The 72,089-nt window shown below is 33.6% G+C and overlaps 6 protein-coding genes, 1 non-coding gene and 1 pseudogene across 15 annotated transcripts in view; 4 read left to right on the forward strand and 4 right to left on the reverse strand.

Annotated features, from left to right (window-relative positions):
* Window positions 1-1,912, forward strand: part of LOC110116020 (beta-glucuronosyltransferase GlcAT14A) — a 30,186-nt gene extending 28,274 nt beyond the window's left edge. The window contains exon 5 of the mRNA XM_020849450.2: window positions 1,017-1,912. Within this exon, the coding sequence (XP_020705109.1) occupies window positions 1,017-1,546 (530 nt within the window). The 3' untranslated portion in view covers window positions 1,547-1,912. The remainder of the gene's footprint in view (window positions 1-1,016) is intronic.
* Window positions 1,913-8,847: 6,935 nt separating this feature from the next.
* Window positions 8,848-14,872, reverse strand: LOC110116014 (probable aminodeoxychorismate synthase, chloroplastic). Its single transcript, XM_020849439.2, has 12 exons — window positions 14,341-14,872; window positions 13,944-14,075; window positions 13,807-13,874; window positions 13,562-13,626; window positions 13,398-13,464; window positions 12,175-12,453; window positions 11,991-12,098; window positions 11,320-11,559; window positions 11,094-11,173; window positions 10,888-10,975; window positions 10,729-10,811; window positions 8,848-10,036 (listed from the first exon to the last, which is right to left on the reverse strand). Exons 1-12 carry the CDS (start codon window positions 14,648-14,650, stop codon window positions 8,890-8,892), a joined length of 2,667 nt encoding a protein of 888 aa, XP_020705098.1. The 5' UTR covers window positions 14,651-14,872; the 3' UTR covers window positions 8,848-8,889.
* Window positions 14,873-23,821: 8,949 nt separating this feature from the next.
* On the forward strand, window positions 23,822-32,498 carry LOC110116019. 9 transcript variants are annotated; one of them, XM_028697494.1, is made up of 4 exons: window positions 23,822-24,055; window positions 29,175-29,309; window positions 29,799-29,865; window positions 30,863-31,201. In XM_028697494.1, exons 1-4 carry the CDS (start codon window positions 23,876-23,878, stop codon window positions 30,961-30,963), a joined length of 483 nt encoding a protein of 160 aa, XP_028553327.1. In that variant the 5' UTR covers window positions 23,822-23,875; the 3' UTR covers window positions 30,964-31,201. The 9 variants fall into 9 exon arrangements, with proteins under 9 accessions (XP_028553327.1, XP_028553328.1, XP_020705101.1 ...); XM_028697495.1 differs by having other exon boundaries at window positions 29,178-29,309; XM_020849442.2 differs by lacking the exon at window positions 30,863-31,201 and adding an exon at window positions 32,141-32,498 and having other exon boundaries at window positions 23,826-24,085.
* Window positions 32,499-32,727: 229 nt separating this feature from the next.
* LOC110116015 (nuclear pore complex protein NUP160-like) lies at window positions 32,728-34,547 on the reverse strand. The gene is made up of 4 exons (XM_028697497.1): window positions 34,314-34,547; window positions 33,915-34,055; window positions 33,619-33,792; window positions 32,728-33,000 (listed from the first exon to the last, which is right to left on the reverse strand). The coding sequence occupies exons 1-4, from the start codon at window positions 34,539-34,541 to the stop codon at window positions 32,953-32,955; spliced, it is 591 nt and encodes a 196-aa protein (XP_028553330.1). The 5' UTR covers window positions 34,542-34,547; the 3' UTR covers window positions 32,728-32,952.
* A 5,061-nt stretch (window positions 34,548-39,608) lies between these two features.
* LOC110116016 (phytochrome A-like) lies at window positions 39,609-40,178 on the forward strand. Its single transcript, XM_020849441.1, has one exon. The coding sequence runs from the start codon at window positions 39,609-39,611 to the stop codon at window positions 40,176-40,178; it is 570 nt and encodes a 189-aa protein (XP_020705100.1).
* An 8,498-nt stretch (window positions 40,179-48,676) lies between these two features.
* On the reverse strand, window positions 48,677-50,240 carry LOC110116017 (annotated as a pseudogene).
* Window positions 50,241-65,701: 15,461 nt separating this feature from the next.
* Window positions 65,702-72,089, reverse strand: part of LOC110116013 (probable DNA helicase MCM8) — an 80,046-nt gene continuing 73,658 nt past the window's right edge. Inside the window, exons 15-18 of the mRNA XM_020849438.2 lie at window positions 69,526-69,696; window positions 69,183-69,296; window positions 68,345-68,385; window positions 65,702-65,880 (exon numbers count right to left, since the gene is read on the reverse strand). Of these exons, the coding sequence (XP_020705097.1) occupies window positions 65,841-65,880; window positions 68,345-68,385; window positions 69,183-69,296; window positions 69,526-69,696 (366 nt within the window). The 3' untranslated portion in view covers window positions 65,702-65,840. The remainder of the gene's footprint in view (window positions 65,881-68,344; window positions 68,386-69,182; window positions 69,297-69,525; window positions 69,697-72,089) is intronic.
* Window positions 66,073-66,176, forward strand: LOC114580322. The gene has a single exon (XR_003701684.1). It is a non-coding gene; the product is annotated as a U6 spliceosomal RNA (small nuclear RNA).

Below are 72,089 nucleotides of genomic sequence, written 5' to 3' on the forward strand. Positions count from 1 at the left end.
TGAAAATTTGACCGGGAACAAAGTCTCTCAGGAGAGTTGGATGTAAATTTTTAGAGCCTTTAACACAGTAATTTTAATTAATTCATTAAAATGTAATTTAATAATATGAGAATTATCAATTGCTTTATTACATGAAATAAAATGTCATTTTTATTTCATTTTTTATAATCCTAACATAAAAATACGTATTGACATTTTCTTCAAGGTTTAATGGAATATACGGGTGTTTGAGGTCTAGTATTATTTATTTTCCTCTTAGTTTGATAAGTTTTCATTGGGGAATAATAGCACTTCGTATCTTTTCAAACAAGTTCTGCATTAAAAAACTCTGTCGGGAGGACTACGCAAATGAACGAATGAGTGTGACGACGGCATCAAACTATCAACAATGAAAGATTCATTCGTCTTTGATTAGGAATTTGTAGCTGACGGTAGTAGTGAGAAGCAGAGGATCGTGGTTTAGGAGGGAGAGAGAGAGAGAGAGAGAGAGAGAGAGAGAAGATAAGAACATTCAATCTTTAATTCATCATTCAACTGATTTAATGCATTCCAGGGGCACGATATTTATATAAATATGGTTTACAAGATAGGATCAAATTAACTTTGAATTCATCTAATCTCAGTTCAAATTTCAAACCAAATATTATTCAAAAGGTTAATTTATTCTAATTTGAAATTAAATTAAATTTAACATCCTAATAACTAAACTTTATATAAGCTACATCAACTTGACTCTTAGCTACCAATTACGAATTGCTGATCTTGGCGTATTTTAGATGGCATCCCGATCTTAGCAGGGAAACAAAGGCCTGCAACCATGCAAGTGGAAGGTCTTAGTAAAATTAAAATTTGTGCACAACAATGAAAATTGTTCTAATTTTGATCCGCATGTGTCGTTTAACTCAACTCAATTATTGTCAGCAAAGTCTACAAATTAATACAACAAAAATTTGCATTTTTTTTTGCATTATTTACATTTTTTGATAATGTTCCTTTTATTTTCTTGTATAAAATAGGTTCTCCTTGGGTGATACTCAGTAGATCTTTCATGAAGCACTGCATATACAGCTTAGATAATCTCCCAAGGAAACTTCTCATGTATTTTACCAATGTGGCTTTTGCTGCTGAATCCTACTTCCAAACTGTAATCTGCAATTCTCCAGATTTTCAGAACACGACTGTGAACACTGATCTTAGATACTTTGTGTGGGAAAATCCTCCTACGCTCGAACCACTTTTATTAAACCAATCTAATTATAAAGCAATGGTCAAGAGTGGAGCAGCTTTCGCTCGGAGGTTCATCGAGGACGATCCTGTACTCCAAAAAGTTGACAAGTTGATTCTGAGAAGAAAACCAAATGGTGTTGGCCCTGGTAAGTGGTGTTCAGGACCGGATCCAAATCGCAAGGGATTGGGTGCAGATGTGTGCGCAATTTGGGGAGATATCAATGTGATTGAGCCCCGGTCGACCGCGAAGAAACTTAGAAAACGGATAGCTAAGGTTGTTTCAGATGAAAGGTTGCATGCAAATCAGTGTAAAGTATAGAAAGAGTATATTCAGTTCTGTATCATATTTGTATTAATACAAAATGAGGAGGTGATGCTGATCCTGCAGCGCGGCCTGTATATAGGAGGGTAGCAGCTTTTTGAGAGACTCGTTTGTTTCTTGGGAAGAAATAAAGAATAAACTTTTTATGGAGGGATTGTGGAGAGGGCGTCATCTGGGGGCAGTCTGATTCCTGTGATGTGCAGCCTTCTTGTTGGAAGACTACTTTTGTTTACTTAAGAAATAGAGTAATACAGCTTAGATGAAATTATTTGTATATCACTGTTAAACTACATAATGCTCTTTCTCTCACTCACTCTCTCTCAAAGTTAGAATAATAATACAAAAATTAGAAAGCATTTTTTAGCATATCCTTCATAGGATTTAGGCATTTTTTAGGTTCAAAAGGACTTATATATACAGGGCAATGCAGCTCATCTTTATGTATTGGTTGAGAGCTTTAGCTATCAATTAAGAGATTTTTAATTTAAAGTTTATGTATGTAATGTGTGTGTGAATATATCTTAATTGGTTCAAAAATTCTTTAAAAAAAAAAAAATTTCTATATTCTAGATGTCATAGAGCAGGTGAAGTTGGCTAAGTATTTTTTATTTCTCGGTGCTTTTCAAATATACATTGAACACTAAACAAAAATGTATTGAAATTGAGTTTCTAGTGTTAGTATTGTTTAAAAGAAATCATAGATGCCCAAAAAATCATTATAATCCTCTTATTCAAAAGGATTATTTGATTGCATGTAGCTAGAAAATATGTTAAGAAAAGGGTGATTTTATTTACTCGTTTAATGTATGGTGATAATGAAATTATTGTACTAACAACCACTTTGGGAGTTAAAATTCAGAGTATGTTCAATTTAATAAAAAAAATTTAACATATTTTAGAATTTTTAAATGTGTTTTTATATGCTAGCAATTAAAATGACCTTTTTTCATTTTTTTAAATGGGTTTTTATATGCTGGATTATTCTTTTTTTTTTTTAGTTTCATTTGGGGTGTCTTTCTTATTGCTTTTTAAAACATTTTTTTAATTAAAAAAAATTATTTTTTTAGTAGAAAGCTCATTTAAAAAATAATAATAAAGTAATCCCAAATGAATTTTTAATTTGTCATGAAAAAGTTAGTACAAGAAAAAGAATTGTTATAAAAGCTTGTCCTATAATATATATATTCATCAATGAGTTCTTTTAAAAGGATAATCCCAGCTATCCAATCTCAAAATACCATTAACAGTGATAACTTGAGCGAATAAATTTTCTGAATTGTTCAGAAAGATATCCTTCATTAGCTTGAAAAATAGTGCCACTACAAGACCACCGCCTTACACTGGAGTGATGTCGGACCACCGCCTGAGGACCGGACTTCTGTTAAACCTCTACCTGATGCCCAGAGTTCTGCCAGATTACTGCTCTACAACTACGGTCTTTCTGACCTCAGTCTCCTGCAGACTACGGTCCTTCCGACCTCCATCGCCTACTATGATCCTCTCGACCTCCTTCACCAAACAACAATTTTTTTGACCCCAGTTTCCTGCCGACTACAGTCTTTCTGACCTCCGTTGCCTACTACGGTGACCTCCCTCACCAACTATAGTCTTTCTGGTCTTGATCTTTTGTCGACTATGATCCTTCATGGAGGCACGCATAATACATGCTTTTCTCTTTCATGGAGGGAGGAAACCTGATATGGCACTTATGTTGCAGCCGCATTTTTTTTTTTTGGCGTTGTAGGGATAATTGTATTTTCAAATAGGTGACCCTGAAGACCTATGCACGCCTTTCTGTAGTGTGATGGGACTGGAGACCACAAACGCGGTGTCATCAGACATCGACCATGATATCTTTCTCTGACGTGGTGGGTAGTCTAAGACTCTTGGATTTTCTCCTAAATGGGGAAGATACTCGGAGGCTGCCAAAAATTCTATTGAACATAGGACTTGACTTGAACAACAAGAAACTGGACACTTGAATGGACTACAGGGAACATAACTTAACGTATAAAATAAGACATATAATTTACAAAATAAAAATGAATCATGCAAGTAAAAATTAAATGAAAAGTGTAATAACATATAATCAACAACATAAGTTTTTCAATCAATATCAAAAAGGCTATCATATCAATTCAAATGCAAAAATCAATGAATAAACATGGAACCTGTGCTGAAATCTTATTATATATGACCTATTGACTTATTACAAGCAACATCACAAACTCTCGATGAATATGATAGTTGGAGGCACGCAAAATAGCATCATCCACAACTAATGTTAAAAGATGTTGCATGAAGCCCATTTTGTCAACAGTCAACATTAAGATATAAATGAAGCACTGATATTCATGCAAGCAATAATAGAGAGTATGTTGCAATCATGATGGATCCTCTATGAACACAGACATGTGACACGTCATTTGCAAGCAAGTATAAAAGATCGTAGCGAATACAAATACCCACTAATAATGGTAGAAGATTCACGGTATGCACAATAATGTACCTACAAATGATGATTAGCAATAGATAATGAATACTACGACATCCTTGAAGTCAACAATCATTCAGTATCAGGCAAATACACTGATTCCTGCGGGCAAAGGCAGGTGACATGCAACAAATGCAGACACCTATGAGCTGTCATAGAAGATCCGCACATACACAACGTGCTATTTGCAAGAAAGAGACGAAGCATGTGAGGAATGAAAATATCTATGAGCTATTACATGAGATTCATTAGTGTGTGGCAGTATACCTGCATAAAGTAGTAAACGACCTATAACATAATGTTATGATTCATCTGTAAGCAAAAGCAAGGAATTAGTAGTAAAACTTGCGGCCACTAAGGGGCAACTCCATGCCACCGGATTCATAACATGCATAAGAGCCGACATAAGGAATTTATAAATTTCCAATTGGATCCCTGTGCATTTCTCAATAATAACTCATCTATAAAAAGCAGCAATAACCATAATGCAATGTAATGCCACCAGATCTGCAACACTCATATAAGCAGACAAAAGGCATGTAAATGTTTCTAAATAATATGATGTGCACACTCAAATGATGATCCTTCTAGCTAATCTGTGTCAAGCATTTAAAATACCCCCTCATGCATCGAAAGAGTGTTGATGCATTCATACATGCATACACACAAACATGTGTATACACATATAGCACTGCATACGTATAATTATTATACAAATACTTTATACAAAAATACATGTAAACATATACATCCGTATGAGCCCCAGTTAGAATTCATTCTCAATCTGTCTCTTTCCTGTAAGGACATGGCACATGTACTCTAACCAATGGTTTCGTCGACAAATGGCACCACAGATAAACGGTTATGATTATGACCCTCTAAACCGAATGGTTTTGCAGCTAAATGCCACCACTAAATTATGATCATGGTCTTAGTCCGCATGTTTCCCAATAACTTCAAATTCTTGAGATACGAATTAATATGATATAATTGATATATCTAAATAGCTATGTTAGCTAAGGTGGATTCAAATTTGTCCCCTTAGATAAAGATTCACCCCACGTCAATGAGGTACCCTTGGACGAAGCAACCCAGGGTTGATGACAAGGTTCCTCCTGTCATGTTGGGTCGACTACCTCCTCAGACTAAGTAGACCAGGGACAATGATGGTCTGGGATGACGAAACCATGAGAACTAGATCAAGTCTATCATCACTCCCCCCACCATTCATGTTAAGTGCAAGGTGGTAAATTTTTTATTTTAAATATTAATTTTTAAAAAATTAAACCCATGTTGCTACTATACACCATATACTATGTATCTCTATATATATGTTTGATGACTAGCCTTAATTACTAGACAGCAAGCTACAAGAGAGACTTAAGTGATCTAGGCAATTAGGATAGTTGTTGGGTTGAGGATAGCACCTAAACACTTAATCAGACTCACCTAAAGTTCGCTAAAAGTTGCAGGAAATGACTGAGCAGCAAACTAAAATAGTGAATTAACTCATCTAGGTGATTAGGGAGGTTGTGGGGTTGAATACAGCACTTAATCTTATGAGACATTGCACCTAAAGCTTGCTAAAATGCTATTGAAAGTAAAGGACAGCAAAAACAACTTGATATAAGATTTATAAATAAGATGCTATGCATGCAAACAAGCTAAGGGATGGTTAAGTAGACTCCTAGGATAACTTATAGCATATGTGACACATGCTAACCATGCTCTGATACCAAGATGATGTGAAACTACCAAGAGTTAGCAAGAAATTAATAAGAGCAGTTGTTGGAAGCTTTCCAATATAAAGTTATCATTCACAACAAAGAAAAATTATAGGAATTCATAGTTTCAACTTGCTTAGGCAAAGAAGTGCACGTTAGATTAACAAGACAATTCAATCAAACTCCAAAGGTAAGAGTAACTTTTGTGAGAGTATAACAAAAATCCACAATTTAATAATGAGAGGTTTCACCTTGAGGACCTTCTCACTCATTCACTCGTGGGATTAGCGAAAGAAGATACTCGACACTAGAAAAGAGATCACCACCAGGAAGAAGACGCCTAAGATCTTTGTTGATCAATGGAAAGGTTGCCAGCGACAGATGGATTGGTGGGCATCCCATAATCAACCACGATTTGATTAGGAGGTGCTCCTCAATTGTCAGTGCCAACGTGAAGGTGATGCGGTCAATGTAGTCTTCCATGGAGTCGTCGACGTTCAAGTTCAAATCAAAGAAGGTGGATCGTGGAATGTTCATCCTTCCTTGGTTATTATATGCAAACCTGAGATCAATGTCGGAATCCACCATCCATGGACTAGGAGGAGCCTCTTCGTTCTTCGTGGCCTTAAAGGGGAACTGACGATGGGAAAGGAGAAGGAGAACTGGGGGGGGGGGGGGGGGGGGGGGGGGGGGGGGGGGGGGTGTTAGAGAATTGGGGTGGAGAAGGGAAAAAGGAGGGGGCATCTAGGGTTAGGTCTAGTGGGGTGGAAGGAGGGGTTTAGAAAATCTGAAGTTAAATTAAGATTTTACTAAGAGAGGGAGGGATCAATTTGAATTTCAAAATTATCCCAATTTGGCCTATAATGGGGTCGATGGTTAGGAGGAGATTAAGGGGAATATTTAATGTGAATTAATGGAGAATTGGAGAGAGAGAAGAGCCATATAGAGGCCAGCCATAGGGGGGGCTTGGATGTGTCTAGGTTCGATATATGGTCTCAGGAAGGATTTAATTAGGGATTGTTATTAAATCTGAAATTGATTTCAGATTTAATGTAATTGAGAGGTTTCCTAATTTAAGTTGGTTAATAGGGAAAGTTTTGAAATTCCAATATAATTTGAATTCAAATGAGGCAACTTTCCAAATTAATGGAGGGATAAATTAGGAAAGTAATTAAGATTGATTTGAAATTAGAAATTCAAAATTCAAGGGTCATGGTAGGGAGGGGCCCGCGGCTAGTGGAGGCTAGGGGAGGCCGACAGTGAAGGGCTTGGGGAAACCGACAGCGGGTGGATGAGAGGAGGTTGGCGGCTTAGGTAGGTGGTGAGGGTGGCGGGTTAGGGAGAGAAAGGGCGGGGTTTGGAGGCTTCAAGCTAGCGGCCAAGGGGTTGTGCTAAGTAAATTAGATTCAGGAATTGAGCACTTTCCTAATATGGATTATGTCAATTTAGGAAAGAATTCAAAATATAAATTTGAAATCAGATTTTGAATTGGAGTTCTCTCCTAATCTTCATGCTCCACTTTTGGAAAGAGGTAAGACAATCAATTTTGGATCCATGGGAGGGAAACGCCGGCGGTTAGGGTTTGGAGTTTGGGTGGCGTTTGGCTGAGGAAGGGATGTAGGTTAAGTGGAAGGGATCTTGTTGAGATTGACCGATGGCTTGAGAACTTGAAGTGGCCGGCGGGTGTTTGGGGAAGAAGAGGTGGCCGGATGTAGGGAAATGGAAGAAACGATAAGAAAATACTACGAGTACTAATCGTGAGTCTCAGAATCTACCAGCGGCTGACGGGTGATGCGTGACCCTCTTTTAGGGTTTCTCCTCTCAAAAACTCACAAAGAGATCAAGAATAAGAAAGCTGAATTTTCATTAGTAATCATTCTTCATCCCATTACAATAGAAGAGGCCACAATATATAGGCCTATCAAATAAAATAACAATGACTCAAATTCCCCTTGGGCTACAACTCAAACACACTCAAAAGAAAGGGTGCAATCATAATTAGTAAATAAACTACAATACATAAATACATCAAAAATAACTATTGTGAATCGTAGCCATCGATTTATGATTCCTACGCTGATAGACTCGTCAATATCGTCCGATGTCCTCATCACATGGCTTATGTACTGGCCTTATTATGTTTGTATTTTGAATCCATGGTTTAATGAGTGCTATGTTGTTTAGATTTATAATTTCTATAGGTATGACAAAGATAGCGCTAAAATTGATGACTTGTTGAATTATATTTGATTTTGATTTGTTGGCAAGAGTTTATTGATTTGAACTTGTTAATTTAAAATTAATGATTTGAACTTGTATACTTGGATATGTTATGTTAAAGCTTTAGAGTTTTGTTCTTATTTTAGAGAAAACATATGAAACATTAGTGGTACCAATTCTTTCCATAAAAAAGAGAAAGCTACACTAAAACTTCAAAGAAATCTCTCTAAAATCCCCATAACTAATCACCTTATTTGAGAAGTACATATTTCCTTTAGGGCTCATTTGGTAGCTTGAAACCAAAAAGATATTATTTGTTAGATTAATCAGTTGGTTCAATGTAATTAAAAATTAAAATCAATTTTAAAATCCACTGACCCTCTTAAAAATCTCCTCAATAATGTGTTGATTTAATTTTCACTCATAAAGTCAGTGAAATGAAAATATCATGTTTTAAAAAAAGTTACAAGCAACCAAAGAAGCTCTTAACTCCAACTAAGGCTTCATTTGGGACAGCTTTTTTATTGCTTTTTAAAGCAGCTTTCTAGTATAAAAATTTTAATATTTGTACTAAAAAGCTGTTTTAAGAAGCAACAAAAAAGTCATCCCAAACGAAACCCAAGTCTCCAAGTCCTTGTGGTAGTTTTCTAGGGGAGTAATAGTTATGAGAAAGTGAAACTCTTTTCAAAAGAAGTTGTTGAATTGCTTTATCATTCACAAATAAATCAAGCTACAAGGCACAACGTTAAACATCAATGCTACATCTTATCATATCCATGGCCTCTACCATTGTAATTGAGCAATGGTTAGCCACTAAAGAACAAGAATATATATCCCCCTCCCCCGCCCCCCCCCCCCAAAAAAAATAAAAAAAAAGGCAAAATAGTTATAACTTGCATTATCTATGTATAATGTAAACCTCTACAACAATCTTCCACGGTTTGAATTGGAGCCTTTGCTTTAAGCAACATTTCCTCATACTCGTCTTCTGGATCAGACAAAGCTATGATTGCCCCTCCAGCTCCAATGGATGCTTCTCCTTTGTGTATAACAATGGTTCTAATCACTATATTAAGATCAAATCGTTGGTTATATGAGATGAATCCTATGGAACCCGAGTATACACCTCTTGATGAACTCTCAATAGAGTCAAGCAGTTCCATAGATCTTAGCTTTGGAGCTCCTGTCATTGAACCTCCAGGGAAGGCGGCTTTGATGCAATCAACAACACTTGTGTTCGATTTCTTCTTCCCTTGGATTGTGCTAACCATAGTGTGGACAGTTGCATAAGACTGAACTTCCATTAGTTTAGGCACACAGTCACTACCTGGTTCGCAAACCCGACCAAGATCATTTCTCAATAGATCAACAATCATGAGATTTTCAGCTTGGTTCTTCTCACTATATTGAAGTTGCAGTCTTAAACACTCATCCTCCTCTGTTGTCGTGCCTCTAGCCATTGTACCTTTAATTGGCTTTGCTTCAAGCACTCCATTTTCATCTAGCTGTAGAAATCTTTCAGGAGAGGAGCTACAAATGCATAATTCTTCCATTGAAAAATTCATCCAAGCTGCATATGGAGCTGGATTTTTCTTTCTCAATTTAAGATAAAAGTTCAGAGTATCTGTGTTTACCACTCTCATTCTTGCCTGTGTTGTCAGACATAGCTCATAGCTTTCTCCATCTCTAATTAATTCTAAACACTTTTCCACATCTTTCATGTATTGATGCTTTGATTTGTCTACAACAAAGCTTCTGTTATATGGGATTGACAGCCCTGCTTGTGATTTTTGGATGTTAAACACTTTTGTAGGACTTTTTAAACTAAATAGTTTCTTTTCAATTTTGTTCAACCATGGTTCCTCATCGAAACCTTTTGGTGATTTCAACTTAGTTCCCAAGTTACTCGAATCATGTACTTGTAGAATATAAACATCATCATTGCTATGATCAATAACAAGTAGGTTGTCAGCAAAGAAGAAGCAAGCATCAGGGGCTACAGACTTGTGGCTATTAGATGTGGCACCACATTCAATTTTTAGATCATACCTGTATGCGGAGAAAAATTATTAGAAATTGTATGCAAGTTTCTAACAACAAGCAGTAAATAAGGGATACAATAAATAATTAATAGTTGGATCTACCTAATACTAAGTATTGCAGGTTATGGGATAAGCCAAGTTAGATTTTGTCATAAAAAAAGGACTATTGAATTATGTGCAATTCTTTTCAGTACTACTAAAGCTATTAACAGTTGAGAAATTTGTCCATTCCTAACAAACTTCACTACAAAAAAAAAAAAAAAACCCCAGACAAAAAAAAAACAACTGCAAGAAAATTTTCTTTGTTTATTAGGGTGCATGTGAGATGACTTTTTCTACAAAAAACCTATATAATACCAACAAGTATTTTTAAAAACTCAGCTTTTCCCATGGCAATTCCTCAACTAAGTAATTCTAACCAAGTCTATATACTAGTTATTTTTAGACCATGTTTATCTTCAATAATCTCTCTCGCCATAAAATCTCATAGCCATTGTTTTCTCCTGGAAGACTTCTACTTAATATGAATTCTACATCCTCTAGCCATTAGTTTTTTCCCTCGAAAAAATATGTAAACAAATTTATCTAATAAATCATAAAAAATTCTGAGCAATCAAAATACTATTATTGAGAGAAGAGAAAAAAGGCAAAAATTAACAATCACACAAAATTAAATAGACAATAAAAGGAAGAACATACCCAAAATAACCTACATATCCTCCACAAAAATTAAAGGGCAACCCTTCATAATCTTTCTTTTCATAATGAAATGAATTAAGCTCCTATTTAAAATAAAAGAGGAGGGTTAATTAATCACAAATAAACAGTAAAGCAAGCAACCAACTCTGAAGCTATTACCTTATCCAAGAAATCTAAAAAACCATCTTCAATATTCTCTTTTTTGACATATCCATTATTATCTTGAATTGATATGCAGCCGCCAGATCTGGTTATCATTATAGTGAAATTTATTAGTGTTATTTGGTTATATCTAGCATTATTAAATCGCACATGTAACTATGTTCTAATTAAACCAAGTGAAATGGATGGAAGTCAATAGAAACCTGTGTTTAGAGAGATGAAATGTCATTTGTTTCCAGAGAGAACCACCTTTACCACCCATAAATGAAAAGCGAGCCCTTCCCTGAAATTCATGAGCTAAGTTAAATTACCAGCAACAATGGACATAATAACTTTTTTGTAGGCTCCACAACTTCAAGAAAAAAAAATGATAAAAAAAACTAGTGCTCTATGTATAGATATATGCAAGTTCAATAAATTATAATTTACCTTTTCTGTGGAAGAGCTGTCTAACCAAAAAGTGTTTTCAGCATTTTTATCTCCAAATAGGTTGCAAAATATGTTTTCAGGTCCCCCAGCCTGACTTGCAAAGCAATCAATTTTCTTCCACTGCAATTTAAGATATTTGGCATCCAAACTCTTTGGTGTTGAATGGTCTCTTATTATAACTCCATTACATAGTAACTTGTTAATTTTAAACTCTTCAAATAATCTAGGTGTAAAAGAGGCCTGCATCATTTTGTACCTGGGTTAATGATTCTACTGGGTAACATAAGTAACATTAATAGAATCCAAAGTTTTTAAAATGGAGAACACTTCCGCAAGGTAATTTAAAATACATCAATTCATCAAACATATGTTTTAACTTTATTTGAAAATTGAGTAAATGGTCAAAATAATTTTTAAATTTTCTAAGTGTGTACATTTTAGTAAATATACCTAAACTTACTAAATTTGAACCAATTTAGTTATACTATGAACTTTTTGTTTCTTTGGACAAAAATTAGAGTGAGGGAATTTTGAACTGTTTATGATCAATATCACTACTTAATACTATCAGGATGACAAATAAACTTCTAGTAAGACCAAATTATATGTATTGACTAGGAATTGTTATATGTATTGACTCTTCGGAAATTAAACTTTGAGTTGATGTTTACCTTTGGTTCTTGATGCAAGGTGGACCTCAACCCATAATTAACAGTCATCTTCTTGAAATTCTCAAAAATTTGTCTACGGTAGCTAGTGGCAATACTCTCTGGATGAAACTGTGTACCAAACCCAATTTAAAAGCAGAATTATAAGAACAATAAGTTAAGGAAATTAGATTGTACAGAAAGATACCTGCACACCAAAATGAGGCCTAGTGGAGTGCATGACACCCATAAGTATCTTATTTCTGTCAATGATTTTTGAGTTAGTAACATCTTTATAACCTACATAGCTAACACTAGCAGATAAATCACCAACTTGTAGCAATTTATTTGTTTGAAGAGTTGGGCTCATGTCAGATTGTTCAGTCCCAAGGAAAGAATGTGTTTCCTCAGACGTAGTCCATGCTATAGGAACAAGTTCCCTGGGAAGTGATTCTGCAGCTACGACAAGGGAATGATATCTCATGACCTGCAATTGATACTAATTTAGTTTTATGAAAAGATGGATCATGTCTTAGTTGTTGCTAGAAGTAAAATATGATATCCAAGCTATAAATTTGTATACTTTTTTCATAGAACGAGAATCTCTTGAAGCACAGGCACTTAAATTTTGTCGAAGTGAAAAAGCGAAAATTTTGAGAAATATTTTGGGGATGTTTGGCATCCTACTTTAGGTGAGATTTAAGAAATATTGATGAACAGATTTTTGGGGATTTTAAATCCTCCCTGTTAAACACCATTATTAATTAAATATTATACAATTCACAAGATTGAATGAAGTTAAAAAATTTCTTTCTCTCAAAATCTTGAAACACATTCAAATAATTTAGGAGAATTCAATAAGATTTTATATTTATCATGTCAAATAATTTTTAAAATTTAATACTAAAGAATTATTGTTCCTTATTTGCAAGATTTTAGTGAATCCAATTTATAGCCAAAAAATCCCTTTGGCACCAATCAAGACTAAGTGTTAACTTATAGCACAGTAAAAGTGCAACAATAAACACTAAAAGCACAAGGATGAATAGTAACTACACTTTTACTGTTCACAGAGAAAAATCAAATGATTCTCTGTGTCTGGTCTCCGCACGTAATAATCTCTCCTAAGATTGAGGCACTTCCGTATTTGTAATTTCTTCCTTTATATTCATGGAATTTGCCTTACGTGTATTTCATGTAAATATTTATACCAAATAATAAAATAAAGAGAGATTTATGAAGCATGATGATTAGTAAGTCACCCAATCCAACAATATAATGGGGTGGGATATGCTCCTAGTGCCGCTACCCAATATCTAACCTTGCTATTTTGCGGGTGATGATGGCATTCCTTTAAGTTTATTTAAAATGCAATGCAGATTCTAAAAGTTCTTAATAAAAAGTAGTTTTCAATAGCTACGATATACTAACCTTAAATCCTGAGTTTCTTCCTGACGGTATACCATTAAAGAGTTCACATCCAGTATGTTCAATTTCACTGTACAATAAATAGACATACTTGCTTTTAAGAATCAAAGGTATATATCTGAATATATGTAATGATGTGATTATTTAAAAAGTTGTAATGAGTCTACCTTAGGCGTCCATGAATTGGTTCAGGGGCATGAATAACTTGAGCACCATAAATATATCCCAATGCCTGCAAAATAATTAATTATGAATAAAAAGAAGCTAGAAGTATGTCAAATAATTTAAATTCTTTTTCACCATAAACATATCCTTAATTTTTTAATAAAACCAAGATATAACTATTTTTTAGTATTAATTTCATCTTTTTAAAACTAAGATTGGATAAAAATTATGATTGCTAGAAGCCCACCTGATGGCCTAGACAAACTCCCAATATTGGTATGTCCTCACATTGAGCGAGTATTTGCAGGCATACACCTAAACAACAAAAAAATAAAATATATAAAAGCAGCTAGCTAGCCAAATAGAAATCAAATTAATTATTACCTATATCTTTTGGGGAGGCTGGAGATCCGGGGCCTGGTGAGATGATGATGTTATCAAAAGCATTTTCTTTGTATAAGAAAGGTTGGATGTGCTCCCAGCTCCATTCATCATTGTGAATGACCACAGGTGGAACTAAAAATAACTTTGGTTAGTTCACAAACAAACAAACAAAAACAGGCCTAAAGTGGATCTATTTCAAAACTGATATTTGTATTGTAATTAAGTTGCAAAGCTTAATTATTACAAGGCAAATAAATAGCCATCAATTTCCACTGATTGGAAGAAATTCGCTATCTATTATTGCATGATGAAGAAGTTAATGCGAAGTCGTTGTAAGAAAAGAATATAAAAGGATAGGTTAGGACACCATTAATAATAATTAAAAAAAAAAAAGCACCTCCATTAACAATAGCGAGTTCCTGGTAGATGTTGTAAGTGTAGCTGTCATAGTTATCAATAAGCAAGGATCGAACTTTTTGCTGTTTATAATTATGAGCAACAGCACTCTGTTCATCGTCGTCATAACGGTGCTCCGCCAGCCGCTGAATAGAGAGCGGTCGTAGCGCCGGCGGAGGTCTGGAACAGATCCTTCTTTCGGGTCGGAACGTGAATCTTGATGTTAGGAATTTGTTTGGAACGGCTGTTGAGCCTGGGAGGAGCGAAGACGATGGCCGGAACCTAACAGGTGTAGTCATGGTCATGGTCATGCTAATTATTGCTGATTGCTAATTGCAAAGGAAGGATGGTGGTAGACAATGGAACTCGGAGAAGAAACCCAAAAGCGCGCCTATTTAGAGAGAGGAGGAAGAGAGAAACGGCTAATAATATTAAAATAAAAATTATCATTTGTCTTAGAGGAGGAAATTTGGTCACGGCAGTTTATTTTTTATGCAAATATATTGATCAAAATATCTCAAGCAGAATTTTAGAAGGACCCTCGAGCAACGTGGAGGAAGACTATTCCTTCCTCATCTGAGTCTGAGCTACGACAAACAGCTCAATATTAAAAATTTGTGTTTTTTGCGTTTGAAGCATCTCTCTGCACATGACATTAAGCATTTCATTACCTGTTTTCAAATGGCACGCGAGTCTTATTTTTTCATAAATAAAAGAAGGAACTGCTCTAAACTATACAGTTAAGGCTTGGATTTAATGATGATACACAAAATAAAAATATAAAAGAAGTAGAGAGTAATGGGATGTTGACCGAAGATAAAGACATCAAGAAGGTTAAAAGATGTGACCTGTTATTTTTTCTTTTCGTTGGAAATGAGTTGGAGTTTCCACTAGAATCAAGGAAGATGCATAAATGATAGCAACTATTTGGACTTTAGAGCTTTTTGATCTTTGGCCTCCTCTCCTCAAACTTTGTCACCTATCATCACCTACAATATCGACGTATGTAATCACCAATAAGACTAATGCATTCTATAGACACGAACTCAAACTCCTAATGTCTATAGTTTATGTTTATTAATTTGTATTAATGTCTCCCTAATCATATGGAATTGTATCATTTATAACTAGTGACATACATTAGTGCCTCCAAAACCAAAAGAAAAGGACAATATCCGCTATAAATGATACATAACCAAATTCATTTGCTCGAGTAGGAATATTGATACAATATTTGAGTTGAAAACTTTTGGAATTAAATTCAAGACCATTTAAATCTTGATTAAGCAAACCCATAGTCAAAACAAAAATCTTGATGGGAAGAGCTTAACAATACCTTAAGAGTTCCAATCAGAATCCAAAACTTAAACATTTTAATTGGATGACTAAATTTAAGAGTACTTATAATCAAATTAAGTATTCAATAAGAGGAATCCAATGAGTCTAAGATCATTTAATTACGGGGTCATCTAGACAATTAAATGATCGTAATTAAATGATAAGTAATAGTAATTTATTAGTAGAATCAATGCGAGCCATCTAATTGAGTGTTTTAGGATGTTGACCAATTTTAATAAAATGGAATTCTAAAAATCTATTATAAGATCCATAGTTTCCACGTGAAAGGGGTTCTTCAAGCTCAAGTCTTGACTTATAATTGGGGAGAGCTTACATTTTTAAAGAATTCCGGAGCTCCATGTGATTTTTAATGTCATTGATCAACAACTTCAGCTACCATCACCCATTATTATTGCCCATTTATCATCACCTAACTTTCAATGATTGACTATAAATTTCTAACCACCATCAACCAATTATAACCTATTGATCACCTTCACTTGAGTATGGCCTCCCAATTATCATCACCCAACTACTATTGCTCAATTATCAACGCTCATCGTCACCACCAATATTGACATAATCCATCTGACTATAAGGCTAATGCATATTATCAACACTAACATCAGTGCCCATTGAGTTTACCACCTACTTTAGCCAAAAATATTGATGCAAATAATTGCTTATAATGTCGATGCACACTGTTGACAGTAACGTCGATGACCACTAACTCATCACTTACTATCGGCAACAAACTTGACCCACTTTATCATCATTAAAATTAATTGATGTTGTTGACACCAAATCTTACTCCATATATCAATAATAAGATTAATACTAGACTTCTTATTCTTTGTTTTCCTTTCCTTACAATAGAACAATCAAACAAACCACAAATAATTTATGGAAGATAGATCACATGCCTTAAATATCTTAAAATTCCATCATGTAATTCATCATCCTCAATTAATATCTAGTCCTTTGTAATTATAACGTCCCAAGATTTAATTTGGAATAATTATATCTTTTATCATATAATTATATATTAGAGCCACTAATAACATCCATATACAAATTTATTATAACAAAAAAAAAAACATTTTATTTCTTCATCAATATATATAGTCCCAAAAGAATTATATACAATAGCCATGGACTACCATCAATTACAATAGTTTATTATAATTTCCATGACTACCAAAGGATAAATGATAGAAAGTAAAACACTTATGCTAGCAAATATGAATTATTCTTACTCTATTGGTCATTATCCTTCCCTGAAACATGTAAACTACATAATGATCTAACAATCCAATACATCACCAAAATATATAGCTTCAATCAATGCACGAAAAGTTAAAATAATATGCATGAAATCATTCAAATCAAATCAATATGAATATGTAACAGTCATTATAAATAATATTAATTCATATAAATAGTAGCATATTAGTATGAACTATGGTGATTAGTGTGAATAGTAATATATATGTAACATTTTTATTAGTGTAATCTATATTATTCATTTATATGCCAGAATAGGAATCTAAGTTCCAAATTAGTATCAATTATCACTAACTCTGTCATATCCCATTATATCATGTTGAATGTGGTGTGAAATGTTACCATGTGAATCAATGTGATTGTATCATTTATCAGTATATGTCTATATGACATTGGTATCAATATTTCTTGTTTATGTACTTGCATTTATCAATGTATCATTAATATCATGAATGTCATTTCTATGTTATGTCATGTATATCAACATATATGCTGTTATGCATTTCATATATCATATTAATATATGTATAACATGTATCATTATATCATGTAACAACATTAGTATATGCATACCATATATCATTGTATAATGTATCTTATACATGTATCAATCTGATTATATATCATGTTATATCATATAACTTATGCATGTCTCATGTTATGTCATGTCTTATCATATAAAATAATATCATGTACACATATCATACAATACTATGAAAGTTAGGGCATTTGGCACAATGATATTTTTTTGTATCAATCATATCATGTATTGTAGGCCAAACCTATAGGAATAAGTCATACCAGTATTAGTCTCATCAATCATGTGATGCCTTGGGATGTAATGAAAAAATTGAACTTACTTAAACCTATAATTAATAAACTCATCCTCCAATAACCACAACCAGAGCCACTAATAAATGCAGCATAATCAACTTTCATTCCATTAAATTATAAATACATAATTTATAGAAAAAATATTTAGATATTAGAATAAATAAATTGTATTACAAAAATCAGTACCTCAAGCACTAGACCTCATAAGCCTTCTTCTACACTCCTCTACTCAACTGGTCCCTTCCCTTTTCCTAAATTATAAAAGAAATAGAGTGAGCTTAATTAGCTTTATAGGCTCCCTCCTTCACCCTTCACATGTATCAATATTCAATTCAAACATTTAAAAGCAATTGATTAAAGTAAAACATAAAAACTTATGAAACAATTAAACAAAACCTAAATATATCAGAGTTCCAGTATATACCTAATCTCAGGGCTAGCATTTAAATTTTTATATCCCACATAACCACTTTCATAAAAGTCTCCATTTAAGCTGGATATCTTGCATTGCTATTTATAATTACATTCATGATTACATTTACAAGATAGCACAAGAACTTACTCATAGATAGAATTGATAAAGCTAGCATTGAAATCGATACAACATAACTTAGCATGGGGCAGATACACTATATAGCATACTGGTATGACATGTTGATATACATGTACATCTTGTATGATTATTAATAAAAACTATATTATCGAATCATTGCCATGAATATAATTGATAGACAATCAAAATATGCTTTATTGTATAGTACCTAACATTACTTTATAAACTTTTAATGACTACTATTCTTCTTTGATATAATTTTTGTTTTACTTATCATTTTGAATTTCTATTGATATATTGATAATGATAGTTTATTTCATATTGATGACTACTAATTTTGTATTGATGGAGTTGAGCATGCATATTGATTCTTTAGATCTTGTATTGAGTGTATAGATGGGTTTTAATTACTTGTTGGATTGTGTGCTCATTATGTGACATTAATTAATGTTCAGGTTCATACAGGGGACCAGCTGAGTGAGATTGATCAGAGCCAAACTTCATATTTTATTTATTTTTCTTGTATTCTTTTTTTTTTTCATAATCATAGGGGTTGTAATAGATGAATGTTATAGATTAAACTTATGATTATTGTATATGGATTTTAAATAGTGATGTATATATTGATGCTTTCATGGGTTTAATTGATGTAGAATGAAATCAGTGGCTCTGATAGATTAAAGAGATGATAAAAAGATGTAATTCTTTTAATTTAGGTCTGGGGGCATTACATTGTATCTGGTGCTGAAGCCATCTTCGCTATATCATTAACTTTCACCCTCAATTGATGATAATCAATCTAAGAAAATATTGTTACTCCTTCCAACTAATCAAGCATACCATCTATCATGGGCAGCGGATGCTTATTCTTCATTATCATTTTTTCAGCTCCCGATAATCCATCCACATCCTCAAAGATCTTTCCTTCTTCACAATAATATAGGAGCTCCCTAAGGCAATCCATTAGGCTTGATGAAACCTCTATCCAATAGCTCATGTAATTAGATCTTCAACTCCATGTAATTCCCTAAGTGTCATCCTATACAGAGTCTTTACTATTAGAGTTGCACCCGACGCCACCTTAATATAGAATTATATATCTCTCTGGGGAGAAGACCCATATAACTCTTCAGAAAAAAATATTAGGAAATTTCTTCACTAAAAGAACATATTTAAGATCTTTAACAGATTTATTTAAATCTCTTACATAGGCCAAAAATACATAATCACTTTTTCTTTAGGCCTTATCCACTTGTAATACATATATTAAGAATGATAAATAACTCTTATCACCCAGAAAATAAAACATTTATCTGTTTACACATAGACTCACTCTTTCCTTATAGTAATCGATCTGAGCCTGATACCTACTCAACCAATCAATGCCTATTATCACATCAAACTCCTTCAAAGTTAACATATAGTGTTCCTACTAAAAATTTCAAGCTTACACCCACATACTTCATTAGAAAACATCAAATTCCTCGTCAAAAATTTAAAAGATTGCTTAGGATATAATGAAATACATGCTAAACTTAAATCATCTAGAAGACACCCATGTATAAAAGAATGATTGGCACCAAAATAAAAAATAATATTATAAGATTGCTAAGAAACGTATGTCATACCTAGCATTACCTCTGGTGCCTCCCTCGTCTCTTACTCAGTTAGAATGTAAACTTTAGGATGAACTGGAGCTGCACTCAGAATAATTGAAATGGTCTTCCTCCAACTTTGCCTCCACTACGAGGTAAAAAAGGCCTCATTGATAGCTCTAGAAGGGGCTAGATATTTCCTTTGACTACCCCCATCTTCAGGTTTATCTTTTGGCGCTCTATGCGGACACTGTGCCACTTTATGACCTTCTTGGCCACATCTAAAGCATATACTCATATATAGATAACATCGGGTAGTATGTCTCTGCCTATAGAAATCATAAATAGATGCACTGCTAACAGTTACATATCCTCTAATACTTCTAAATAATATCGATCCTCCCCCCTAGAATCACCATCTTCCATTCTAGATCTCTTACCACTGAATATACTTCTAGAAGGTTCTCATCAAAAACTTTTTTTCTAGCATCCCATCAATAATGGATGGACATCAAATCATTCTCCATCAACCTCAACTTTCTACGAGCCCAAAAAAGTCACTAATATTAAATAGGACCATGGATCCCTTAAATTATCTCTCAGACCTAATAGAATAACTCATAAAAGTCTATTGAGCTATTCCTAACTGATCTCTACATTCAACTTGCCCTGAAATATCTCTCTTTGTTGGCCTATCCACTAGTGCTCTGCTTCTCCATCTAAAAAAACACTACCAATGAAACTCTTTTTCCCTCCAAGCACTGTATACTATCAAAGGACTACTCTTATCAAGTAATCCTCAACTGTTTAAGGCTTAACAACACCCTAAAAATGAGATGGCTTCAACCTCAAAAATAAATGCAAATTCTTATCCACCTCACCAAAATTCTTCCCCCCCCCCCCCCCCCCCCCCCCCTCTTTACTGTATACGTTCTACCCTGAGCCTCACTCATTAGACAAACCACTAACCTAGCAAGCTACATCATTGAATCAAAATTCATCAACATGATAGTTCTTTGATATATTGCAGCTTGACTGAAACTTTATTTATTAGTTGCCTCTTGCTCTTAGGCATTCATGATACAACAAAAAACTTTAATATAATTAAGAATAGAGGAATTCAACTATACAACACAATTAACATACAATAGTCTATACTAGACTCTAAACTCATTACCCATACAATTCATTTTTCTATAGATTTGGTTATAATTTCTAATCCTTCCAAATTATTACTCTAAGACCACCTATGACGCCCTAAGACCTAATGGAAGGATTGGACTTACTTAAACTTATAATTAATTAACTTATCCTCCTATAACTATAACCAAAGCTACTAAATTTCCAAAATATAAATATAGAATAATCAAATTTAATTCCATCAAAACATAAATACAAAATCCATAGCAAAAAAAATGTATATATTAGAACAAATAAACTAGATTACAAAAATCAGTACCTCGAGCACTAGCCTATTTCTACACTCTACTCAATCAAGCCCTTCCCTTTTCCTAAAATCTTAAAAATAAATAAAGTGAGATAAACTAGCTCAGTAGACTCCTTCCTTCACCCTTCATAGGTATAAATATTCAATGCAAATAATCAAAGAAACTAATTAAAGAAAAATATAAACTTGAGAAATAATTAAAGTATAAATAAAACCTAAATTTATTAGTTCCAGTATATACCTAATATTGGGGCTAGTATTTATACTTTTATAACCACATAACCACTTTCACAGAAATATCCAGATGCAGTACAAAATACACATTCTCAGATATCTAGTTGCATTTCACTTTCATATATACTTTTCCAACAAAATTCAAATAGAGGTTCAGAGTTTATTAATGCATATCTCAAAATATTTCTTTAACTTAATTCATTAAAACACCAACATGTGAAATGAAATTATTATAATGTATATGTCCTGATGTTTGCTTACAGCTTTATTTTCACTTATGTCTCCCTTACCTCCTGCATATAGCATGTGGGGCCAAAATCTCTGCCACAATCGCATCATGCAGATGGGGCCGAAAGAGTATTTTCAGTGTTACTTAATCCCCCAAACCTACTTTCAACAAGTGAGACTAGAATCCCTCCCATATTTACATCAGACAAATAGAGTTGAAAGAGTACATTTAGGTCCCTTATAATATAACAAAGAGTTCATTTTTCCACATTTAAGTACATAATAGCTTCAATGCTATGTAATGAAAAGTGCAATCTAATGTAATAATAATTAAATTAGATATTTAATATCATATTCAAATGATGCATGAATTTCCAGTAATATGCCACATGCCACTATTCTAACCTAACACCACTGTGCGCCCACAGAGTCTTCTAAATTATCTCAAACTATTCTCACCTGAGATGCAGCACTACACCGCATGCCCAAACATATTTTTTTAATCTAAAATCCTGAGAGTTCAATTCTAGAGCATCGTTTACACTGGCACCACGATGCCACAAAGAGGATTTCATATCTTGAACTTTAACTTCTTAGGCACCAAATCTTGGTTACTTACAATCCTTATAAGCATTGTAAGGCTCATAATTTCTAATTAATTTAAAGTTAACAATCATTTATAGAAAATTACCCAAAGTTCATAGTAAAAAAATTACAAGTCAAAAGTTAATAAGTCAGGTGGCTTCATGTACAAGTCGTCGCTTCCCATCAGTCATATCATATATCATTCTTCTTATACTTCTCTTTTATTATATTTTTGGATTACACCACAAATATTTATTTAAAGAAGTCTACCGGCCCACCTTTTTCTACTAGATAATATATCTTTGGCCAACCTAAATCAATCACATCTTTAGTTAGCCTTTCTTGTAGATACACACATACACAAAGTTATGCACTTATCATGTGTAATAGATGAAAATTATATTAGTATCATAGACTATAACAAATATATATTTAGTATGCCTATCAATATGTGTATCTTATTATTGCACTCATGACGTCAAAATGCATGTTATGTTAGATTAACTATAATAGATGCATGTCATATCATGCCTAATAGAATAATTGTATGAGTCCTAATTCATTTCTAATATGCCTTTATTCTTATCATTTTAGGTACAATATCATAATTGTAAAACCACCCAATAATTTTGCAATATGATCATGTCAAGACGTTCATTATGAAGATATTTACGACATATCAAAAGTTATACAGTAAAAGTTCGTTAAATCAAAAGATAATACATTTCCATGATATCAGAGAGAGAGAGAGAGAGAGAGAGATCTTAAAATCAAAATCATTGAAAATATAAGTAAGATTAAGATTATCTAACACGATCAGAACAACTTTGTTAACTGAAATGATAGACATAAATGACATGAGGTAAACTTTCTCTCTCCTCTCTCTCCTCTCTCTCCTCTTCCTCGTCCAAGAGCATTGAAAATGAGGACTTATGGGGATGGCTTTTGTACTTAAATGCAATAGTAAAATGAGATATTAAACAAAATTTCAATGACCTAGCACCGTAGTCTCGAGATCACAGTGCCACAACGCAGACCCCAAACACTATAGAATAGAAAAATTAACGCTAATATGCTAAAGCTAGTGCCTCCACCCCTAATCACTTGGAGCACTCCAAATAGAGAGGCAAGTGCCAATGCGCTCACCAGCACAATGTCAAATAGCTCCCAGCCAAATTTCCATAAATGCAAGATTTTAAAAATGATAAATAAGAATTTATTAATCAATTAAAATTTGGGTCATTATAGTAACAATACCTTCGACAATTACAGGGAAAGACATTGTTTTTAATTGATGACATACATTGATAAAGTTATTTCCTACAAAATATTCTGATAATAATATGGGACATGAAAAAAAAAACAGGAAAAAAAAAAAGACGCTTTTGTTTAATTCGTGCTATTTGAGTGGATGGAAAGTTGAATAGCCCAGCGAAGGATGGCTCTGTGGGTGAGGAGTGGAGGTTATGGTGGGATCCGGCGTTTTCCGGGGATATTGCTACCTCGTCCACTTGTGGCAGCAGAGAGAGCATGGAAGAAGGGCATCGAGAGGAAGGGATGGGTAAGGGCGATGCGCTGTTCCTTGCAATGGGAAGCTGATACCCAGCCTCGTGACGAGGTAAGGGAGATCGTGATGGAGAAGGGCGAGGTCGGTATATTATCTAATCATCTTTTTTTTTAAGTTGATTTCTCCGTAAAAGGATGCAGAAGAAGATGTCGAACTCTCCTTTTCTTTTGTTTGGTACAAGTATTTTTATTGTAGTTTTGTGTTTTTTTTTCCCCTTATATTTTGTTTAACATTTTGTTTTGTGGTTCATCGGTAATGGTCAATGGCGATTAGATGTTTTGATGGATGAAGTTGTATACATTAAATGCTTAAGATAAGTAAGGGTTTTTCTTTGCCTGATTTGATCATTGAGAAAAATTTGTTACTTTTAAGTTTATAGTTTGTAAGCATTTTGCTTATGTGAAATATTATCATCAAGAAATCTTGCACACAAATTTTACAAGGAATTCCCAAATATGGTTCGTAGCGTGCAAGACTATTCGTGTTAGTAGAGAGAAAGTTAATGTCTTAGCAATATACGAAAATCTAACACACAAAGATAAGAGAGGGTCCCAAGCGACACCAAAGTTTTTATAGAAAAATTTGAAAAAAAGAAAAATAAATCATGGGTCTAACCATAGTTGTCAATGGCGCAAAATAGCGCGCGTCATGACGCACCTATGGCGCCATGTTCATGGCGAGGCGCATGTGTTTAAAATAGCGCGCGCTATTTGTGCCACATGTGAGTCATGGCGCACGGCACAAAATTGCACGCCAAATTGTTTTTAAATTCATTATACTGCATTGCCCTAATTTCATGAAAGATTTTCAGTTTGTTGCATCTGTCGAATACATCCCGTAGTCCCGAAGTCGAAGTCACTGATCTGTCCCAAAGTTGAGGGTTTTCTATTTTCTGTTTGCTGCATTCGCTGCTTTCGCCCAATCGTCCTGCAGAGTAGTGCTTCCGTCAAATCCGCCCCCTCCTTCGTCTGTTCCAATAAAAAATCTTACCAGCTGACTTCGATTCGCAACCTCCGTCAGGCCATCTGTTCCGCACAGCTCTGTTGTTTTGCACGGCTATTTCTTACAAGAATTTAAACTTACAGGTATGCTCGGTACCGCTAGGTACATGCTCGGTACCGCTAACTCCATGCTCGGTACTGCTATGTACATGCTCGGTACCACTCGGTATTGCTATGTACATGCTCGATACCGCTCGGTGCATGCTAGGTATCGCTAAGTACATGCTCGGTACTGCTATGTACATGCTCAGTACCACTCGGTATTGCTATGTATATGCTCGGTATCAGTCGAACTTATATATGTTATGATTGTTTTTCATTATTATGATAGCTTGTCTTTCATTTTTAATGATATTTCATATTCATGTTTGTTATTTTATAAATTTATTTAGTTTGCGTCATGTTCAAAATGGCGCGCGCCGTGTGCTATGCGCCATAGCTCCAAAGGGACCTTTGCGCCATGATGTGCCATTCGTCATTAACAGGTATGGGTCTAACCAAGTTGAAATGATTCAATTAGTGTTTACTGTCGATTACAAATAATGCATTTCTCCATGATTGGGGAATGGGCTGATACAATATAGCAGATATAAACTGCGGAGAATAGATTCCCTGATAAATGTTGTAAGAGTCTTGTGACATGAAAGTTTCCTTCAAGCAATCATTTGATGTATGTTTGATTGTTCTCCTTTAAGGAGAGGAGACAAGAGACCAAGAAGCCTAACATAAATATGCATGATATATCATCAAAAAATTATTTTGATCAGACATGAATCTCAAGGCAAAATCAAAAGTAAAGTAGACTATGCATTGAAAATCAATAAACAAGCACTTTGTACATCATAATAGGAAAATAATATATTTTCTTCAAGCCCTTATACCTTCTGTTAAAAATAAACTCTTATGACTCTTTATGCTAGCATATCAAAAAATATGCTTTTATGAATCCAATGCTTAGCACATATCATATATTCATAATTTCAGATCCTCAAGAATCTCTATGTATATAGTACTATAACAGAACTTCCACCGTATACCAGATCTCCTTAGAGTCATATTTCAAGAAGGTAAGTATATAATTTATTATATTGTAGTAAAAGAAATATAAATAAAGAGATTTTAGAATTTCACAGAATGCCTTAATAATAGGCAACAACACTATTTACATAATTTCATAATGTTACCAAATTATCAGAGATTGTTTAGAACATTTAAAGCTTTTATCATATTGTAGTCTTATTTTTGGGCACCATAATTATTTTCTAAATTGTCAAAAAATCCATATTTTTTGGTGAAAATTTCACATAAAAATACATAAATGTCAAGAATTAGTGTATTTATAACATACAAAAAGGTTTGTGGTGAAAGTTTTACGGATCATGGTTTAAAATTGCGCAATATGAGGCTCGCCTTGAGGCCCGCCTTTGCGCAATTCCAGTAAAAAACGCCTCGGTGCTTACGGCTCGAGTTTTTTTTATGAGGCTTGCGCCTCAACTTGGTTGAGGCCCGCCTCGCCTCACTGGCATGAGGCTTACGCTTCACGCTATATATAGTAAAACTTACATAAATCTTGAAGTGAATGCCTGACATTGGACTCTATATGAGAGGAGGAAGGGGAGAGAGCAGTTCATCATAATGATAATTCAAATGAAGAACCCCTTAGTGATGACAGTGTTGATGACTTATGAGTTCTTATGTGATATGTCATTGTTATTTATTTTTGGAAATTGGAATTATATATTAATGAAAAGAATACTGGGATTTGGGAAAGATAGAATTTTGAGTTGAACTATATTTCATGTTGTCTTATTATTGGGATATTTTGATTTCACTTCATATCTTATGTTTTTTTATGTTTAATATTATTCACTCATTAGTATATAAAAAATTTATCATTTTATGTTTACGCAATCTTTAATTTTGAGGCTTACGCCTCGCCTCACGAATGAAAAATGCCTCAATCCAAATACGCAATTTTAAACATTGTTACGGATACAAAATTATTCTCACTTTTGCACTATGAAAATATAATTTAATTTTAAAAAAATTCCAAAATTCTCACTTTTTTAAAAACTAAATTGGTGAAATATAACCTAAATTGATTCAAATAATTTCTTGAATTGGGTTGACAATAGAAAACTCATCGAAGTTGTCAAAATCCAACTTTATCTCTCTAAAATCTCTCCCTTTCTTAAAACAAATTTTAGGTATTTAGAAAATGCTTTTGAATATTTTTTATAAAAATTTGACCTAGCACTGCAGTGCTCAACTTTGCAGCATCCTAGCACTCCACTGGAGAGCACAGCGCCGCAGCGCTCGACCCCAATGCCGCAGCGTTAGTTCATTTTTTCAGAAATCGGATGGAGAGCTGAAAGTCGCAACACTCCAATAAGAAAATTTCATATTTTCATACACATATACAGATCTCCAGAAACCATTTCAAAATGGATCAAGAATGCTTAAACACCCAGAACATTTACAGGCATATGCAAAAGACAAATGTAGAAATTCCACTTATCAGACTGGGTCAAAACAAGTGCATTGGCTCACAGATTTAGGAGGTGTTACACCCGCAACCAACTTTCTTGAGAAGGTGTTGACAAGCGGCAACTGCCTCTTCTCAATTCTCCCCTCTTCCTGGCAAAGAGTTGAAGTCAAATCCTCACTGTAAGATTGTAAGTTTCATCAGTGATGGGTATAGTTCAAGGCTCTAGCTCTAGAAAGTCTCTTCTTCCTTAACAATTCCACTCAAGAAGTGGTTCTCTGCATCCTCTCCAATGCTCCCGTAATCATTTGTCCTCTTCCCCTCAAATTCAGCAAGTTGGTGAACATTTTCGAACTCTTAATTCTCTATATCAACATATTCCTCTCCTACTATTGGGTGTTGTGCTGCTTCACGCAGTACTCTACTTCACGTAGTTATTGGCATACTCCATGCTTATCTCACCTTTAAAGATGTTAAATCCAAAACCCAATTATATTGACAATATTGAGTGAAAAAAGAATAGATAAATAAAAAGAGGAAGAAGAATTTTAGAGTAATAAGTTATTCGATTTTTTTAAAGTATGCTTAATTTGAGAAAATTGCATTAAATTTCATAAATAGAGCTCACCCTTCACCCCCTATTTATAGATTTAGGTTGTTACTTTAGTGTTATAGAGTTGGTTTCATATATAGTTATATGAAAAATAGGAGAAAATAAAATAATTGTGTTGCCTAGTTAAAAGATTTTACTTGATGAAGTGGTATGCTGAGAATTAAAGAAATCGTTGGCTTGGTATACTTTGATAGTCAAATAGCCGAGTTGCTAATTAATAGTTGATCTTGATATATTGCCCATTGAGTAGTTGTCAAGGTTGACTTCATAGATAGGAAGTCATTGGGGCCGAGTAATAAACTTTACACTCCGTATTGGATGAATTCTTAGATCATGGTCACTTGCTTAAGATGAGTTCTCTTGCAGGCTGACGAGTATGAGATTGAGTAGTTCGAATTGGCTTGACTTGAATGGCTTGATTTTGCTTGGGTTTTTTTGATATAAAATTGAATGGATTCATGCATAAAACTTAATAAAAAATGACCCGACAGCAATACTTGGGAGGAAATGCTTCTTGGGGAGTCTTCTTTTGATAAAAGCGATTACATATAGGGTTAATTTCAGCAACGTGTGAGAGAAAAGCCAGTCGTTGGAAAATTAAGATAGAAAGAGAGGAGAGGAGAGGAGAGGAATAAGAGAGAATGTAGATTTAATTAAATAATCTTATGATATAGCTAAATAAAGTAAAATAATTTTGATATATTTTTATATTCATGATAAAATTAGTAAGTCCTTGCAGAGAGGATGTCCCCTCATGAGTTGTTGCTAAGTTTGTGGATATTTTGGGCACTATACAGCAGGATTTACATTATTACTCCATGGTCTAGTAAGTGTGTAGCCCATTTTGATCACCAAGAGGTTTACAGTCGTCGTTACAATTTCCATGAGACAAAACAAACTTGCAAAGGTTTGGAGATGGCCAATTTGTCATGAGTGGCGAGAGGCAACTCCCGAGAATTCAGCCGTGGATTTACAGGGTCATACCCCAGCCACATACTAGTTTAAGCAATCACAATCTTCCTGAATATTTATTTTTATTTTTATTTTTATTTTTGCTTTACTTTGCTGCAGCAGCATATTGGAATTAATTGCGACCTTTGTAATGGTATTGGGTGGTTGATTTGTGATTTCTGCCAAGGACAAAAGACAAATGTGAAGTCTGAGAGTAGTAGCCGTTTCTATCGTCGCTGCCCATATTGTAAAGCTGTAAGTCTGATACTGCGGAAATAAGGATGTTTTTTAGATAGTTTTTTTTTTTTATAATTTTTTTGATAGATTTTTGTCAGATTTGTTAGTTTCTTCTCATAAATTTTGTGGTAAAAATGAGCATTTCACAATCAAGTATGATAAGAGTGTGATGGATATATAAAATAAATAAAAATAAGCAATTGCCACCTTTTTTAAAAAAAAATTATTGTTTCATATACAGAAAGTACAATATCCAAAACAAAACCCAAGAGCAGTGCTTTGACCAACCTGATTTCCTTGTACCAATCCAATCACAGCTTATCAGAGCTTATAAGACATTGGTAAACTGTGATTGTCTCAGCGATATCTAGCGCGAGCTAGTGCCAATTGGGAATGGATTTATATCCACATAATTTATCCTTACTAGTTTTTTTCTTAATAAGTGTGGCCAATCAAAACAGCTCATGCCATTGAGAAAAGCACTAATACTTCACTTATATATTGCAGGTGGGATTAGTTTTATGTCCAAAATGCAAAGTTTTCAAGTGTGTAACCTTCCCAGATGTTAGCGACAGTAAGGCATGACTTCTTCCTCGAGCATGTTGTCAGTTGTTATTTATAATTTGATTTCTATTTTTTATTTGTTTGTTGAAGTTTTAACTTACTTTTTTATTATTGCTTATTGCAAGTATAAATGCCGTCTTTCCTATTAATGAACAATTGCATCTTACCTGCAAACTTTTTGAATTGAAAGAATGATTGTGGAGCTTATCCAAAATAAATACTGCATCATCATTTGCATGCATTAAAAAGGGTTTACAATTTGTCAATGTATTTACAGCTGCATGAACTATAGCTCTAAATACAGGGCTGATGAGAGCATTTAGGACAAGATAGTAGTCGAACCTGCCTATCAAAACTAAATCACGTACATCCATGCGGTAATAAAGAAACAAACGGCTAGCTTGACTCCATTTTTGCTTAGCAAGCTTTAACACCAGTGTAATATTATGGTCTTTTCAAGTCAACTTTCAAGTTACCTATCATTCTCAAGTAAAATATTACCATATATATATATATATATATAATGGAATGCTCAAAGCGCTTGGAGTTTTCATATCCTGCAAGAGATTCAGACTACTTTCAATTGTTTACATATTCTGATCTCCAGGGATCAAATCACCTGTACTTTTAAAAAAAGGGCTAAAATTACAAATTTTAATTTCATGCAACATTTTCAGGCCATGAAAAAAAAAAATGTTAGCTTAACAGTCCTCTAACAGAGGCCCTAACAATCCAACATAGCATTCAACCAAAAATCATTGTTCAACCAATGAAAAATTATTACATACAGAGTTCGAACGTAACTTTGCACCCGGACTTACAAGCTATAAAAAACACATATTAAAATCTACGTGTAAAAAAAAAGTCTCATGATTTCCTTGAATTCCGGCCGTAAAGCTATGTCTAAACTCCGCACGTAATAATTTCTTTTCAATATATACTTCGACTTGATCCATGCAAGGCCGACCACTAAAAGGGCATTTTGGAACTTGCTTTGGATGACCAAGGAGACTGCTGGATGCATGGAAGGTTCATGCTAAGGCTTTTTCTATCAACGGCTGAGGAAGATGCAAGAAACTTGCCTTCATTCATGCATCCTTGGGTATAGCCACATGTGGGGGAAGCTTCCATGCAGATTGAATTCTAGACAAATATTCATGGACCTTTGCATGACTGTCCACTTAAGCCCATTTTATACCTTTTTGCCCATCAAAATGAGATTCTTTGTATTCAAAGTGACTGTTAAACTTAACTTTTGATTATTGCTTTAGAAGTTATGTACATAGCTTGATTTTAGCTTGTAATGATTATATTTTGGGATATAATTGACAATTTGCTCTTGTTAAGATGATGATGCTGATGATGATAATAGAGAACCTCGAGCAGGCACATTCAAGACATTTAAACGCATAATTAATCATTTCTAACTCAGCCCAAACTTGGCATGAGCTGAAAATCTTAACTTTGGAATTTAGGCTAACTTACTTCTCAAACTAGTCTAGAAACTGCGCATACTGGCAAGTTCCAGTTTCTGCTCCCTCCTACACACAACTCCTTTGCATACTTTTAACCAATTGATCGAATGAAGTCATTACATGTTAGCGTTTTGTGCAGTTTAGACCCCTATTGATTAATTAAAAGCATCCAAATAATGAAAATTTATCTTAATAATTTAAAATACGTTCCATATTAATAAGCAAAAACAGAGCATTATTGTAAAACGGACCAATTAAATTTATAATCAGAACATAATAATAACTGTAAACAAAAAAAAATATTACCATATATATATATATATATATAATGGAATGCTCAAAGCGCTTGGAGTTTTCATATCCTGCAAGAGATTCAGACTACTTTCAATTGTTTACATATTCTGATCTCCAGGGATCAAATCACCTGTACTTTTAAAAAAAGGGCTAAAATTACAAATTTTAATTTCATGCAACATTTTCAGGCCATGAAAAAAAAAAATGTTAGCTTAACAGTCCTCTAACAGAGGCCCTAACAATCCAACATAGCATTCAACCAAAAATCATTGTTCAACCAATGAAAAATTATTACATACAGAGTTCGAACGTAACTTTGCACCCGGACTTACAAGCTATAAAAAACACATTAAAATCTACGTGTAAAAAAAAAGTTTCATGATTTCCTTGAATTCCGGCCGTAAAGCTATATCCGAACTCCGCACGTAATAATTTCTTTTCAATATATACTTTGACTTGATCCATACAAGGCCGACCACTAAAAGGGCATTTTGGAACTTGCTTTGGATGACCAAGGAAACTGCTGGATGCATGAAAGGTTCATGCTAAGGGCTTTTCTGTCAAAGGCTGAGGAAGATGCAAGAAAGTTGCCTTGATTCATGCATCCTTGGGTATAGCCACATGTGGATGAAGCTTCCATGCAGATTGAATACTTGATTCATGCAAGAAAGTTGCCTTGATTCATGCACTTTTGCATGACCGGCCACTTAAGCCCATTTTATACCTTTTGGCCGATCAAAATGAGATCCTTTGTATTCAAAGTGACGGTTAAACTTTACTTTTGATTATTGCTTTAGAAGTTATGTACATAGTATGATTTTAGCTTGTAATGATTATCTTTTGGGATATAATTGACAATTTGCTCTTGTTAAAATGAAGATTATGATGATGATAATAGAGAACCTCGAACAGGCACATTCAACACATTTAAACTCATAATTAATCATTTTTAACTCAGCCCAAAGTTGGTATGAGCTGAAAATCTTTACTTTGGAATTTAGGCTAATTTACTTTTCAAACTATTCTAGAAACTGCGCATATGACAAGGAAATTTGTCTTAATAATTTAAAATACATTCCATATTAATAAGCAAAAACAGAGCATTATTGTAAAACGGACCAATTAAATTTATAATCAGAACATAATAATAACTGTCAACAAAAGAGCTTGCTATTAACAGAAAGACACGAACTATTAACCTCCGGTGCATGGTGTAAGCAGACATTGATTATATAAAAGATATGAAAGAATACAAAATCATTTTACATACATCGATAAGGACTTTAAATAATGAGCCTGGTTTCACCCCTCCTGTTTGAGCTGGGAGATCATGACGCAACTGCAGATGCCAAAGCATCCTCAGAGTCCACCTTTACCTGGAGCAAATAGCCATAATAAATCAATCCTCTAATCAAATAATCACACTTTTAACTGAATCTAGGTAGACTAATGACCTGGCTTGACCTCGCCTCCATAAATAAATTGTGAACACCACATTAACTAACCAGTCAAATTGAAGCCAGCTCCCACTCAACTTGTCAACTTGTGAATTTACTCATTTAAAATATATTAATATAAATTATATTAGAATTTAAGTTATTCAAACTATCTAAATATTTTACTTGAGTTGGAGCCATCTTCTCTCTATTATGATAAATGAACTGGCTAATGAGCTAATTAAAAAAATTATAGAATTGAGATCATATTCGAGTTCAAACTCAATTAATTAGTCAAACACAAACTGGGGGTGGCTCGAGCTCTACTCAGCTAGTTTACACCCTTACAAATAACAAATGGCACAACTTTTGTTTACCAAGGTTAAAAGGGCAACCTTGGTTAAAAGAGCAACCTTGATGGAGTACATATTATGCAGTAAAAACCAGGGAGTTGGAGAATTATTAATCTTCTTCAACATATGAGATCACTCTGCATTCTATAATATTGTGATTCAAGACTTACGGAAGGGCGCTATGTTTTAAAGAGTATAGGAATACCTGCTTTAGATGATTTAGCAAAGCTCCCTGGAGAAGCCTCTTAAGCTTATCACATTGCCCGGTCATATGACCAGCGCTGCACAACTCCTGAAGCTGACACCAGAGGCGCTCAATAGCAGTGTAAGGAAACCAGATGGCGGAAGTCTTCTTCCGTTTGATTGGATCGGCAGCACCCTGTCAATGTCAAATTGGGATGAAATTATCAAACATCTAAACCCTAAATCAAGAAATTAGTATTTATCCAAGCTCGGATAAACCAGGGCTTGAAGCAGTGAGGATCCGAATCAACTAATTACCACTGTTGCAAAGGATTCAAGGTACTCGAGCAGTAGATTTGTGGCTTCAGCAAGCCGACCATAATCTATGTACAATCGAACTAGTGTTGCAGGATCTGGCTGCTGGCCTGTCATACCCCAAGAAATTGCCCTACGTCCAGCCTAGTACGGCACAATGAGTGAAGAAAATCAGTAATCTTTAAACCACAACACTAGACTGCGAAGTAAGAGCAGATAGATGAAAGACGTTAAAGAGAAGAAAAAACAAGAGGAAAGAATGACCATTTGGGATTAAAATGAGGCAAATAAGGGGAAAAAAACTGTCCTCCGAATGAGACATTAATGGATAAACCCAAGCTTAAGAAAAAGGGTTACCGTGAAGGGGGTAAACAAAAGCTGATATCTCCAAACGGGATTTACCTTGAACATATTTACGAGCCAAAAAGGCAACTCAATCTGAGGATCACCATACAGAAGTGTTTCAGCTACAACCACGGGCAATCTCTGGTGTATATTTCTATATTTCTCCTGCAGTTGAAAGGGATTATAATAGAACATCACTAAAATGTACCTTCCTGCAAAATTTTGGCTTATTGGAAACAAAGCAATTTGGGCGAGCAGGTGAAAAAGGACAACCATTAATGGCATTGAACTTGTGTTGTGGATAAAGAATATTACAACAACAACAATATCAAGCCTTTATCCCACTATGTGGGTTATAGCTACATGAATACTTTGTCTCCATTGTCCTGTTAAAAGTAAAATTCTCATTTAAATTTAAATAAAAATAAGTCATTTCTAATACTTTCTAACCAAATCTTTTTAGATCTACCTCTATATTTTTTAATATAGGCAAAATCTAATACATCTACTCTCCTAATCGGGTCATCGGAAGGTTGGCATTGTGCATCATTATTATTATTATTATTATTATTATTAGTAAAAGTATAATTCTAGCCCTTCATCCTATCAATTTAATATAATTATATTATTATTTAAATTTAAAAAACAAAATTGATATTCATCAAAACTGAAAGTCACTTTTTGGAAGTGATTTTTGAGAATGAGAAAATTCCATCCAGCTTCAGCCAAGCAAATATTCAAATTTTATATTGTCATATTTTTCAGCGAGTATAAATTAAAGAAGAATGATAACTCTTCTAAATTCATTTTTACAAGTATAGACTTGCATAGTCTTCAATTCAAAACCACAATACATTTAATGATCTACAGTAAGAGAATTAACAATAGATCTGAGTTTCATTAATTTTCGTAACAATTTAACCATGCAGAAAGTATGAAATACAAAGATGATCAACAACAACATCAAGCTTTTATCCCAATACGTGGGATCAGCTACATGAATCCTCCATTGTGTATTATTAAAAGTCAAATTCTCTTTTAAATACAAAAATGATCATATGAAATAAATGAACCCCCTTAAAATTCTAGTTTTACTCATGTCTTTCACTGATCAAAACAATTTATTAAGCACAAGATTCCATTAGCAACCCATGCTAGAGAATTCCAAGCCATTCGAGAGCCTCTACATGTTGAAATAAAAAATATCTTCTTATACAATTTTTTGATACACCCAATTATTGATTAACAAGAATCTAACTTTAACCATGCTAAAAAGAGTGAATGATTGTAATCTTCTATTTGAATATCAAATTATCAAAATCTAAATCAGAGAAGACAGTCCACCCAATTAAATTTCCATGCTTCTGCCTTCAGTTGAAAGATCAACATCGTTGATGTTTACCTAACCCTAAGAACTTATTGATCAATTTTTATATAAACTTAACCATTGATAAAACCTGATGAAAAATTAACGACTTGTAATACCCTTCTCTAAAAGTGTTACTTTTATAAACTATTTTTAAAATAAAATTCAACAAAATTGTTATGGATGTCATTTAATGCATGCTCCAAAATTTTCACATAATTTGACTTCTCCTACACCATGAAAATAATAAATAATTCATCTTACAAAGATTTTTAAAGTAACTAAGAAGCAAACACTGCAAAAAAATTGTGGCTACTAATGGATATTTATAACAAAAAATTCTACCGTACATAGGGCACTAGAAATCCATTGAAATTCTACTTATTCAAATAATTAACAGATTTTTTATCAGTAATTTGCTACTTTCGGCAAAAAAATCAGCTGGAAAGTGATTACCACTAACAACAATTTGATCTAACTAGGATTGGTTCAATCCAACATACAACGATAACAACTCTTGTGCATCATCTTTATTCTTAAAAATAGGAATCAACACACTCCACTCATATTACATCTTTTTAATCTTCAAAATAATATTGAAAAGTTTCGTAGGCTAAGAAATTCCTTCATCTCCTAAGCATTTTCACACCTCTATCGGAATATCATCATATCCAATAGCTTTTTTCACACTTCATTTTCTTTAGAACCTCTCTAACTTCGGTTTTACTAATACGCCAATAAAAATAGAAATCTCTATTTTCATTTATAATCCTAAGGTCACTAAAGTCAATTGCATTCTCACAATCTTCATTGAAAAGCTTATCAAAATATCTCATCCACCTTTCTTGAATATCATATTTCTAATAAAAGCACTTTTTGTTCTTCATCCTTAATGCACTCCACTAAAATTAAATCCTTATTACTTCTATCTCTTTGTTTGGCTAACTTATACATAGAATTTTCGTCATCCTTATTATCTAATCTATTATATAAAACATTAAAAGATACAAATCTTTGCATCACATATTGCTTTTTAAAACCCATGAGAAGCCTAAGCCTTTACACAGAGCATAGACAAAAACAATTGAGAAGAGAAATTATTCAAGCATGCATACAATGGCAGAGAAGATTTTTTTTTTTTTTAATTAGAATAGATAATTTATTAGTTCAATGATGTACTAAATAATAATTAATTAGTATATGAATTTCTTAATAAGTACGATTTAATTAATCAAATTAAAATTAATTAATTTGTTAAATTAAAACTTATATTTCATTAGTTCAATAAATTACTAATTAATAATTATTTGGGATATTCATATATAATTAGAGTATGATTTGATAAATATTTTGGTAATTATAGTATGTATTAATTTTGTTATCAATAATAATTATTTAAATTTTATTTAGCTAACAAACTTTAAATCTTGAAATAAGTATCTAAACAATTCACCAAAATTTAATTAGATTTAACCTCTACCATGCCAAATGGTTTTCAGGATTTAACACCCTCAAGATTTAATAAATATAGATTTACAGAAGCAACTAATCCTACTTAAATCCAGACAACCCCCCAGAGCCTCATCATGGAGACGCAACAAGTGCTTTCCATTTTGTGGAATTTCACTTTGCCCGTCATTTAATAAACGATAGATTAATAATGGATTTTGACCAATTAAAGCGTTAGTTAAGATGAAATGAGCACATGAACCTTGCATAGTATTTTTTTCTTTACTTAAATCCAATTAGGAGGGATTAGATGAAAAAGCTCACAAAAATGGAAAAGATATAGATGGGCTTGTAAAGAGTCTAAGAAAACAATACACGATGTAAAAAAAAAAGTATTTAGTGATTTATATAATAGATTATATATTAAGAAGGACATAAGATGTATGTATAAGTTAGTCGAGCAAAGAGATGAGAGAAGTAGGGATTTAGGTTAAGCGATGTGCATTAAGGATGAAAATCAAAACAAGCTTTTCTTAGAAGAGGATATTCAAATATAGGTGGACAAGATATTTTGATAAACTTTTCAATAAAGATTATGAGAATACGATTGATATTAATGACCTTAGCATCCAAAATGAAAATATAAATTTTTGTTTTTACTATCGTGTTAGTAAAATTGAAGTTGAAAAGACTTTAACAAAATGAAGTACAGAAAAACTGTAAGACTTGATAATATTCCAATAAAAGCGTGAAAATACATAAAAGATTAAGGAATTTCTAGCTTACTAAACTCTTTAATTTTATTTTAAAGACAAAAGATACAAGATGAGTAGAAAAAGAGTGTTGATTCTTATTTTTAAAAAAAGATGTGATGCACAAGAGTATGCGACTTATAGAGGAATTAAATTAATGTGTTATACATTAAAATTAAGAGAGAGAGAGAGAGAGAGAGAGCATAAGTTACGATGTGATACTAATATTTTTTAAAATAAGTTTGATTCATATTGGGTAGATCTACTATAAAAGTTCTACATTTGCTAAGAAGTTTGATGGAGAAGCATACAAAGAGTAAGGAGGATCTACATATGATATTTATTGATTTAGAGAAAGCATATGATAAAGTTTTAAGAGAAGTGCTCTGGAGAGTTCTAAAAAATGAATCAATAATGTCTATATTCAAGTCGTTAAGGATATGTATATAGGAGTTGTTACTAGTGTTCAAACACAAGGTGGTTTGACCAAGTATTTTCCTATTTTACTTGGATGACGTCAAAGATCAACTTTAAGCCCATATCTTTTTGCTTTAGTCATGAATATTCTTACTAGGCATTTGCAGAAGGAAGTACCTTGGTGTATGATTTTTACTAATGATATTCTTCTTGTTGATAAGACTAAAGAGGGATTTGATGAAATTTTGAATTATAGATGTCAATTTTAGTGGTTTTCTTTTGAGTAGATCTAAAAACTGAATACTTACAGTGCAATTTTAGTATCAGTAGATCTAGTGGTGGGATTGTGGGATTGGATGATCAAGTCATTAAAAAGAGTGGACATTTTAGATATCTCATATCTATTATTCAAAGTTATAATTAAATTGATAAAGGCATCTTGTTGTTGTACATACTAACCGACCACACATAGGAGGAAAAAGGCTTGTTGTTGTACTTTATCCATTTAGCAAAGGTTCGTTAGAGATATGATTAAATAAAGATGATCCCACTTTAAAGAATATTATTATTATTATTTTAATTTTTCTTATATTTTGAAACTTTAAAATAAAAATAATAATGAAATTTAAATAAAATAAATTGTTATTAGTTGTTATTTTAATTATTGTCAAGGTTCATACTTCGGGTCAGTTGTGTTTATGACCATAGAAAAAGTAGTCTTTGGCATGTTGGAGTTGAGCAAATCAAGTTCTAAGGATGTTGCAAGTTAATAGTTAGCATACTTATTTTATGACAAATAGGAGTACCTTGACTCTTAATAATATGACTAATAATACAATACACTAATTTGAACTAAATTTATGTTTTGGATTAACTTCTAATGACATTACAAATTATTGATTTACTTTATAGAGCTATCTGGACAAAAAATTGACTTGCATGATATCTAGTCCCGTATCTTTAATATGCACATAACTTAAAACTCTTGCATCTACATTAGATTTAACTACTTTATGCATCAATCTTATAACCCTTGCTGTTTTCACATCATCATAAATTAAATTGTCATAAAAGTCATCAAAAATCAAATGGTCAACACTCACATCTCCAATCAAGGCGAAATGCTCGTCTCATATTTGATGTCTTAAAATGATCACGTGTAGACGGAAAAGTGGTCGTCGATGGAATCCAGAAAACCGCCGGCTACATAAACCGCCAGTGCTAGTTTCCTACGCGATTTTTTTCCGGCGGCACAAAAACAGCCGTAAAGCCGCCGGTAGTTAAAAAAACCGCCGGTTAATATAAGCTAACTGCCGGAAAAAACCATCGGATTTCGACGTTTTTCCTGTAGTGACAATTGATTCTCAGATGAATGATCTTAAGGTTGATGGAATCCTCGAGCTTCGAATAGTTACTAAAGCAGTTCATTTGATTGAGACATCAAATGTACCCATTCTAGCAATTAATATTGATGGTCTCATAAATGGCTGGAATATGAAAATTGCTGAATTAAATAGCCTTTCGGTTGATGAAGTCATAGGGAGGCATTTTCTTACTCTTGCCAAGGAGTCTTCTGTTGAAGCAATGATGAAGATGTTTTCTTTAGCATCGCAAGAAAAGGAGCAGCAAAATTTTGAATTTCATTTTAAATTTTTTGGTCTTCGAATAGATGATGGCCCAATTATTCTGGTTGTGAATGCTCGCGCTAACCAGGATATCCATGATTTTGTCATAGGCACATATCATTCAACATACAAGTTGAGTGGATTAAAGCAACTGCGGGATGCCTTAGCACTTGGATCTCAACTACAAAAATCCTCTGTAAAAAGAGATGCATGTTTTGTGGGGGATCGTGCTTTGAGAATTTTGAAATACTACGTGGTAGAACATCAGCTCAAACAGACTATGAGGAAGATGCAAATGATGCTTCAATTTTGAGTGAAGCCCTCAAGCACCTAGCCTGCATGTGAGTAATGATTGGGCATCAAAGACGCAAAGTGTTTTACCCCGGAGGATTGATTATGATTTCTATATCTATCTTTTTTCCAATAAAGCACCTCGACGGAGTCGAGCATTCTTTTTACGCCAGGGGAGTATGATGTAGAAACATCTTAACTAAATGCAGCTTTAGGAATATGTTATCTAAGTTTGTTAGTACTAGCTTCTAGAATGCTCTTTTAGCTTTATAAATATCAAGTATTGTAGTAGCAAGGACATTGATTGATGAAATATATTTCTCCTTGAAGCTTTGTTTAAGCTTGTGTTCTTCTTCTTCCCTGGATTGGGAACAAATCCTTCTCGCTGGTCAATTCTTCCGACGATCCACTACATCACGATTGACACGAGCAAAAGAGGTGGTATGGTTCCAGATGAGATGACAAAGTTACTAAATATGCTTATGCTTCTTATTTCCAACCCGAGGACCTTAGTCTGATCTTCACCTCAACATATGTGTTATTCTCTTCTCTTCTTTATGTGCTCGTCCTTTTTTTTTCTGTGTACATGTGATAGGAAACTTTTGAAATTTCCTTTCTGATGCCATCCCTTCTGAACATAGTATCAAGATGGAATTTTTTTTTTTTGGTATAACTTACAGCTCATTGGTATCTAAATCTCATAAGCTAGATGAGTTGTAGGACTATATTAGATTACTTTTTAGTGGAGAACAATAAAATTATAAGACGGAGCTCGTCTTGATATGTTTGTTTGGAATTTTAGGTATTAATCAGGAGATCTTGAATTTAAATTTTGCATATGTGATATATTTAATTGACTCAATAAGTAAAAAATAATAATAATAAATAAATAAAATAAAATTATAAGGTTTACTAATTACTATTGACATATCCAAGTGGTTTATATCAATAAAGATTGTATTTTGTCACAGCAGACCTGAACATAAAAAACCAAAGAGCTGTGATCTCTGTGGAAGTCTGGAGATGTCAGTAGCTAGGAAGTTGATGGCAAGAAGCCATCGATTTTGTTTGTCTTGAACGACAAACAAGGCTGGCCATCAAGGCGACCTCAACAAAGCCCTGCAGTGTGGGACCTAGATGATGTAAGGAAGGAGGAGTGGCGGTCACGCTGATGACGATTGACGAGTGAAAAAGATGCGACTGCGAGGGTGGGCGGTGAATATGGCTTCCGTAAGGAATGATATGCCATAGGCGAGGTTGGAGTGGAAGAAGATGGATGTTGAATATAATAGATTTTGTTTGATTTAATTTGATTTATTAAATGATAATTTAATTATTTTTGGACTATGATTAATAATTTAATTTAAAATAAAAAAATATTTAACTGAAAATTAAAATTTAATTTAAAATGAAAAAAGATTGGTTGAATTGAATCTAATTCAATCAAATTACAAATTGCAAACTACTGGATGCCTCTATTTTAATTTTTAAGTAAGGTGAGACCTTATCCAATTACTTCTGGTGATTGAGTTTTTGTTTTCTTTTAAATTTGCTTTAGTGAACTTCTCTCAAAATATTCTTTGACTTAAATGAAGTATTAATAATATTATTATTCTAAAATAAAATTCAATCGAATAAAGACAAAATTATAAAAAGGAGCAACTTTAATACCGAAATATACATAAGGATCGCAAATACCGAAAAATTTTAAAAGGGGCAAAAACATACTGTCAAAGAACCGTTAGAAACCGAATAATGGTTATCAAATTTTAGAACCGGAATCTTAATCATCCGGTTATACAAAACTAGAACAATTTCTATAGAAACGGGATTTTAATGATCTGAGTTCTATAGAAACCAAATAATATTATTTTATATTATAAATTTTATATTTAAATATAATTAAAAAATTTATATAATTTTTTAAAGATAAATTTGTTTATTTTATAAGTATAAATTTTATAATTTAAATTGTATAGTAATTTGTTATATGTAAAAACATATAATTTAAAAAATATCTAAGTATATTTGATAATTTAGTTCTTTAATTATATATTGAATTTAATAATTAATAAGAAAATTTGAAAATTTATGAATATAATTAGAAATTTAAATTTTATTATATATAATTTAATTTTATTATGTTTTAAAAAATATTATATTTAAAAAGATAAATTAATTTATAAAAATTTATAATTTATTTTTTATATTTTCAATATATTTTAAGTGATAATAATGAATGAGTGATTTATTATATGAAATGAATAATAAAAATTAATTAAATAAAATATTAATTAATTCATTATTGATTAAAATTTTATTAATGCTTAATTTATTTGATTTTGATGAAATTGTATTAGTTTATTAGTTAAATTTTGAGTTTAATTGTATTATTAATTATTTACAATATTTGTAAATTAATTAATGAGTCCATTTTGATTATATATATAATTTGTTATATTTTGAAAGAAATTATTAAAATTTTAATACAAATGTGCACTTGTTGTGGACATTGAATTCCTCTATAAAAAATAATGAATGTGTCCTTGCTCAGAACATTGAATTCCTTTGTTAAAAAAATGTCATTGAAGGCATAGGATTCTTGTATTATCTCGTTGACTGTACTTGAACATATCATATAGCTGGAAATATCAAATCCCATCAGATAGACTGTAAAGTTGTAAGAGCCATTAATATCCTATTGTATTTTTTTGCTGCAAGTGATGCTTTGATATATTTACACTCTGTTATTTAAAGAGTCCATACATAACATTTGAAGCATATTTATTGAGTCATTTAAGATGTTTTGGCCATGTACGGAGAAGGTGAATGGAGTCGCCAATAAAGAAAGATTTGATGATGCAAGTCGAAGGATGCATGCTTGTATAGCACGAGTTGGTGACACTCCATTGGAGTAAAAGGCAAATGCAAATGAGATTTTTAGGTGTTGCGTCAATGAATGATCAGAAAATGAGGGCGATTTTCTCTGGAATATGTATGATGAGTTGATTATGGTCAAACTTTACATGATAAGAGATTTTTAAAATGTTGCAGATTGGAAATCTCTTCAAATTAGATTTCATGAGGAGAATGATCATCTTGTCAAACCGCATTTCTTACAAATGTAATATCATGAGATGAAACGCCACAAAGATGACGGTCATTCACCACCAGATATTGACTGCAGTTACCTTGACATTGAACATGCTATTTTATATCGTAGTTGGTGTCCTAGGTATGACCAGGACATTATGAATTTTAATAAAGATCGGATGAAGGCGGTATTACCTTATGATCAGCCCAATAGTAGCAAGGTGTCAATGTCAACCAGGTTTTTCATCACTGGCAATAACAAATAGGTTCTTCTATTGCCGGCAGCCATGCAGTCCGTCCCGATAGAGAGCTGGGCATGATTTTTGTCCGCGCTTGTTCCTCATTCGTGAAATGGGGAAAGTGGTCCGTTCCTGATAGTAGGACGATTGCTTTCTCTGTAAATATATATATACTAGGTGGTTCATCCAAACCAGTGGGACAATCTTTACGGGAAGGCCAGAATCATTCCAAGAAAGTCTAGGAGCTATTCTTCTTCTTCCAGTTATTAAGATAGCTACTTCCAACATATTCCAGCCATTAATAATATAATTTATGGTTCTTGGCTCATAAATCAGCATCTAAATAGAGCAAGATATGGCCTTGTTAGATTCGACAGTTGCCACTTCAAAAAGCAAAAATTGAAGATCTACTACAAGAAATTGCCCGACTTAAATTAAGATTGTCAAGGATTGAATGAAGAAAAGGCTTGAGCCCCCCTGGCCCGGGACTTTAATGGTTTCCGATTATGGGGCAAGTATGCTCCTTTGACGGATTCAAGATCCTTCATTCCAACTAAATCCTTGTGAACCAATGACAACGATGAGGGCATTTCAGTTGATTAGATCTATTCCATCCCAACCTCGATCGAGTTCAGCTTTGAAGAATTTGAAGATATGTTGTTGAAATCCTTGTCTTCACCTCTCTATGATGAGCCCTTGTATGACGTGTACGATGACGACATGTTCTTTGAAGTTCTTGATTTTGATAAGCCCATGTATGTCGATGACCAGAGCAAGATGGATGCACCGCCGAAGTTATGCATGCAAATTGTTACTGATAAGGAAATAGTGTGATTGCCATCACTGATAAGTGAAATGCTTTTCAAAATACATCTGATGTCATCACAAATTTTAGGGTTGTTTCAATCAAGCATTCTTGTGAAGAGTTGGTTAATAGGATGATCAACCATCTTTCTCAAGAGCTTGATGCATTTAGGAAAAAAAAAGATGGGATATGGAACCTGTCAATCAATAGTTTGGTGAAGTTAACGAGGCGAACGAAAATATATTATTTTGTGATTTGTGTTGGCAAATTGAGACAATAATGAACCATATTTTTGTTTGTTCTAGATGGAAGATTACACCGAGTGGAAATATCCAGATCGGTTTAGCCAAACAACACTGCCTCTTTCTGGTAGGCAATCGAACATCTTCTTATGAGCTTGAAGTTTCTCTTGTCCGGTAGTATGACGCCAGAGATGAGCTGTTTATAACTTCGGGATTGTTTAATTCTATTAGTTAGTATGTATGGCTATATAGATATTGTGTTCCTTATGGCGGCATGTAACTTTTTATGTTGCTTTAATTGTCTTTAGGAAGGGAAAGTCGTCGAAGGAGCGAAGTTGAGCAACTATGAAGGAGCCGAAGAAGCGACGCGTGCAATCTCTACACCTCCTGTGAAGCAACGAAGTCGAACAAAAACGGCGAAAAGAGAAGATGGAAGGCAAACCCTAGACGGCTTTAAGTTATTATTGGTTAACTTAATTAATATAATTAAGTAAATTAATAGTATGATTAGTGTATAAATTAATTATCTAATTTACTTAATTGAATAATTAGTAATATAATTAATAATTAAATATTAATATAATTAGTTTAATTAATATAACTTAAAATAAATATTATTAAATATATAATTAATAGTATAAATAATAATTAATGAGTAACTTGTAATTAACATGTTATTAAATTCATAAAACATTATTTTTTTAGTTATAAATTTATATTTTAATTTATAATCATCTTCTTCATATTTAAATCTTACCTATCATAAATCATGAAATATGTTACCAAATAATTTCTAAGGATTTAATAAGATTTAATATTTGTCATACCAAACAGTTTTCGGGATTTAACACCCTCAAAATTTACTAAATCTGTATTTACAGGATGTACCAAATCCTATTAAAGATAAATAAATCCCAATAAAGATAAATCCCACTGGTTGCCAAACAGACCCTAAAAGCTATTTCTTTATGAAATTCCTTTAATTAAAACTACTCATAAGATGAAATTCACTAAAAATCGACCAAACAGAGCAAAAGAAGAAACAGAAAACTCAGCAACGGAATAGGAGCCAAAACAACATTCAATCAAAACGCCAAAAAAATAATAAAATTCAATCATGAAAAAGCACACAGAGCACAAACCCTTTTAATTATTAAACCAAAGAAAAGAGACAAAGAAGTGCACAACACAACCGCACCGCACCAAAGCCAGACGAAGGGCAGCGGCAACCAAAAGCCCAACTCGCCAAGCAAAAAACCTATAACAATTCCGCAAACTTAATAAACCAGCTGATGAACAGATCGAAGAGTGAAAACTTAACCTATAACTTAGAAGTAAAGAAAAGTTGCAGACTTCGCAGTTTGATATCCCTACCATACTTTTCTACTTTCTCTATACAGCAATTTGAATGGATGAAAAGGAGAGACATGGACCAGAGAGCTGTTGGCGACTTGAGAAAAATTCACCTTCGTCACCCAGAAGGATGACTAACGAGAGAGGTGGGGAAAGAAGAGTTTTCTGAAATAAAAAACTAGCTAATGGCAAAAAGGATTAAAAAAAGCTCGATATCCTAATCCGAATTTAATTAGATAAAATTCTTAATTATTAAATTTATTTTAGGATAAATATAATATATAAATAAAAAATTAAATGTACAAAGAAATATAAGCATTGCTATACTAAAATATTTTACACTTCCTTTTTGGACTACAATTTTGTACATGAATTAATTAAGTTTGAAAAAAATATTATCTATTTTTGTTAGATAAAATTTTTAATTTATCCATCTGATTAATATTATGTGGCCTAGGTATTTATAATTTTTTAGAATAATTTTCTTTGAAAAGAAAATTTTGGATCTAATTTATTTTCTCTCTCTATTGCCAAATGGTTACTTTTTGATTGCATTTGAATATTTTTAGGTGTTGCTTTTGGCCCTTTGATTAGTTGTACAAGTCTTCCAAGATTAATCGCATTATCTTATTTGTGAGATTCATCGTTTTATTTAATTCATTTTTTAACTATTGTTGTTAAGTCACCCAAAAAGAAAGTTTACAGGATGTTTGGCTGAGTCTATTAGAAGTGAATTCCATTTGAAATGCAAGACATTTAACTTTTTAAATGTTTGATTTAGTAAATAATCAACACAAAAATAAAATTTTTGGTTTTAAAAAACAAATAGTATGACATTTTTTGTGTATACTAAATGTGCTTGATTCGACTAATGGGACAAATTCAGAATAAACAATGTAACAAACCCTATAGAACCTTGTGAACCGTGCTTGCTTCATTACTCATAAGTCATGCTTTTTATTAGTCTCCTCACTCATATAGCGATAGCATAACCACGCCAACCATCTCTTTGTGAATTGGATTGCCTTTGGTATTTGAAAGGGAATCATTAAGGTGGAATGAGTTTGTTGTGGGAATCAACAAGGAAGTGAAATGCCCTCCATAAACGGGGATAATTGTTATCGTTAAATTTTATATTGACACGGATAGAGGAAGAGGGTTTCGATTCATTGAGATAGGAATGCTCAGCCAAGGGATTGTAGGTGTGGATTTGGAGAATGTGGTTGCGACATAAGGGAGGGAGCAAAGGAACATGAGTTGAGAGATCAAGAGCAGGGGGGGGGAAACCATTGGGTCATGGATCCTTTCACAATATAAAACTTCATAATATAGGTTGTCTACCTAGCTATGACTATCATGCAACTTCTTGTGCAATTGCAGTTGAGATCATGTTTGAGCTAAATCATCATTCATTTATGCTTACTAGTAAAAATGCACGTGACTAAACTTTTAAAAATAATAATTTATATTTTAAGTATTTTAATAATAATATTATTATTAAAATCACTAATGTTTATTTGAAAAAAAAAATATATATTTTTAATCTAATTTGAAAAAAACTTTTTTAATCATCATCTTTGCTTTATGTCTCATATTTCTCAGCTAGAGATTGTGATTTCATAATCTTCAATGATCTCGTGACATAGCAACAATTTTTCAAATTTGTTTATATATTCAGTAACAAATTTAGTGCATTGCTTTAATGAATTAGTCTCATCAAGCAAATAAACACAATTAGAGAAATGCAAGTAATTAATTCTCTTTTAGAAGTTCTTTCATTTCAGTCCAAATGGAAGATATCCCCACACAATCCATCCTTCCTTTCTCATTTTTTCCATACTCATCTAGCATATTTTAGCGTGTACATCCAATTTTAATTTTGCAAACGTAACATTCTTCGAACATTATTTGTCATTAAAAGAAAGTATTCATTTATGTTATCTAATTTTACCTTAAAAATAGAAACATCAAAAAGAGAAACTTCAAATTTGAATTTTTTTAAAATCATCTACGCCAATTTTTGCCATTTAAGTATTTCATAAGCCTCATATCAAACATCATACAATATCTATCTTGATTATTTCACTACTACCAATACTAACATTCAATTGAATCGCCTTATCATCATAACAGAAATCTATTTGGTTCACATGCACACGGTTGGTTATTTTCTAGATTTTCAATTAGTTTATAACCATATTATATTTAACAATTTAGGGCTTGTTTGGTTCCTGCAGCCCCTTTGCATAAGTAGATCAAGAAATGGTTATCGCAGAAACGAAGTTCTAAAATAAATTATTAAGCCAACTAAACTTGTTTGGTTACTTTTTTTTTTTAATGCTTACGCAAAGTAAATGCTTTACTGTTCTCATCATAAAATACAAAATTGCCCTCTACTTTCATTGCTTCTAACATGGCGATCAATTTCTGCTGCTAAACTCTCAATAAACCTTGCTCAGTGCTACTCTCTGAACGCTTACGCAAACAATATGCGCCTGTAGGATCGACCCTCTCTCTCCAACTTCTCCATTTATTTTGGCATCTCTTGAACTTATGTTTCCAGGATTACAACTTTTTTGAGATCCTTATAAAGATTTCCAGGCGATCCGGCAAGAAGCTTGAGAGGAACCCCGACCCAAGCTTTTTAAGAATATTGATGCAGGATTCACAAAGATAATCCCAATGTATCCCGTGGTTGTTTGAAACTTTCTCTGAGTATTCTGCTCTTTGTCGTTTCGGTATGATCAAAGTCTGCTGGACTGATATGGAGATGTAGAGCTGTAAATGATTACTGATCAGGGAGGACCGGGAGATGTCTAATATATGTTTTAACATCCTCATTTTGAACAAACCCAAGCTTAGCATCGTTAGGAGTACCAATAAGCTTAACAAGCAAGCAATCAATTCTTGTAAGCATCAATAATTCAAAGAAAACATTTTTTTTTCTTCATTACTTTTTTGAATTACCCTCATCTCGGTTATTAGGCGCATTTGGTGCATGTGATCTCGTCCTGGGAAGATTGTCCTCCTATTCATCAGTACCATGAAAATGCAACCGACATACCAACTGTCAATGGCAACAATAGTCGGTGGAGTTAAGAAGCAATTCTAGCGCTCTGTACCATCTTCTGATAGCGTACTCTATCATCAAATCATTTTCTAAAGTGGGCCGTGGAAGACAGAAATCACATATTTTAAGATCACAGTTTGAATTCACAAACATATTGCTTGTCTTTAAATCTCTATGGATGACATTGGCTGAATGTATGTATTTCAATCCATGAAGGATCTGATACAGAAAAAACTGCAATGATGGCCATTAAAAAGAAGTCATTAGTTTAATTATGAAAACAGAATTCAAATGAAAGTTAGTATTTAACTTTTTAGTCCATTACTTGGCAATGATCTTCTGATAATTCTTGATTTGAACGAATAGTATGATGAAGTCGATATCCATATGTTCTGTTGCAGTATAAACATCATTCTTTTCAAACCCGGAACATGTTCAAGCTCAACTTAAGATTTTTAATAAATAAATTAATGCTATAAAGCTGGCATTATTCATGTTCATTTTACAATAGCTTATCTTTTTAAGTGTTCTTTGCATAATATTACGGTTTCTCGATTAAGTAAAATCATTTGCAAAATTGCATCATATATATTTGAAAATATATATTTTTTTGATACAATTACATAAATATGATGCATTTTATGACAACTTTGATCCTCATAATGCATGGGTTTTTTTCATTTTGATAGCCTAATCCACTTCCCCAAACTATGTATATAGTACTTCTGATGTGAAACTACTAGGAGTTACTTTGGAAATTTACAGAACAATTGAATAAAACTTTGCTCATGACAAATTATTGTAAAAGAGAGTAAGAATTTAAAGAAATCGACTTGCTTAGGCCAAAGACATGCAATTGAGAGTAACCAAATAATTCAATCCAAGTTCAAGACAAAAGTAGATTCTAGATACTCATAACACAACCCGACGCTTAACAAAGAGAGGTTCAACTTGATGACCTTCTCTCACAATGATTAGTGGACTTTTAGCTGAGAATAGCGAGCCACAATATGAAAGATATTACCATGAAGGAGGCGACGCCAAAGACCTTCATTGATGGGGAGGTAGCAGGTGGTGGAAGTGGTGGATGACCGACGATTACCCAACGTCCCTGTGGAAGATGCTCTTCAATTGATAACATCAGTTGGAACAAGATGCGGTCGATGTAGTTTTCAACCGTTTCATCGTTGCCGAAGGTGACGTCAAAGAACAGAGATCCAAGTATGTCCGCCCTCCTTTGATCGTTGAATACAAATCCGTGGTCGACCTCGGGATCAGCCATGCATCATTGAAGAGATGGAGAGGGGTCGCCGTCTCCTTCTCTTGGCTTCACATATTATGAGCAACCAAAACTTCCCAAGGGAGGGAGCATGAAGAGGGGTGGACAAGGTAGAGAGAGGGGGTGGTGGTTTGGGTGAGAGATTTTATGTTAGATGGAGGACAATGAGATTTACTTCAAATCTGAAATTAATTTCAGATTTTGAGTAGTTTTGGAGGGAATCAATTTGAAATTTGAAAATCAAATTAATTGCAATTAAAGCATTGAATGAGAAGTAATGGGGAGAATACCTAGTTGGGGCTGGCGGCATGGAGAGAGAGGGAGGAGGGGATTGTGGGGGAATTAAGTGCTTTCCAAAAAAGATTGGACAATTAGGAGGGAAAACAATGAGCCTATCTCAAATTGAAATTGAGATTGGATTCAAATTTGAAAAGTTTCCTTATTTGGAGTTTTGCAAATATGGAAACTTTTTGAATTTCAATTTTGAATTTCAAAATTTCCTCACTCCTATCTTAAATGCATGAGTCAAATTAGGTGGTCATTATGACGATTAAATTCATCATAATGGATCTTGGGGAGGTGGGGGGTCGGTGGTTAAGAGGGAAGGGGGGCGGCTAGATGGTGGGTTGGGGCTTGGTTGGTGAGGGGGATTTAGGTGGTGGAACTAGGAGATGAATTGGTGGAGAAAGTTGAATCGCCTGTGATGGAGAAGTTGGAAGGGGCTAGCGATAGACTTGGGGAGAGGAAGATGAAAGAACACACAAATAAAATAAAAGTAAACTAACCACGAGCCGTAGACTCTTCCAATGACTGGTGGGCCTTGCACTTGCTCACCTTGAGCTCACTCTCCCTTCTCTCTAGATCTTATGCAAGACGAAGAAGAAGTGAATAAAGTTTTATTAAACATTCATCCCAAATTACAAATGATCTAGTTTATAAATAGGCCTCATGAAAAGAAAAGAAACAATGACTAAAACGCTTTTTGGGCTACAACACCACATGACTACCCCTAGGGGTAAAGTGAAAAAAAAAAAAATAAGCTAGTACATAAGACACATAATAAAATAAAATAAAGTCCAGATCATAGCCGTTGATCTTCCGATGTCCTCATCATTCTCATCGGGTGGGAGAAAACTTGACTCTGTCAAGTGGGTGTCTCGAGAACTTCTCATGCATCTGGGTCAATCTAATGTAGCTCCTCGCGCTCTAACCACGTATCCTTTGACTCTGGTTTACCTCTTCACCTTATCAGATATCTTATTTTTTCACACTCTTTTTTGGAAATAATGTCATCACTCAGAATCATGTCAACCTTCTCTGTTATAGATATTTTGGGAATATTTTTGGGAGTGGAGGTAGGTTTTGGGGTTCTCACAAAGTGGGGTCACACAAGGCTAATTTGAAGTTGATTTGGGATTTAAACTCTCGACTTTCATAGTCTACTAAATCTTCTATATTAGAAAATGAATGAATGTTGAACTCTGCAAGCAGATACATCACATAAGCATTGTCATTGATTTTATTGACTATTTTAACTAATCTCGCACTTCTAGCATGTAATTCCTTTACAGTTCCTTGTGGGAACTATGCCGAACAAATCTCCACCATCACTGAATCACCAACCTCAAAATTTTTAACTTGTCGTTTAAATTCAGCATGAAGTTTATAATTATTATCGTTCTATTCAATTAGGCGTGCAATTTTTTTAAGTAGATCATACAAATGCGATGTAAATGCGGCATGTGCTATGCGAATTCATATGTCTAAAAGTCAAGACTCAACAAGATATATAATATGGGAATGATGTGATGCAAGAAACTTGATATGCAAGATGAATGAAATGAAATGTGGACTCACACAAATTTTAAACAGTGAAAAATTTTGGAAGACAACAGACTACAAAAACACACACAACATACTGACTCACAAGCACACATAGATGGGACTAAAGATTGATCAGTCATAAAAGGAGAGGACGTAAAGTTTTCATGTTTAAGGGAACTAGTATAGGAGGAACAAGGAAAACTTCCTTAGGTAAAAGGGCATTTCCATAGGGATTTTCGGCTAGGGTCACAGGTAGTCTCCTAGGGGTAGCAGGGTAATCTAGCAAATTTATCCAATGAGGAGAGAGATGGTCCTTAATAGGGTAGGGAAAGAATATAACGGGCAAAACGAATGAATCAGGAACAAGATAAGAGGATTTGTCCTGACTCACATCCATAAGGGGAGAGCCTAAATAGTCATCAGCAGGTATATGACTCAAAAGATGGGGTAGAGTGTCCATAATAACAGTTAGAGAGATGTCATGAGAGTATGGGTTAACACTCTCTCTAACATTAAAGTTGGTATGAAGACTAGAGAGGTAAGTCCAATCAAGAATTACATGCTCGTTCAAATGTAAATCTAGAGGATACACTCCTAAAATAGACTCCAATAAAATAATAGGAGGCTCACTATTCAAATTAGGCTTAGAAACTTTCAGACTCAAATTACTGTCTTTCGAACTCATATTACTATCCTTAATAGAATCAAATTTGGTTATAACCCTATGATCAATGGATTCGAGGTCAATTAAATCGGGATTTAAATCAGATATTAAATTCAGTTGAACCGTTTTTAACTCAAGATTATCCACATCACCATCAGAGTTGTTCGAAATTAGATCAGAATTATTCGGATTCATGTCATTAGGAGATACAATTAAATCAGAATCTTTTGAATTTAAGTTCAATGTGCTCACGGTCAGATCAACTTCTTTTGAGATCAAACTAATATCATTCAGGCAGACCTTATCCAAAGGGATATCCTTGATGAGACTAGGATCAGGATGGGCTAATGTATCAACATTTAAAGGTTATAGATCTCCTAAATCAGGATTTAAATCATATATGGAGTCTAATGTAATCACTTCAGTCTCATCCTCAAAGAATTCTTCGTTATCAGTGATATCACTAGCATCCACAAAATGGATGCACTCATTCTCAGGTTTAGGGGATCTTTTCTTTTTAATGCATTTTTTATTATAATTACACTTGTAGGGTCAAGGATTGGGGAGGCTAAAGGTTGACTGGGGTGGCTAAGAGTCGACCCAAGTGGGGAGTCATATGGGACTGATCCAATAGAAGACCCAATAGAGGGTCGGCCATCAAGGCTAGGAGAAAACCTACAGGGTGGGGCAGCAACCCTGATGTTACTAAAGGATGGGAGGTCTAGACCACAGTACTGTCCATGGTTTGTCCCAACAAGAGAGTTAGGGTAGTGCTCTAGATGACGGTCACTACGTGTAGGGGTCACTTTCTGATTAGATTTGTGAGTAGGAGTGGTATGTCGGATAGGTTTAGGGGTAACCGCAGAGGTAGGGACTTGAGTAACTTCCATTTAGTGAGGACTAAGAGTCACAATATCATATTGGAGTGTAACAAGTGAATAGGACTGTCTTTTACGTGTAGGGTTCTTGAGAAAGTTATACCCTAAAGTTTGATGACCAGGGGATTCTTAAAATCAGATGGTTTGCCACAAGTAGGGGAAAGATATTTTAATCCAAGTTCTCATCTCATATCTTTCTAATCAGAAGTAGGGTATTCACCACGAAACTCTTTATGATCTTCCAACCTCATCCAAAATTGGTGAGCATTATCATTTAGGTGAGACTTAGCAATGCTAAACTGGCGGGACTTAGGGATAGCATGTTATTCAAAATAGTCCTCTAATTGTCTAACTCATTCCCTAAAGTAGTAAGGGTCAAAGGAACCATTAAAGGTGGGTAGACGGTAATGTGACTCTAAGTGAGGTTGTTGTGGCTTAGGCTCAAGTCTAGGTTGATAAGCAGTGTGGGGTATCTTCAGACTAGCATAATTGACCAAATGAGGCACGTACCTAGAGTGGGGAAAATCAACATGTGTCTCCTTCATAGTGTTAGTCATAGAGCCCACTAGGTTAACTAGGTTATATAACTTCTTTTGAAGCCCTATCGAGTCCATGGGGAAGCGCTAAGTAAAACCTAATAAAGATTGGGTGTAAGGGACAACACTCTACAAGGAGAAAACACCATTATGACTTGCTATATGGTGCAGGAAAATATTGGACAACAAGCTACAAGAAGGATTTAAGTGATATATAGGCATTTGGGATGGTTGTTGGGGTTGAGGACAGCACCTAAACACTTAACCAGACTCACCTAAAGGTCACTAGATGGTGCAGGAACGGTTTGGAAAGCAAGCTACACTAGTGGTTTAAGTCACTAGGTGTTTAGGGGGAGGATGCTAAGTCTTGGACAGCACCCACATCAAAGGCTAGACTCACTTAAATGCTACCAAACAATGCAGAATTTTTTTTGGACAGCAAACTACAGCAGTTGGTGAAGTTGCCTAAGTGTTTAGGATGGGGGATGTGGACATCACCTAAAAACTAGGTTAGGGTCACTTAAAGCTCTCTAAATGCTGCAGAAATTTTTTGGATAGCTAGCAAACATTATGAATTAAATTATCTAAGTTAATGTATGCATGCAAACAAACATATGGTTGGTTATGTAGACTCCTTTGATGTTTTCTAGCATGTATTACCTATGCCTACCAAGCTTCGATACCAAATATGATGTGAAACTACTAGGAGTTACTTTGAAAATTTAAAGAACAATTGAATAAAACTTTGCTCATGACAAATTATTGCTTGAATCTAAAAGAGAGTAATAATTTAAAGAAATCGACTTGCTTAGGCCAAAGACATGCAATTGAGATTAACCAAATAATTCAATCCAAGTTCAAGACAAAAGTAGATGCTAGATACACATAACATAACCCAACGCTTAACAACAACAGGTTCACCTTGATGACCTTCTCTCACAATGATTAGTGGACTTTTAGCAGAGAATAGTGAGCCACAAGATTAAAGATATTACCATGAAGGAGGCGATGCCAAAGACCTTCGTTGACGGGGAGGTAGCCGGTGGTGGAGGAGGTGGTGGATAACCGACGATTACCCAACATCCATGTGGAAGATGCTCTTCAATTGATAACATCAGTTGGAATAAGATGCGGTCGATGTAATCTTCAACCGTTTTATTGTTGCCGAAAGTGATGTCAAAGAACGGAGATCCAAGTATGTCCGTCCTCCCTTAATCGTCAAATACAAATATGTGGTCGACCTCAGGATCGGCCATGCATCATTGAAGAGATGGGGAGGGGGCGTCATCTTCTTCTCTTGGCTTCAATTATTATGAGCAACCAAAACATCCCAAGGGAGGTAGCAAGAAGAGGGGCAGCCAAGATAGAGAGAGGGGGCGGGTGGTTTGGGTGAGAGAGTTTAGGTTAGATGGAGGAGAATGAGATTTACTCCAAATCTGAAATTAATTTTAAATTTTGAGTAGTTTTGGAGGGAATCAATTTGAAATTTGAAAATTAAATTAATTCTAATTAAAGTATTGAATGAGAAGTAATGGGGAGAAGCCCTAGTTTGGGCCGGCGGCATGGAGAGAGAGGGAGGAGGGGATTGTGGGTGAATTAAGTGCTTTCCAAACAAGATTGGACAATTAGGAGGGAAAATAATGAGTCTTTCTCAAATTGAAATTTAGATTGGATTCAAATTTGACAAGTTTCCTTATTTGAAGTTTTGAAATTATGAAAACTTTTTGAATTTCAAATTTGAATTTCAAAATTTCCTGACTCCTATCTTAAATGCATGAGTCAAATTAGGTGGCCATTATGATGATTAAATTCATTATAATGGATCCAGAGGAGGTGGGGGGGGCCGGAGGTCAAGAGGGAAGGGAGGCTGCTAGATGGTGGTTTGGGGCTTGGTTGGCGAGGGGGATTTGGGTGGTGGAACTAGGAGATGAATTGGTGGAGAAAGTTGAATCGCCGGTGATGGAGAAGTTGGAAGGGGCCGGCGATAGACTTGGGGAGAGGAAGATGAAAGAACACACAAATAAAATAAAAGTAAACTAACCATGAGCCGTGGACTCTTCCAATGACTAATGGGCCTTGCACTTGCTCACTTTGAGCTCACTCTCCCTTCTCTCTAGCTCTCATGCAAGACGAAGAAGAAGCGAATAGAATTTCATTAAACATTCATCCCAAATTACAAATGAGCTAGTTTATAAATAGGCCTCATGAAAAGAAAAAAAAAACAAAGACTAAAATGCCCTTCGGGATACCACACCACATGACTACCCCTAGTGGTAAAATGGAAAAATAAAAAAAATAAAAATAAGCTAGTACACAAGACACATAATAAAATAAAATAAAATAAACTCCAGATCATAGCCGTTGATCTTCTTATGTCCTCATCAGGTTCTATAGTGCCTAGCTATCATCAAAGACATGAATTGAAAGAGCAGCAATGCATGGCTCAGAATTTAAACCAAAGTAATATGAATTTGTCTCATCAAAAAGGCGTAGTGTTGGAGTCATTAACTCTATTGGTGTTACAACTTCCTTATCTGCTTCTACACTTGGCATTAGCTGTTTACTTCTTTACAACTCTGTTAGTTCTAAACAAGAAACCCCGATGAGCACAGTAAGTAGTCCATTTGGTGGAAACATAAAACATGATTCCTCTATACTATTTTAAAAAATAATTATTAATGTAGATAACTCTACTGTCTACTAAAGTTGTACAACTGTATTGTGATATTATCTCGACGTTTTATCATTTCAGTTGCAAATTCACTATCAGACAAATTCACATCATTATCAAGGCAAACATTTTCATCAACTTATTCTGCAGCTCTGTTTGGATTACAGTCAAAATAATCAAAATTTTCATCAATGTCATACTCATTAAAATCAGGATCGACCCGTCAGTTATGTCTTCGTACAAAATTATGCAATACCATTATAGCAACAACTATAAGACGTTGTTTCTTAAAAGAGTAATTTGGCATGTCACGTAGAATTCTCTTTTTTTTTTTCAAACAACAAATGCTTGCTCAATGATACTTCGTAATGAGGAATGTTTCTTATTGAATACTTCCCCGTGACCCCTTACAGGTTGACTTCCTCGAACAAAATCTGCTAAATGATACCTCATAGTTGTTGTAGTAAGATTGAAATAAAATGAGAATCACTTCCAAAAATGAGAATGTCATCCACATAAATGAGTAAGTAAACTTGTATTTGCTCATGATCATAAATAAGGAAAGATGGATCAGCCGAACTACTATGAAAACCTTTGGTTTGAAGAAATGAGGATAAAGTTTCAAACCATTGTCTTGGAGCTTGCTAAAGGCCATAGATGGTTTTTTGTAATTTGCAAACATGAGTAGGTTTTTGAGGATCTTGAAAACCTTGAGGTTGGGCATGTATATTTTCTCGGTGAGATTGCCATGAAAAAAGGCATTAACAACATCTAATTGAAGGATTGACCAACCAAAGTGCAAGGCAATTGTAATAAATGTTCGAATGATTGGAAATTTGACTAACAGACTAAACTTTTCTTAATAATCATTCCCATACTCTTGTTTAAATCCTTGAGTAACTTGACGGGCTTTGTAGCGAGCTATGGTTTCATTGGCATGGCATTTAGTACGATAGATCCATTAGCATCTAATGATTTATTGATTTTGTAGTGGAGGGACAAGCGATCAAGTGCCTTGAGATTGAAGAGAATTGAATTTGGTGGACATAGCTTCCTGTCATTATGGATGCTTGGTTATTGTGGTGTAACAGGTAGCAGTGGATATGACAGTATGTTGAAGATTGAGAATGCGACGTAGTTTTAAGTTTCCAATTTGGATGTGGGTAGTCATAGGGTGGCGAGCTGCTTCAAGTTGAGGTGGAATTGTGAGATTAGAAGTGGTATTTGATGGAGATGTGGAAGAGGAGTGATTTGAATTAGCAGATGGAGGTGATTTATAAGATGATGGTCAAGAAACATAAAAGGGAGTGGGTTGCAAATTTTGAGAATCGAATGGTGAGATTTGAGTTGTAGATGGTAGAGTTGGCAGAAAGGGTGGTAGAGGTGTAGGGCTGGGTGGGATAGTAATATGTGTGGTCTTGTTGGGTATAGAAGTAGGAGATTCATCAAATTGGACATGTCGAAATACAATAACACGATCAGTAAGGAGATTAAAGCATATATAACCTTTTGAGAGGTTGTATAGCCTAAGAATATACACGTTGTGGAGCATGGGGCTAATTTATGAGAAGCATAAGGGCGAAGCGAGGTATAGCAATGACATCAAAATTTGAAAAGATGGAGATAGTTTGGTGTAGTTTGATAAAGTAGTTGATAAGGTGAAGTTGAGAAGGCAAGGAGAGATGGTATGTAGTTTATAAGATAGACGGTTGTGAGAATGGCATCGATCCAAAATGAAGATAAAAGGTTTGAGTCAATCAGAAGAGCTCGGACGGTGTCATGGAGATAGCAGTGCTTCCTTTCATCTATGTCATTTTGTTGGGGAGTGTGGGGGCAGGTATATTGGTGATGGATATCATTTTTGAGAAGAAATTGACGTAGATTGGTGTTGAGAAATTCTCCTACACCATCAGTTTGAAGAGTTTTTATTGATTTATTGAAATATTTTTCAATGACATTTTTAATGTTAACAAATGTGGAGGTTACTTCAGATTTTAATCGGAGAGGATAAAGCCATGAATAACATGAGTAATCATCAATTAAAATTAAATAATAACGAAAACAAACACAAGAAATTATTGGAGAAAGCCCCCAAACATCAGTGTGTGTTAATTCAAGTGGATATTTGGATACATGAATAGAACTAGAAAATGATAACTTCTAGCTCTTATCTAGAGCAAAAGAGTTAAAAATTTTGGGAGAGGAAGATATCATTAAAGATGGAAGATTTTTTATAACAGCAGCAAAAGTTGATGAGTTGGGGTTACTGAGGCATTCGTGCTAGAGTTCGAAGGAGTTGGGGATGACAGATGCTGTAGCAACAGAGATGAGCTGTATTGGAATGGGAAAGTTATGGATAAAACTCATTATGGCAAGTACCTTGGAGAATTGGTTGATGGATCTTCAAGTCATTGACAAGAAAACCATGTTTGTTAAAGATGATAGAACAATCATTATCTTCAATCAGTTTTGAAATTGAAATAAGATTATGCGTTAGATTGGGCACGTGTAGAAGAGGAGTGAGGGAAAGCTTACGGAAGGGCGTTGGAAGTAAACCTTTACCAGATTGAACGATCGGGAGAGAGTTGCCATCACATACAAAAACCTACTCATTACCCATGTATGCAGACCGATGTTGAAGTAGTTGTGCATTGGGAGTAAGATGTTAGGTAGCTCCACTATCAAGATACCATGAGTTTGTGGTATATTGTCTGCTATGAATGCTGCATGGGCCATTTGATTGCTGGGAGGATACTAGAAGTTGGCACGATGCCAACAGCTAATAGCCTAATGCCCTCTTTTACCACGGATTTGGCATTCACCATTGAATTTTGGGGGTCTTGATCGAACAGAAGGTGATGTAGGAGATGAACGTCCACGACCCTTGACATAAGGAGAATGACCACGACCTTATCCTCGGTTTGTGGTTAAGGAAAAATGAGGATCAGGTGGCGAAGTGGGAGTTGAAGGTAAATATTTTTCCTTTTGAAAGTATAAGGAGAAATCAAGTTGGAAATTAGTGCAACTCTGTTTGGATTATAATCAATATTATCAAAATTTTCATCAATGTCATACTCATTAAAATCAGGATCGACCCGTGAGTTATGTCTTTGTATAAAATTATACAATGTCATTATAGAAACAACTATAAGACGTTGTTTCTTAACCGAGTAATTTTGCATGTCATGTAGAATTCCCTATTTTTCCAAACACCAAATGCACACTCAATAATACTTCGTAATGAGGAATGTCTCTTCTTGAATACTTCTCGGTGATCCCTTACAGGTTGACTTCCTCGAACAAAATATGCTAAATGATATATCGTATCTAGGTATGGCTTTAGATATCCTCTTTATAGAGTATAAGCTGCATCAACTAAATAATATTTACCAATTCACGAATTTACAATATTCAATAAGAGATTCCTGAAAGGTATTACTATATGTAGTTTATCATTTCACAATTCATTAGAGGCATCTATGATTAGCTTTATTGGATTCCACCCTAATCCAGTCTTCCCACGCAACAGATCTTTCCACAATTTTTAATCCTTCTTTAACTGATCCCACTTATTCTTCAGTTGTGTACGATCATATGATTTTCTAGTCTGGGCATTAAATTTTGTCATAAGGTTTGTCCAACCCTCATTGAAATGGGTGGTAGCTAGGTCTATTACCCAATTCAATTTCTCCTATACATCTGTCACAGTAGAGTAATGTGCTATTGATATTCCAACATTTAAAAAATTAATAAATATTTATATACATTTTGAAAAAAAATTTGAACTAAGTCCTGCTTCCTAATTGTAGACATAAACATAAATTTGGAGTCCTTATCAACTTTGTTTTTAAATAGCAGATATCCTTCTTGCTAAGTTCAATATGGTCATTAAAAAACAAAGAACAAGTGTTCCTCGATTTCCATTTATTTTCATATGCTCCATTTAATCTTCCATTCTCTGCATTGCTTTCTTAAAATGCCGCAAAATGTGGGGAGTTGGAGTAGCCTTGTAATGTGAAAGGTTGGAACTATGTTATTTTCCTCTAATGGCGACAGGTGCTTTGGTTGGTGTTTGAGGGCGAGACATTTAAGTAGAGGTTTTTGGGAGAGTAATGGAAGCCATTCTTGTGACAAGGCAGCGAAGGGTGATGGGTGTTTAGATCTAAATAAAAACAAGGGAATATACTGTTAAGCGTTTTGAGAAAGAAATGCGCTATTTACAGGCTCTGCTTAAGGAAGACGTTAATCTTTTGAGAAGAACAGAGCAATATTTAAGTTTTCTCGTATAAATCATGCCCTTTCAGTTGCTGTGTACAGTATTCAAAGTTGATTATTTATTGGTATTTGGCTTAGAATTTATTCTTATTTGTATCTATTTTTAAATGATAAAACGAGGAGAATAAATTTATCATTAATTTAATTCTTTTAAAAATAAATTAAATACAAGAGTTATTCATATATATTTAATAGCTAATTAGAAAGAGAAAACACATACACACAAATATAAGATTTAATTAGAAACTTCATTTAATGTTAAGTAATATATTTAAAAGATAAAATTTAAATATTGAGTAAGAGAGTTTGCAAGCTATTTTGATAATAAAAATGGCTTTACATAGGTATAAAATATATCGACATTAGAGTAAGAAGTGGCCGAAACTTTAGAACATCTAAATTCGAGGCAAGTATTTGCATTCCTATTTGTACAATAATAACGTTATTTTATCTAATCTGATTATATTGAATCAATTGACATTCATTAGTTAATGATTATTATAAAATTTTAGCATTAATTTTTTTTTTTAATTTCAATGAATGGTAATATTGAATTTATTGACGGCCAGCATAAGGATTCAAAATATGTAATATAAATAGTTTTTAAATGATACATGAATGAAATGATAATATAGAAAAACGTTCATGTGCATGTTGATTAATCAATAACACTCCCTTATAATACTGGTTGAGAATGCAATATACTCGTGTGTGTGAAATGAAATGGTTATGAAAAAGAAAATAGAAAATGAAGTACCTTTATTAGTATTATTTTAGACGGTGTCTTCTATGATGGTTATATTATTTGCAAAAAAGATAAATATATATCATATATGACAAGTATAAATATGAATAACATTAATGGTCATATTCAAAATAAAATTTAAATAGAATTACTTTATGTTATTAAATGTGTAAGCATATTATTTCAAATGTCTTGTATTATTATAATTTAAAAACAATCTTTAACTTTTAACTCACTCTATATTTGCAAAATTGTTCACATGTATCATCCAAAGAGTTTTAATGAATGTAAGAGGAAAGAACAAATATCATAGACGTGATGCTCATAGAGAAATGCATTTATAACATTTGACTTTAATACATTTAAGGTTTGAAGGCTCTTTCAGTATATAAAATTTTAAATCATGTCCGATCGTCTGTTTCCATCCATTAATTTAAGCCTCCAAGGTGAGTCACATCAAATAAATTTCTAAAAAAAAATTTAAATTTTGTATACAATTGTCCCTTAAATTTCCATCTGATTTGTAGGACATTTTGTGATAATTTTAAGACTACTATACTTGAAAATGCATTCATTTCTATCTTTATATTCTTAAAATATGTAAATGCGAATAGGGTTCATACATGCTATATATTAGATGTTACAAGGATCTGAAATCTCTAAAAATCTATGGTGCTATGTTTTAAGAGTTATAAGAGTGTTATTTGATATGCTAGCATAGGCATGAGAGCCTGAATTTTAAATTATAATATTTATTGGGAGATAAAATAATCTAAGAAAAAAATTACCTATTCTAAGAAATGGAGATGATGCTTTTATTTTTTCTATTTTGCTAATTTATTATTATATCATTCTACTATTTTTGAAGCAATGTGTTGAAGTTAATGTTTACTACTCTATAAATACCTATTTATTCTAAAGTCTATTTGTACTTATGCACATACAAACATACTTTACTATTCTACTTCATTATTTTGTTATTAAAGACTTCAGTAGATTGAATGTGGCTTGTTAAGTTATGATTGCTCATGCTTGCTTTCTGCATCTATTTTAGGACAGGATAAGAAAAAGGAGCAGACTAAATACAAAAAAGATTATATTATCTAATCATCAAGTTTATATAGGTATTTTAGGTAAATTTTTAACAATCATGACTTTCTCTATTCTATTTGATATTCTATGCATCATATACTATTTAAATATAATTGTTTTAATTAAATAATTCTTTAATTATTGAAAAAGTTTTTGATGATAAATATTATTTGTTTTAATTGATGTTTTAATAGCTCTATAGTTTGTAAATTATTTGAAATTTCTATAATTCTCTCCACTTATATCTTAGGATTCCAATCCCGCAACAATCCAATGCAATATGACCCATTCTATCTATATATGAGTTGTATTGAGTCAAGTTGTGAAATCAATATAATACACAACCCAATCATCCTGGAGAAGCATTATTAAACTCTAAAAAATTATCAAAATGAGATGAATTAATAATAACTAGCATTGACACAATGCAATCCTTCAAACAATGAAAACAGGCTTCATACTCTATTATGCAATAAAAAAACATGATCTTCAATGTCAATCTTATCAAAGAAGTTGTAACTTGTGAGAAACCTTTGACTATCTTCCTATAATAACAAAAAATGTCAAAAAGCAATAACCTATGATACTGAAGCCAACGTTGACAATTCAACTACTTACTACTTAACCATCTAAAGACCACAAATATCTAATCTCTGCTCATAACATGACCCCAAAAAGCTATAGACCTCAACCAAAGTCCACACTTTGAAAACATGGCATATAACTAGTGTTACCTCAAAATATCGAATACCAACCTCAAATAAATAGAATGATCACCCTCAATCCTCACATATACCAACATATCATCAATAGAAATAATAATAAATTGACCTAAATATGCCTTGATTACACAATTCATTAGATCAATGAATGCAATTAATGCATTAATCACACCAAAATGCACGACTAAAAACTCATAATGACCATAATGAATATTAAAAATTATTTTCATCACATCCTCTACCAAATGAGAGAAGGATGAGTGAAGAATGAGTGTGTTAATTCCTATTTTTATGAATAAAGGTTATGCACAATATTTTGCGAATTATAGAGGTATTAAGTTAATGTGTCACACTTTAAAACTATGGGAGCGAGTTATGGAGCATAGGTTGCGGCGTGATACTAATGTTTCTCAAAATCAATTTGGATTCATGTCGGGTAGGTCGAGAAAATAAGGAGGATTTACATATGATATTTATTGATTTAGAAAAAACATATGATAAAGTTCTAAAAGAAGTGCTATGGAGAGTTCTTGAAAAGAAATGAGTCAATAATGCTTATATTCAAATCATTAAAGATATGTATGCAAAAGCTATTACTTGTGTTCAAACACAAGGTGGATTGACCAAGTATTTCTCTATTTCGGTTGGGTTACATCAAGGATCAGCCTTAAGTCCATATCTTTTTGCTTTAGTCATTGATGTTCTCACTAGACATTTGTAATAGGATGTACCTAGGTGTATGCTTTTTGCTGATGATATTGTTCTTGTTGATAAGACTATAGAGGGAGTTGAAGGTAAACTTGAATTATGGAGGTCAACCTTAGAGTCTAAAGGTTTTCGCTTGAATAGATCTAAAATGGAATATATGGAGTGTAATTTTAATAGACCTAATGAGGGGATTGTGACTTTGGGCGATCAAGTCATTAATAAGAGTACATGTTTTAGATATCTTAGATCTATTGTTCAGAGTGATGGTGAAATAGATGAGAATATTATCAGCATAATTCAAATTGGATGGTTGAAGTGGAGGAATGCATCGGGCTTGTCCTGTGATAGAAATATACCCCTCACACTTAAGGAAAAATTCTATAAGATGATAGTGAGGCCTGCAATGCTTTATGATGCCGAATGTTGGCCATTAAAAGAGAAGCATAATATTAAGTTAAGTGTGGTAGAGATGAGGATGCTCAGGTGGATGAGTTGCTTTACCCTTAGAGATAGAATACGAAATGAGCATATACGTGAAAAGATTGAAGTAGCTCCAGTAGAAGATAAGATTAGAAAGAGTCACCTTAGATGATTTAGTCACATAAAACAACAGCCTTCCAATGACCCGGTTAGGAAAGTAGAGATATTAGATTTGACTAATGTTAAGCAAGATAGGGGTAGACCTAAAAAGACTTGGTTAAAAAATATTAAGAATGACCTTTCTTTATTAGATTTAAACGAGAATTTGACTTTTAATGGGACAATGAAAAAAAAAGGATTCATGTAGCCGAACTCACATAGTGGGATAAAGGCTTGATATTGTTGTTGTTGTTGTACATCCTCTACCTTCACTCTTAAATAGTTGTACCTAAATCTTAAATCTGTGTAAAAACACATGCAAATTCTAACTGGTCAAACAAATCAACCCTAACAAAGGATATTTAATCTTAATGGTCGCCTCATTTAATTATATTAATCAATACACACAATCATCTTGCAATCCTTCTTCCTCACAAATAACATAGATACAACCCATAACCCACACACATACACTAAGCCTAATAAAAACTGTCTAGTGACTTGCAATTCAACCTTCATCTTAAATAATATAATTTTAATAGTAGGCATCTCATATTTCTAATATTTTATCCATATCCCTGCATCTATATTCGCGAATCATAATCTATATATAATAAACATATCAAATGTCAAAAGATATTGATAATTAATATTATAAAATTATACTCTTAAAATTAAATCAAGATATCCTTACCTAATTACTTTCCATATAAGTGCAGCATAGCAAAGAAATTTTAAATGAAAACAAACAGCAAATACAAAAACAAGCATATCAAAATTGTTATTTTCTCAACTGGACTAAAATATTTCCCTTCTGAATCAATATGAAAAATCAGAGAACCGTAATATTGAACAAGAATAATTTTCTCTACATTTCTTGTCAATTGCTTATCCAACAGCTCAACCAAGTTACCAAGTCGCTTGACTACGAGAAAGATGAAGACAGGACCTGCAAAGAAAAAGCTTTATCAGATATAGATTTACACTTCCAATCTTAAGTTTTTGAAAGTTCTCAAAAGTCAAATAGTCAACCCAGCACATCATGAACATGATGGTAAGATCTTCATTCAGTTTCCAAATAACAATCCATTAAATTTACAGTAGCAGTTATAAAAATATGAGAAAATCTCGCTCAAGTGAAGAAATTTCATTATTTTCCTTCAGCTTTGCGCAATTATTCAGAGACGATTAGTATGGGCCTTGTGCAAGGATGACAACAAAGTTTGAAAAATGGTTCCGATAATTTCTGGGATGATTTTTTTTTTTTTTTTATATATATTTTTTTAATTTCTGGGCTGATTATGAAACTGCAATTAGATTAACTTTTCAAACCCAATTCTGCATTTCCTTTTACTCAAAATACTAGCATCTAAGCACAAGCTTATTATTACTAATTTGTAATTGGATAAAATTGCCAGAATAAAACTGAATTAACTTGCATAAAGATGGATCAATTTATAGATTCAAATTTGAACAAAAAGTGAATCCCTATTCAATCATTTGGGAAAAAAGTTTGCTTCGAAACCTCACAAATAAACATATCTACTATTTACTGTTAGGTTATGACATAATACACGATTAGAACAGGACAAGTGATGTCTCAATTGGGCTCGAATGACTTATATGACTTGCGAATCTAATGATTAACTTTTTACTTGAGCATGATACCAAAAGAGGTCACTCCCACATTGCTTCCCAATGGTTGATTGGATTTGGTGTGCACACTCAACTGTTAAAAAACGTTTGATTAAAGGAGAATAATCCAAACTTAGGGAAGGAGAAGGATGATTCAAATGTAGAGAAAAAAATTTGCTTTTGAGGGAGGTTGTTTGGATGACAATGAGAGTTGGTCAGTCCTAGATATGAAAGGAGCTGGGGTTGATATGTATCTCACTATTTTGATTTTAGTTTTTGGGTCGGTTCCATATATGGTTGCTGCTATTAATATATAAGCCTCAAATATGGCCCTGGTAAACCATTTAGCAACCATGAGCTAAATGTTCCAGCGCCCCCACTTTGTAATAACCAAAAGTTTCAGATAAAGAAATATAAATTTCTTTTCATAATTGAAGTATATCTTAAATGTAAATTTCTAAAAATGCATAAACTCTATGAAGTAATTTAAATAAATTATTTTCTTTTCAGTTTAAATTATAATTATACTTAACATAATTTTTACAGTAATAAGTTAAAATTTCTGTTAAGTAAATATTAGATATTAGGTAAAGATTGAATTAAAGCAGATAATTGTTTTATTTCCTGAATAGATGCTTTGAAAAGACTAAAGTGTGATGGCAGTTGCAGTGGGCCCCACTTCCATTTGGTTTCAGATATACAAACCGAATTGATTAGTGTAGATTTGAGTGTGGGAAGGAAGAATCAGATAGCAGTTATCAGTGGAGGAGAAGCACGGGTGAGGAAACTTTTGCATTACACGGCACAGTGCAGTGCACTGGAGAAGGGACTGGCACAGTGCTGTGAAGAAGTGATTAGCTGTAGGGAGGAGCTCGGTTCTATGAGCTAAAGAAAGTGGGAAGCATGTCTTGTGGATCCTGTGAGCAGAACAAAAGTTAATTGAGAGAAATTTCTATGTAAGAACTGCGACTGTGAGATATTAGTAGCATTGAGGAGAATTGTTTCTTGGTGGAGTAAGAAGCAGAACGACTGTTTGTTGCCATGAGTGAAGTGGTGACTAATTCAGTGGAAAAAGAGAAAGGAAGAGAAGGAAATTGAGGAAAGAAGAATATGAGTTAAAGTAAATTTAGTTGTTTTAAATTGGTTGATAATTTTACAAAGGTTGTACAAGTTTCTAAATAAGTTTACACAAATTGCATTTCAGGATTCATCGAGTTTTTGCAGAAGGGAGGTTACGAGGTAAATGGTTATGTTAGTATAAATTTATTTCATGCAATTTATTTGAATTATAAATTGTAGAAATCATAGAATTAGAGAGGTGATTGTAGGTAACTTACAAAGAAATAAGAGTACGAGGTAGAGAATTTGAGGAGATAAATCGTCAAAGAGATAAGTTATGCAATTCTAAATTACAAAAGTGAATGTTATCAATTATATATACATACAAAGTCACTTTATTCATTTGAAGGTATAATTGCATTAAGATGATTTTAAATTAGTGAATATGAGCATACCTCCTAGTATTCCTGTACAAGCACCTACATATCCATATGAATGATTGGAAGTTGAAATAAGATCAAGTAAGATTGTTTAAAACTTTTATGAGTTGGTAATATTTTGGAAAATAGTTAAAAATTTTAAATATTATCTACATATTCTCTTATGCAAACAATATAATTGATATATTGTTATAAAAGTATGCAATGATATAAAACAAGTATTTATTATGAATAATTGAAATTTGCTGAATATCAAATTAGTGAAGGTTGGAATGATACCTGCATAGCAGATGGGGCAAAAGGTACCCCAAATATGATACCTGCATAGCATGTGGGATAAAAATGACCCCTAAAGAGGCAAAATGAACTTTTATGTAATTCAATGGCGATAATGTAAGATTTACCTAGGCTCCATTGAACAATATTATAAAGTTAACTATATGAAAATGATAGTCAAATCATTCGAAAACTAACTATGATATTCTGTATAGATTTCAAATGAATGAAAGAATGCTTCTAAATATGCTTTTATGTTATTGTGCAAATAATAGTAACTTTGATTCAATTATGATTCTAATGTTGTTATTTCTATAGTCTTGCATTTAAATTGTTATTAAATTTGCATAATTTTATGAGCCTCTTAGCTCATCAGTTATTTTATATTGGCTGTTGTTTTAGGAAAATGAAAGGAGAAAATTGAGTCTGATTAGAAAAGTGTTGGAATGATTAGGTTTTCTATTTAGAAGTGTTTATAATATCTTCTTGTGAAGTATGTAAATTGTCTAAATGTAGTGATGTATTCTGATTTCCTTAGTAGCTCTGTAAGTAATTAGGATGAAATTTGGACTATTTAGATGGTTCTGTTTGTTCAATAAATGCATTTGTCGGTGGTTGTTTTTATATAAGTATGCAAATGATGAGGAATATGAAATGAAAAGAATGAAAGTTATGTTCATTTCTGTGGCACTCTACATTACTAATAAGAGGTATCGTGGGGTATTACACTCTTACATTATTCCTTTAACCATTTGTTAGCTTTCTCTTGTTTTATTCTGTTAAAACTACAAAACTTGATAAGAGCTACTCAAGATAAGTTCATGTTTTACAAACGAAATACCTGATACTTATTTGGTCCTTTCTTAAGAAGATAGCCAGCACTGTTCAAGTTATCCAAAAAAGTGTCAACGTCTGGAACTCTCAAGCCAATCATATCAGCCAAACTGTATATTTCCTGATAGAAAATAGAAGAAATTACGGAATAAGTTAGTTCAGATAATAAATCACCTGCAATAATGTTTTTCAATTGCAATAGCGCATTAATATGAAAGCCTTCTACGTAAAGCAATACCTAATCATTAGGAAAAAAGTTATGCTCTTATTATGCCACTTTACAACTTTTTTATGTTCATATTCTTTGTAACAGGGTACCTAATTAGCACAAAACAATGGAAGCACTTAACCGAAATTGAGAAGCACTCATCTTGCTTAAGTTCAGATTCTTTGTGGAGGGCACTCAAGAATCTTTTGGCTTCTTTCTGCCGGCTCATCCCACCATTCCTAGTAAAATCTACAAAGCCATGCTCATCCAAAAGTTTGTCGTACAAAGATTCCTTCATTATCTCAACCACATCCTGTAGACAACACAAGGTTTCACGAAGAGGATTGAAAAGCATCCAGGATCCATATACATTGTGATGTAGGACTACAATGCTTGAAGCAAATTTTGTAAGAGCTTGCTGATTAGAGAAATAACAATTAAAACTTATTAGAAAATAAAACGACAAAATAAAACTTAAGGGCGGTCACTTCCATTTAGGCTAAGTTGCAAAATAAGAACTTTGAATCATCAAAATAACATAGGAAATCAAGATCATGCAAATATAATAGTTTTCAACAAAAATACCTAATCTAACAATGAGATTAGAAACAAATGAAGTGCACTCAATTCCATATGTTTACTAAGCTTGGCAGAATTGGGTAAACACGATCTTCTTGACTACAATCAAATCACAAAGACGGGTTAGACTTTAAGAAATACAAGAAAAGGGAGATTAGAAAACCTTCGTCAAGGATCGGTTGTAATCCTCCACTCGACGATTCCAAGTTGCTCTTCAATAGCCTCGACCAAGGTATCCAAAATGCGCTCCACGTACTCTTGTACGGTGTGATCGATGCGGGGGTTGACGTCAAAGAAGGTCGAATGTAAGATGCAAACAAACCCTTGCTTTTCATAGGAGAGGCCGTAGTCAAGTTCCAGATCGGCCATACATTTGCGTTGTTGTGTGTCCTTCAAAGCTTCTAGATCTCTTGAGAGAAAAGGAATCCTCGCAAGAAGTAAGAGATGAGGAGGGGAGAGGGCTTGGCCAAAGAGGGGAGCCACACGTGAGTTAGGAAAAGGTTGGAGGAGAAGTTTAAATTCAAAATTCTAAAATAAATTTCAGATTTTGAAATTAAGAGGAAAGAAATTTGGAGGGGAATTTAATTCACCCAAAATTGGGGAGGGAAATTAATGAGAGAGAGAGGGAGTGGAGAGAGAGATGGGCGGTTAGACTAGGGGGGCTGGCGACATTGTGAGAGAGAGAGAGGAGGTTAGGGAATTAATTAGGGGGTTGCCTAATCAAGAGAGTCTTAAATCAGGCAAGATATTAAATCAACTTCAAATAGAATTTGATTTGGAATTGTTTATGGAAACTTTCCTAAAATAGATAAGTTAAAACTAGGAGAGAATTTGAATTTCAAATTCAATTGACTTGAATTCCAAATTGATCCTAAATTAACTCCAAACTAAATTAGGAACTCAAGGAATAGGGGAAGATGAGTGGGACCCGCGGCTTAGAGGGCAAGGCCGGCAGCTTTATGGGGATGGGGGAGAAAATTAAGGAGGCTTTAATGCTTCCTTCATTTAGATTACCAGTTTTAGAATGAAAATAATTCACTCCAAAATAATTTGAAATCCGATGGGGAAGATTTGGAAACTTTCCTAAAATAGATTTTATAATTTAGGAAAGATTTTGAATTCCAAATTGGGTAAATTTGAATTCAAAATTTCATCTAAATTATGGCAATCAAAATTAGGAAGTATATCCAAGAGTGGGCAAGGGGCTAAGGCCGACGGCTTGGATGGGGTTTGGGTAATAGAGCCGGCGGCTAGGTGGAGGGGGTTTTTGGGAGAATTCGGTGGGATGATCTTTGGACAAGGTGAGGGGAAGATGGTATGGCTGATGGTGATAGAGGGAGGAAGAGAGAAGAGATAGAAGGTAGAACTGCGACCCTGACTCGTCTAGGTTGGTGGGTATTGCACAAGTTTCCCTCTCTTAGGGATTTCACTCCAACCTCTCAAGCTCTCATGCGAATTCAAACAAGAGAAACAAAGTTTTCAATTAATCATTCATTACCTTCAAAAGGAGAACACTAGGGCTATAAATAGCCACATACAAAGACTCACAAAAATAAAGGACGACAATGCCACTTGGGCTTACATACGACCTCCCTTAATAAAAAGGTACAACGGAAAACTAATAAAGTAAATACAAGATGACTTCATAAATAAGAAAATACATAAAACAAATAAAAAATACAATGACTCAATCATTGTCGTAGATCGACGGCCGCGTCTCTAATAGACCTTCCACAATCTGATGTCCCCATCACATTGATAATCGGATTTTCATCACATGAATTGTATCATTCACTTAGTTGGGATCACTAGGAAATGATCATTCACTTAGTTGGGATTGAGTAAATGGAGATGTAACTTGAAAGTTACAAAATTTCATGAATGTTCTTTGAATATTTGATATTCAAAGAAATAAGATCATTCACCTAATTGAAATCAAGTGAATAGAGAAGGAAGACTAGGATTTAGTTCCTAAGTCTAAGCGGGATGTTCAATTGTTAATCTTAGGTTCAAACAAATTGAAAGAAAGAACTTGGAGTTTGGTTTTGAGTTTAATAACCTCATGTAATAGTAAGTAGAAGTTTTGGAGAAGCTTCAAATTAAGTACACATGAAGAGAAAAGTGAGG

Source organism: Dendrobium catenatum, unplaced genomic scaffold (genome assembly GCF_001605985.2).
Source record: "Dendrobium catenatum unplaced genomic scaffold, ASM160598v2 fragScaff_scaffold_945, whole genome shotgun sequence".
Classification (NCBI taxonomy): domain Eukaryota; kingdom Viridiplantae; phylum Streptophyta; class Magnoliopsida; order Asparagales; family Orchidaceae; genus Dendrobium; species Dendrobium catenatum.

What these genes read in the sequence shown, in the direction of transcription:
- LOC110116014 (XM_020849439.2), bottom strand. Translation starts at nt 14,650, where the DNA reads ATGACCATGACCATGACTACACCTGTTAGGTTCCGGCCATCGTCTTCG. An exon ending in GAAGAAACTCAGGATTTAAG is followed by an intron (nt 12,454 to 13,397) that starts GTTAGTATATCG and finishes TATCAATTGCAG; the next exon opens with GTCATGAGATATCATTCCCT. An exon ending in CCTTGCATCAAGAACCAAAG is followed by an intron (nt 11,560 to 11,990) that starts GTAAACATCAAC and finishes AAAATGATGCAG; the next exon opens with GCCTCTTTTACACCTAGATT.
- LOC110116019 (XM_028697492.1), top strand. Translation starts at nt 23,876, where the DNA reads ATGGCTCTGTGGGTGAGGAGTGGAGGTTATGGTGGGATCCGGCGTTTT. An exon ending in GCTGCCCATATTGTAAAGCT is followed by an intron (nt 29,310 to 29,798) that starts GTAAGTCTGATA and finishes TATATATTGCAG; the next exon opens with GTGGGATTAGTTTTATGTCC. An exon ending in CTTCCCAGATGTTAGCGACA is followed by an intron (nt 29,866 to 30,862) that starts GTAAGGCATGAC and finishes TGGATGACCAAG; the next exon opens with GAGACTGCTGGATGCATGGA.
- LOC110116015 (XM_028697497.1), bottom strand. Translation starts at nt 34,541, where the DNA reads ATGCCATTAATGGTTGTCCTTTTTCACCTGCTCGCCCAAATTGCTTTG. An exon ending in GGCTCGTAAATATGTTCAAG is followed by an intron (nt 34,056 to 34,313) that starts GTAAATCCCGTT and finishes GTGCCGTACTAG; the next exon opens with GCTGGACGTAGGGCAATTTC. An exon ending in TTGAATCCTTTGCAACAGTG is followed by an intron (nt 33,793 to 33,914) that starts GTAATTAGTTGA and finishes TGACATTGACAG; the next exon opens with GGTGCTGCCGATCCAATCAA.
- LOC110116016 (XM_020849441.1), top strand. Translation starts at nt 39,609, where the DNA reads ATGAATGATCTTAAGGTTGATGGAATCCTCGAGCTTCGAATAGTTACT.